Source organism: Erigeron canadensis, chromosome 2 (assembly GCF_010389155.1).
Source record: "Erigeron canadensis isolate Cc75 chromosome 2, C_canadensis_v1, whole genome shotgun sequence".
NCBI lineage: Eukaryota > Viridiplantae > Streptophyta > Magnoliopsida > Asterales > Asteraceae > Erigeron > Erigeron canadensis.
In genome coordinates, this window is record NC_057762.1 from 28,317,866 (window position 1) to 28,374,116 (window position 56,251).

Consider the following 56,251-nt stretch of genomic DNA (forward strand, 5'->3'; position numbering starts at 1 on the left):
CACAAGTGTCATCGTTTTATTTTGGTGACATGGTTAGCATAAACCGTTTATGATAAACGCAACCATCTTTAAATTTGATTATTGGATTTTATTTTGACATCTGTACAATAAATTTTAAATCGAATTCTATTCTATATAATTTTGAAGGTGACTAAAAAAGCTTTAAAAACAGCTACATGATATTCTGATTAGGCTGTATATACTTAAATGATAATAAATAAATAAAAAAACTGATAATCCTTGCATAATGTGAATCGAAAATAACTTTCATTTTATTGTTAGCTTTTTCATTAAAAAAGTATGAGTAACATATGTAAATTAAAATCAAACCTGTCACATAATAAACCTTAAAAAAATAAAACAAATCACAGGGGGGTTGATGATGATGATGCTAAAAAACAAAGTGGCCTATGAGGTGACTTGTCACCACCGATTTCATAACTTTTTTGGTGGTGGTTAGGCCATGGATGTGCAATTTACACGTTTTAAGCCACGTTTCATTATCTTCTTAATATTTTAACATATACTATAATACTAACCAATAACCATCATTAACTAATTTTCAGATTTAATATTAAAATATCACGACTTTCGTCAACGGACAAAAAAATCTACAGAAATTTGAAAGCACTTTAACCAGAAAGCATTTCGTCCATTTATATTTGTCATTTCATTTCATTATAACGACAATCATATTTCTATCTAACTAATAACTAATTAGAGGTCACTCATATTAGTATTGATAAAAATTTTCTTAGTCATAATCCTCGAGACTTTGATTACATGTATACAAGTGTTGTGCATAAGCAAAATCGTCTCTTAAATTAATGATTGGATGATATCCATTAACATATTAGTTATAACCCTAATTGCTATATTTACTAAAACTTTAGGGAAAATTGTCAATAAAAAAAAAACCTAAAACTCAATTTTTAACAATAAAGATAACTTAAAATTTATAGATGTCTTATAAACTTTTAGTTTTTTTTAATGTCAAAAAAATAAATTTTAGGTTAACTTATTTGATAATTTTCCTAAATTTTATATTAATAGTATGCAACATTATGTTTTGACATATTTATGAACCGCTCAACAAACATTCAAAACCATATAAAATGACCAGAATATTTTGTCCATAAATCATTCACTATATTATATATTATCGTATTCAAAATTTCTAGTCATACAAAAGAAGGAGAAGATGATCCTTCTGTCTTCATCGATAAATATTGCTTTTCTTTATTCGAGTCATGAATATATATATTTTTATTGTTACTGATTAAGTTATGTGTTTAATTGATAATAATTAGTAGTAGACTAGTAGCTAATATGTTTGGAAAAATTTTGATGGGCCAATCCGTGTCGGAAGCATCAAGGGGATAAAAACAGGCAAAAAGCAAAAAGGTCGTGGCCCATGGGATGAAATTCCACACACACAATCAACTTAAGAGACGTGTCCATTTTATGCAGCATTTATATCTATTTATTACAAATCCTATGTTTTACAATATAACGAGAGAAAGTACCCATGCGTTACAACGGTGAGATGATGGGGTGATAGGTCATAGAGTGTGATAACCAAATGTCTTAGCCGTACGGGCTCCGCCCTCGAATTTAAAAATTCGTCGAAAGTATATCGAATAACATCTCTAATGAAAGAGCATGAAATTTTAAAAACACTCATATAATTTTTATAATTTATCGATGTACGGTTTGTAAGATAAAAGATTTTGAACGAATTGAAGGAATAAATGATTTGTGGATGAGAGAGAAAAAAGATGATTGGTTGAGATTTGATGAGAAAGAAATGGTGTTTGGTAATATATAATTGATTGAAGGAGCATTTTGGGAAAATAAATGTTGAATTGAATGTTGAAACCCTATTTGCCTTATAATATAGTATAGATAACTAGATTGTTACCTGCGTAATATGCGAGAAACATATATAATTAATGATATGTTAAATTTTTACAATATCATAAGTTGACACAGGTAAGAATTAAACCACTAAAAAACATAAAGTTACATTAGTGGTCGTTTAAATTATGGTTAACAGTGACCAGACAGTTGAGAAATGGATACATCATCTATTAGAGGTCTCGTTAAGTAAGGTTTTCGTTTCTTTGGATGACTTTCATTCATCCGGATGTGTCTGCATTGTCATTGTATTTGTGTTTTAACGTTTTGCTCGAATAATTTAGTTATACACTAAATCTACTAAGCAATTTAATTATCAAACTATATATCGCATGTTGTGTTAATCTAACTTAAAAGTATGCATAATATCATTGTAATTTTCATACAACTTTTTTCTGATATGTAATTGTGATAACTTACTATAGACTCCATATTTGTCTTTTAGTTCTTTATTAAGAAGGCGGTTTAACATACCGTCCAATTTTCAAAACATTGATTTAATAAAAACGTTACATGATAATCCTATATAAAAATCCTTATAACCAAATTTTATTCTTTATATGATAAAAATCTTATATAAAAATATAAGCTAATAAAAACGTTTTACATTGGAAAAAAAAATATTGTAAAAAAATTTAAATATAATTTTAAGATAAAAAATGTTGTAAAATATAAAAATATTAGTTTTCATAACTATATAATTAAATACAATAATTATTAATGTCTACAAACTTAAATAAGAAAATAATAATAATTTAGATTTATTAAAATAAAATAAAATCTAAAAAAGTTAATTAAGGTATTTGACATCATCATTTGATCTAATGACTTTAATTAAAAGTTGAATTTCATCTAAAGGTTTATACTTCTCCAATTATGAATTAAGATTTATCTTTTATATATATTTAGAGATAAAGATAATCAAGGGAAGCCTATAAGGGCAAACTCAATTTCCAACCCGGACATAAATTTGTAGGGATATAAAATTTTGAAAATTACTAAGAGTTAGGGGCATTTTTATCTCTGTTCGGTTTAGACATTTAAATTTTCATTGCCGCCATTAATAATAATATTATTTTTTTTATGAATAATAATTCATTATTAAAACAATTAAATTAAAACTATTTTGGCACAAACGACAATTTTATTTATAATGAGCCTCGGGTAAAATGGGGAAGCTTTAAGTAAAACTCTTAGGGAGAGAGCCGAAAGGTTGAACCCTTCCATCTCCTTTTAAATAACCAATCAAATTATTCTACCTTATTTCAACCTTCTAACCTTTTTTTTAATCTTTTTGAGTGGCATCCGATACTCTCAACCTTTTTTTCATATTTTAATAATTTATCCTTAACATTTATAAACTTTACATAATTAACCCTTTTACCTATAACTTAACAAAATATATAAAAAAAACACATATATAAAAATTATTACTAATTTTTTTATTATTATAATTAACAAAATAACAGATAAGAGTGGTCTTGTTTGCAACTACGACCAATTGACACACCACGTATTTTCAAATTTTACCAAACAATCTTATCTAGTTATCTTATTTTCTATGTGTTTCTCAATTCACTTTTATATTTTACACCAATGAACAAACTTCAAAAGTTCTCAGTATTCATCCTAAACACATCATTGATCACCTTCATGGTGAATAAATCATATCGGCTATATATCTATATCTATCATTCTATATATATAATACAATCTATATCTATCAATCTATATATCTATATGATTCAATCTACATCAAACAGTAGCTATATCTATATCTATCAATCCAGAAAACATAAACAAAATATTCAATCTATATGTATGTATGTATATATATATGGAGGTTTGTTTTTTTTTATACAAGAAGAAGCCCTCAAGTTCGAAAATTGTACAAAACACCCCCCCCCCAACGGTCAAATGAGCGTTTGAAAAAGTTACAGTTTCAGTCCCTGTCGTCTTCGTCTCTCTGCGAGCTTGAAGCTCGCTCCAGCCATCTCGCACGCAGCTCGCTCCAGTGGCGCCCGAAACTCCCTGAGCTTGCACCATCTCGCACCCTCCCCCTTACGTTAATACTTTAATTTTTTAAATGTGAACTATGAATTCTTATTTTAATGTTTTCAGTAAATCATTAATTATTATTTCCTAGTTGTATTGAAATGAATTAACTACGTTTTTTTTTTAACGGCAAATGAATTAACTACTACATGTAATTAGATACTTATTTGGGTTTGGGTAGAATTTTTTTAAGCATATAGAAAAGAAAAATATGAGAATTATTTACCTAAGAAAGTAACATACTTTTATTGTGGTGTCGTCTCTTCCTCCTTCGTTGTACAATAATTAAAAACACTTTATATCTTGTGAATTGTGTGACCAATAATTTTGGTCTAATCGTAACAATGAAGAGTAATTTTACCTATCAAGATATTATAAGACAGTTAACATTAATAAAATAGAAAAAACTAAATTTAGAATAAATATATTACAATATATGTTTTAATTTGCACTCACAAAACTCATAACATGGTAGATCAAATTCTTCTGAGTTTGCTAAATATAATTCTTAGGACTGTGTTTAAGGTGTATAAATTGTTTGTACATTTACCATGAAAATCAGGAGACAAACTTTTAATATAAAAAATTGCAAGTTATTTTATTCTTTATTAACTTGATAAGATTAATATCCAATTCTAACCCGCACTTTAATTTCTAACTTACCCTTATCTCAGCTATAAACCAACAAAATTTAGTGAACATGCACCACCAATGGTTTAAGACATAACACTTTAATTTGCAAAATAACTTCATACTTTTCATTTAACTAACATTAATTAATTGTTATTCTTAGTTCAGTTAAAAGAGTTTGTATATGCAATTTCTTTTGTTAACAAACACAAGCCAACCAAGACCATTGACGTCATGGCTAATTACATTGTTGCTAATATATATTGTCGATAAAATCATTTTAATTATATAATATTATCAAGTATGTGGAACATTTTATAACCAAAAGTAACTTGATTGTTTTATCTGGATTAAAAAAAAAAAAAAAAAAGATTTGAAAACCTTATCAAGAAAAGGCACTTTGTAAAAATTAATATTAATAATCATTATATTATTATTATATAGGGGTTTTAAATTGATAATATATCTTTTCATTTGTTTTATTTAACTATGTACAAATATATAATTTGGTTAATCAACATCGGTCTCGTCCTCACCTTCTATTTTAATATATTAACTCTCGGGTGGTGTTTCGAGAAATTTTGGTATTGAAAATGTTGTTGAAGTGTACTTGACCCGTAAGTAGTTTGGTCCTGTATTTCAAGATTTTTAATAACTTTCGAGTCTCGAGTAAGTATTCATAATTAACTAGCTAGAGCATATGTATTATGATCATTAGGTAGTGTTCTTATAAAATTTTTTAACTTATTAGAAGTGTATTTTGGGTACCTACTAGTCTACTACAGATCGAAGTTTGTAAAATCTACCTTAATTGTTGGAATCTTTTTACAATTTTCAAGTTTCATGCAAAAGGAAATTAGGAAATTAGTGACCACGTTATATGAATGAAGTTCAAGGTACAATGCATGATCGATATATATACGTATGGAAATATGTTGAAATATTTATACACAAATTCAGAGGCGGTACCAGGAAAAAAATTTAAAGGGGACAAACTTAGAAAACTTATGAAAAATAAATCTAAAAGGAGGCAAAATGTTAAAAACCTATAGAAAATTTTTAAAATTTTATAAAAAATTTAAAAATACATGACAAAATTTAAATTTGGAGAGGGCATTGGACCCCTTCCTCCCTCTAGTACCGCCCATGCACACATTTCATGCCCATGTGCCTCGGTCATATTCGTCATCATAACCATCATGTTCCTTGTTTTCAGACTGTTATTATATTACGTACATTATATATAAATAAGTTCATAGTTATCATTAATACTATTGAAAACTATCAAAAAACAATTGTGACGCATATATATGTAATCTACTCAAACCTGAGAATCGGGAATATGTTTGTGCGATTACTTTGTCTAACAAGCAGCATTTGGGCCTAATTAATATCGAATACCATGTCAAGTTTACAAAATATATAAATTGTGTACATTCCATTTTATCTGGATATCATTTTTAAACAACTTATTATATTTTTACTTTTAAATTACACGAAATCTGGGATCTAACTCATAACTCTAAAAAAAACTCTTAGTCCAACAAATGATTAAAGTAAGACTCGAATCCACATAGATCCTCTTATATGAAAGATCAATTACCAAAATACGTGAATGTCGTATATATAAATGAGAAAAGTGAGTATTGTGTCAGACACCTAAGTTTGAATGCAGAATTTCTCACATACTATTTTTTTTATATTTATTGTATAATATAAAAATAATTGGCCTCCATGTTAATTATAGATTAAAAAAAGGGTAAATTATATTTTTTTTTTCCATGAACTTGACTCGTTTTGCACTTTTCATCCTTAAAGTGAAAAAATAGCACTTTTTGTCCCTGAACTTGACACTTTTTTCACTTTTCATCCCAACGATAACGGTTGTTAGTTTTTCTCTGTTCAAGTTGCAACGTTTGTTAGTTTTTTTGTTTACATTTCGTCCTTTCCATTTTTTTCACTTTATTTTCATTTTGATAATTTCATAACTGCCCGGCAATGTAGAAATCGTAAAGGAGTAGGCAACGAATTTTAAAAGAAACTATTGAATGAGTAGAGTCGGTATCAAATAATTAACACGATTAATAAATAAAATCAAACACATAATATGTTATCTCTACCAATGTACAAAATACGATTGAGGTTTTCTTTTGGTGACATATGACACTATATTTAAACGATGCATGTACCTTTTAGGCTATACTTAATTAAACTTTTTTTTTCCTTCAAAATAGCATTAATAAACAATAAATATTCATACTTTTAGTATTATTAAAATTAGTATTATATTTATTATGATCATATCTAATTAAACATATATATGTAAATTATTTAATATTTTTTATTATTGAACTTTACAAATATCAAACCAACCCATAATTATACTATAATGTTTTTGCTAAGTATATTGTGTTATCTAAATTGTGATAAATATATTCGAGAAAAAAAATGTATCTCTTGCTCTTCTTTTAAATACGGTTTATATACCATTGTACAGTTATAAAATTATCAAAAATGAAAGTAAAGTGAAAAAAAATGGAAGGGACGAAAAGCGAACAAATAAACTAGCGAACGTTCCAACTTTAATGGAGAAAAACTAACAACCGTTATCGCAAGGACGGAAAGTGAAAAAGTGCCAAGTTCAAGGACGAAAAGTGCTATTTTTCACTTTTAAGGACAAAAAGTACAAAACGTGACAAGTTCAAGGACGAAAAATGTAATTTTCTCTTAAAAAAATCAAAATGTAGGAAAATCTACCCCTAAGCTATCAGTCACATATATTTTTATATAAATATATCTTTTTGTTTGATATTTTACTTTTGGATAGGCGAATTTTACTAAGTAAAAACATAACTTATTTGAAAAAAAAGTTCAAACGCAGAATTAAGGTTACATCTTGAAAAATGGAACTTTAAGCCACTTATCCAAGCATAAGATACATTTTTTTCCCCTATTGATGTACCATAGAAATGAAAATATACAACAACAACAACAAAATACCAAATTAATTATTATTTCTGAATCTACCATCACATAGTGCTTAAAGACTGTTTCATAAATGTGAAAATCCTTCTTGATATATCATAACCAAGCGAAAATTTAAGTTAACGATCAAACATCAAACCTTTGAGAAAGGCTAAACATTAAACACTAAACACTATATCGATCATCAACCAAAACAATCCCTAAAATGGCAACTTGGATGCACAAAAGACACAAACAAAACCACATGTGTCATGGACCATCCCGCGCCACACCTATCTTGGCGAACGTACCCTCTCGCTGTCTGAAAACATAAGTTCAAACTTAGAGGAAAAGGAGGGGGACCAATTAAGGGACTAAACTGGTTCATAAATATTGCCTGGGATATATCGATAGCTAGCCTCATCTTTCTTATTGGCTCTTCATGAATTCTAGCAACAGCCACTCAGCCAGCCACTCTTTCCAATTTCTGTCCTGATGAATGAATGTACATGTGGTCATTATTATCTTATACTAGTTGGATACCGTGTTATTATATGAACGTATGATTCAATTCAAGTGTTTCTTAGTCCGGTTAAAAGTGCAAGCCGCCGTTGTTTTAGAATGAATGTTTTTTATGTTGATTGATTATTAAATTCAGTAACGCAGGTGAGCTTTTTTGGTATACTAGGTGAGCAACTGCAGGGAAAGGAAGAGGCACGCGTAAAGGGTATTTTTGAAATATCAGGGATAAAGTGTTTGATGGTAGTATACATTAAAAGGGTAAATTAGAGATTTTAAAGGTAGAGTATTAAATTTTAGAGGGATAGTTTGTTTATATTGGGGTGAGCAAAAACCGAACCGGAAAATCAAAAAACCAAAAAAACGCAACAAAACCGAACCAAAAAAACCGAAAATCGTACAAAATTCATTGGTTTGGTTTGGTTTTTGTTTTCCAAAAACCGAACCGAACTCATTATATTTTAATTTATTTTATATTTATATCATATTACATTTATATTTATTATTTATAATTTGTAAATATATTAATATATTTAAGCTTTTTGTCTTTTAGTGTACAAATCTATATAAATTGTATGTTTTAGATGAAAACATACAATAAAATCAATTCGTTTTATAAAAGTTATATCAATTTTAACACCTAAAAAACCATAATTAGTTAAATAAAAAAAACATATCTATATTTTAGTTTCTATATCATAGTTTTTTTTTTAACAATTGAAAATTAAATTTATAACATTATAAAAAAAAAAAATTTTAAAAAAAATGAACAAAAGCTGAAATCGATCCAAACCGAACCGAATCCAATGGTTTTGGTTTTCTAAAAACCGAAATGATCGGTTCGGGTTTCGGTTTTAGCCACAAATCGACCCATACTCACCCCTAGTTTATATAGATAGTATAGATATAGATATGCTTGAGAAGAACTGAATTATACATATAGTTAGGACTTATAGGAGTACTTTTTTTTTTTAAAGTTGTTTCAAAATAACCACTACAACTTATATATCTTCTTCACACAATTAAAAAAAAATGATTTTTTTTTTGTTAATTAATGTATTCATACTCAAAATGTGTATGAAGTATCTAGTTAGGACTTATAAGAGTACTTTCTTTTTTTTTTTAAGTTGTTTCAAAATAACCACAACTTATATATCTTCTTCACACAATTAAAAAAAAATGATTTTTTTTTGTTAATTAATGTATTCATACTCAAAATGTGTATGAAGTATCTACATATAAAAGTATGAAAAATTCTAAGTTATCAGAACAATTTTCAATTAAATTTACTCATGTACACAAAAGTTTACACTTTTAAATGTGTAACATTAGATAATTAATTTGTTTACACGTAATAGTGTGAAATGTAATTTGTTACACCATATTCTTTAACGCAAGAAAAAATTAACGTGAAGATTTATTGGTGTAAATTAATCTCTACACTCTTAAGTGTAAGATATAATTTTAATGTTTGTTTACGCTTATTTATATATATATATGCTTCACGGTAGATGACAAATCATAGAAAACCCAATAAAAGCTTGAACCAAAAATAAGCTCACACGATTATATTATGTAAACTAGCACCATATTACATAATATGAATGTCGAAGAAAATGAATATGCTATCAACTCTTCATTTTCATATTATACACAACCAACAAACCTACAAGGTCGAAAATCTGAACAAATCAGTTTAGCTCGTATGGAAAACATCTAGGAAAAGACATCACAACTTTCGAGCCAACATACCTTACTGATTACGTTGGAACGCACAGTAAATTAACTTAAGCATTTTGTGTTAAGCGAGGTTTAAATTTTACAAAATAAGGAACTTGAGATAATTGTCAATATAAAAAAAAAAAAAAAAGTTACAAAGTAGAAAACATAGGTAGCCAAAAATCTAAGTCAATCCCACAATTTAAGTAATTGTTTTATAAGTTGTCGTAGACTCGTAGTGGCCAACCAAATTTCATTTATGAGAAAATTGCAAAATTTATAAAAGCTATTTGATTAACTCATGAGAAAAGTCCTCCTACTTTATGAAATTCGCAACCTTTTCCTTATGATTTGAGGAGCTTCGACCGCACCTATCCCTACCCCTGCGCCCCTACTACATATTAGATGATGTGTATATGTACTTATAATAGTGTATTTGATCGGACTTTTACGTCTTTTACTACACATAGATAGGGATTAGCAAAAGACCCAGAAACCGGCACCCGATCCGCCTGTAGCACTAACAGGCCGAATCACAGGTCACGTTTTTAGTGCATTCGTTACGGGTTAGACGGGTCGGGTGAAGCCAAAAACCAAAAAATTGTACAGGAAACTCGTGAACCGCCAGAACCCAACCCGGACCTTCACGAGCCGAGTCACGGCTCCATTTTTCATGCTCTCGCGGGTCATCGCAGTTAGGGACGTTTTTCGACCCATACACATCCCTACACATAGACATATTTTGTTAGAAATATAATGACTTAGGGGCCATTAGGTCTCCGGAATTTAGCCAGGAAGGGTTTTTTATATACACTAAATTACTACATTTTAGTGTAACTTTTTTTTAACAGTCAGTCGGTACTCGATATAAGATGACACCTCACCGTATAATGGTGAAGCCTTACGCGTACTCTAGACTACGAAATGTAGACTATAAGTCGTTACAAGTGATTTAAAGGAAAAACTCCTATGACATGTCACTATAGAGAGTTAAACCCATGACCTAAGGTAAAACCAGAGATGACTCCAGCAAGTTGATTATTTTAATGGATCATACACATAAGGTAGATCCCAAAACTTAACAACTTTTACTCATTTATTTTATCACCTGCACGATATTCACGCAATACGGAGATAGTGACGACAACGGTAATATGATGGTGTCGGAGACGGGTGGTGATGGCAGCGAATATTGGTGGTAGACTGGTGATGACGGTGTCCAATGGTGTATGTTGATGTGATAGATTTATAGGTGGCAGTGATCATCTTAAAAAATAATAAGATAAAAGTTTAAGGTGTAAATTAGTTCTTTAAGGACAAATAGGGTAATTCTTAACACACTTTCGAGAAAGGGGGGGGGGGGGGAGGTTATTATGAGTATTTTGATCAATTTGTAACTACTCGTAACTTTTTTCTAACACGTTTAAAATATGGGGGATGGAAATTTTTTATATAGTAGTAAAATGATGTTAAGCAATTCAAATCTATCTATCTTGTGGGTAAAATGTTATCTTGATTAGGGGCGTTCATATTACAGTTTAAACCGAGAAAACCGAAAAACCAGACCACTATTGGATTGAAACCGAACAAAACCGAAGGTAACGATCCGGTCCACGGTTCCATATATTTCAACATTTCGGGTCTCGGTTCGGTTCCACTTATAAACCGAGAAAGCCGAGAGTTAGACCGAACCGAGAAAATACAACAATGATGTATATTTGTTTGGTGAGGTCTTCCAATGATTTAAGAAACGAGATATACATATAATTATATTTTATGGAATATCGCATAATCTTTGTCTAATATTGTAATATGTCAAACTGTAGTGTTGGTTTTGTATATATGGAGTTAGTATTGGCTTTTGTATACAATCACCACATACAACCACCACGCTCAGCATGAAGAAAGTCTGAAAATGATTTTTGGTAATAGTGAGTTGGTGACTCCATTTACGTAAAACTGGAGTATAATATTTGGTTATGCTCAAATTTGAGTTGCACATTACGAGTAATTATTGTGCTATCTAATTAATATTGGGTTCATGTATATATGGAGTATGAGTGTATGACTAATGTTGACAGTATATTGTACTTGAGAACTCAGCCTGTTCACGTCCAATATATCATCTATGTTATTTGTTTTAGGTGTACATCGGCATTTGCTCACCAATTTTCTCAAACAGTTGAAAATTTTCATGTTAATTAACTCGGTTCGGTCCAACCTATCAACCCGACAAACCCGACTATAGACCGAACATGAACCGGACCGAGGACACGGGTCCGGTCCTCGGTTCTATGTTTTTTCATTCCCGGTTTTTGGATCGGTCCTATAAATGTCCGGTTCGGTCCGGTTCTTGGACCGTGAACACCCCTAATCTTGATAAACTTACTTTTGAACAAATAAGTCTTTGAATGACTTATTAGTTATTACCATTAGGGGGGAGCTGATCACGAGATGGAGGAAAGGTTGGAAGGGAGCTCGCGAGCTCAGAGAGATGATGACCGCCACTGCAGCGAGATAAGGCGGAGCGAGCTCAAAGCTTGCAGAGGGCCGGAAAATTTTTTGCGTAATTTTTTATTTGGTAAACTAATAAAAAAGAATAAGTCTTTTTTGTTTTTCTTGTTCAACTTTTTTGGTTTTTTTTTTCAACCTCTTTTTTTTTGAATAGTGTAAACTTTTAATTATGTAATGTTTTTATTTTTATTATGTAATGTGTTTTTTAATATTACTTAATGTGTTTTGTTATTAATAAAGCATATAAATTGATTTTTAAAATACCACTTTAGTTAAAAAAAAAAAAAGGTACAATGGCTAGAAACCAAATTGTTTTTATCATTTACGGTGAAGTCAAATTGTTTTTATCATTTACGGTGAAGTTTAAATATGTATTGTTTTTACTTTTAATATGTAATGTGTTTTAAATATTATGCAATGTGTTTTGTTATTAATATAAATTGAAAAAAGAAAAAGTTAATTACACAAAGTTTATAATGTTAAGGATAAATTATGAAAATTTGAAGAAAAGGTTGGGAGTTTCGGTTGCTACTAAAAAAGGTTAAAAAAAAGGTTGAAGAGTTGAAATGAGGTGGAGTAATTTGATTGGATAATTGGAGGGAGATGAGCCCCCGCCTCCCTCCCCCATGTAGTGATTATTTTTCCTTCAAAAGGATGATATTTTACAATCTATTTGATAAAAGAAAAAACTTCTATACAATCACACTAACTTTTAAATCCATTTATTAAAATAACTTTTTATAACTTTAAATAGTACTCTTAATTTAATTTCATAAGTTGATAATAAGGACATGAAAAAAGTATTTAAGACGATGATATCATTGTGGATATTCTTACAATGATTGATTGCGTTGAGTATTAAAATGAAATATGAGATTAGAAAAATTTTATACATTTATCTTTTGTCAATGATAGATTGAATTAGCTTGAAGCCTTAAATTTTTGTTAGAAACAAGTCATAAACTACCATTTACTGCAATCAAAGTTTTAATCTAAAATAAACCAAACACTATTAACGAAAGATAAAATAAAATAGCATTCAAGAAAAGAAAGAGATTCTAAAAATCAAATAACAATAAAAAAGAGACCAATACAAAACCAACTAGTGTAATCAAGTTGGTGAATGGTGATAGAAATTGAAGTATTTAAAGGACCATTCCTCACACAAAATCCAACATGTGGTCTACATCTATTCACCACCACCACCACCATCCACCGCCCTTTTTCCCTTTCCCTCTATAAAACCATTATTTTCCTCTTTTTCTCTCTATATCTCCGCCGTGAATGTCATCAATGGCGGCAGCTATTTCCGTCCCTTGTAGCTCAAGGTCTTTTCGTATGGGCCGAATGCCGTTCCTTGGTCAAAAACCCACTTCCAAGTTCCCATCTTCTGTCAGAAAATTCGACCCGTTTGGAATTCGGTTGGGCCGAATCTCTAGCTTGACTGTCTGTTTCGTTGCGGGTGATAAAAAAATGGATACCCGACCTGTTGAAATGGATAGTAGTACTAATCCTGTTGCGGATTCTGAAGTAGTGACGAATAGTAATCGTGTGGTTGAGGAAAAAATGGCGAGAAAAAAATCTGAAAGATTAACTTATCTTGTTGCTGCAATTATGTCTACTTTTGGAATTACTTCTTTGGCTATTATGGCTGTTTATTATCGCTTTTCTTGGCAAATGGAGGTATGTATATATATATATGTACACATACTACATCTATGTTTTTTAGTATGTTTTGTTATTATGACAATTTACTTATTTATGTGACCATGTTTCACTCTATTTACCAATTTATGTAAAAGGGTGACAAATCTACAACAACTTTTATTCTTTCATATTGGCGGAGCGGCCTGAGTAATATCTTTAATTTTTTATATATTTATTTAGTTTTAAAGATAATTGGCAACTCTATCTAATTTGATTTTGTAGTTTAATTTATTTTTTTGTTAGTAAAAATATATCTGTTGTGGATAATTAAAATTTGTTGTAGATTTCTCGCTACCTATTACGTAACCATGTATTTATATTTTTAACTTATGCTGAATTTTGATAAACATGGTCGCATAAAAAACTACTTGTAATAATTTGTCAAATTATGAAAAGAAATCTAAATTTGCGGAAAACTAAATGGAATTTGTTATACAGGGTGGAGAGGTTCCTTATGTGGAGATGTTTGGTACATTTGCTCTATCTGTTGGTGCTGCGGTAACCACTCATCTCATTTCTAGCTAATCGATATATATATATATATTATATAACTCTTTGGTTATATATGATTATGTATGCTAGTACTAAATTATGGTTTGATGATTGAATAAAAATTGGGTGAAATGAATATGTTGTTGTTGCTAATAATACAGGTAGGAATGGAGTATTGGGCCAGATGGGCGCATGAAGCGCTTTGGCATGCTTCTTTGTGGCACATGCATGAGGTAATTAATTAGCAAATCATAGATTAGACACATTAAACAATTTAGATTTTGTGTTTGACTCCAAATCCCTAAGGTGATTTATATTTTAATTAATAGTACTAATCTTTGTAGCTCCAACTGTTTCTTAATTTAATTTTATTCCTATGAAACCATTGGTACAATTTTCGTCTACCTATAAAATTTTTTCCCCCAATCAAGGAATCACAGTCCTCAATTTAAAACTAAACAAATTATAGTCAATTTGGTACTATTCAAATCTGTTGATAATAATTTAGACTTGGTCGTCAGCTAATTATAGTTTAATCAAAAGTTCATTTGGACCCATTTAACGAATGCATTTTTATTTTAATATTACTAGAATTCTACTAGATGTGCAACGATAGAGTATTTCTAGAATGTATGGGTTTGAACCTGAGACCTCTAGACAGGCAAAGCCAGTAAACTTTAATATGCTAATTATTACTCTAATTATGACATATACAAACGTTACTAATTTGCAAAGCTGATAACAAGAGTCGTTTAGCGCTACTTTTGACTCAAAACCCCAATTTAGCTTTGTAATTCTTTGGATTAATCTAATCAATCGTCATTATTTGATTATACAGTCGCACCATAAACCACGAGAAGGTCCATTTGAGCTCAACGATGTATTTGCCATCATAAACGCCGTTCCAGCAATTGCTTTACTTAACTACGGGTTCTTCCACAAAGGGATAGTTCCCGGGCTATGTTTTGGTGCCGTAAGTCTCCCTTTCTCTTCTAATTCTAAGCTTAATGCCGAATCAGTACATTCAGAGTATTTTAAAGCAGATACAGATTGTCCACAAATTTAAAAAATCTACACATAACTAATCATCCCTAAAGGGTCACTGTTGATAACAACCTTACAAACGTAAGCTTATTATACCAAAAAAATAATGATAATAATAAATGAATAAAAAGTGTTCAATAAATATGTGTATTTATATTTAGTGGTGGTGGTTGCCTATAATTTGCAGGGGCTTGGGATAACAGTATTTGGAATGGCATACATGTTCGTCCACGATGGACTTGTTCATAAGAGATTCCAAGTGGGTCCCATTGCAAATGTTCCCTACCTTCGAAAGGTTGCAGCTGCCCACCAGGTAAACATGTGATCTCTCTTCATTTACGTGTTCTTTTTCATTTTTTTTAATAATAATAATGTTTTTGTAATGTTTCAAGAAACAAACTAAATCTTTCAAACATTTGTCGCATGCTTGAACAAAATCTTGCATATAAATAATTAAATAAGTATGTTTGTTTGATATTTAGTGTGTTAAGAGAAATTTGCAAATTTTTTTAAACATGTAGATGTTAGTTGTTAGTAATTAGTTTTTCTCAAGTTAAAAAGCCGATGACTCGATTTGGATCCGAGACCTCTTAAAGAGCAAAACCACCCACTTTCTTCTTAAACCGCTAGACCAAGAACTTATTGTTCGTATTAAAAGAGAAATGGACAACCTTTATCAAGTTGCTGATGTTTAAGGAATGCTAATACTTAAATGCAGTGAGAGGATCATACATATCCTTTTGGACTAAAGATATATATTAGTAGATACGTAGGGATGTTTGCTTTGTTTAGTCATAATATTTAGATGAGGTTTTGTTGTTTAGTATATCATGTTTTATTTGAATAACACTAATTTAAGAGGTATTTTGGGTGTTTTCAGTTACATCACACGGATAAATTTAATGGAGTTCCTTATGGCTTGTTTTTGGGACCTAAGGTACCTCATCCTTCTCTTTCTATAAATCTTTTAACGATACTTGGAAAGTTAAACTCGATAATGTTTTGTTTATTATCCAACTAGTTGGTCCGTTTACTACTCATTTCGTGATGATCTCACTAAAGCTTTATGTTGGTTATGTAGGAGCTTGAAGAAGTGGGAGGAGATGAGGAATTGGAAAAGGAGATTCAAAGAAGAATCAAGTTGTATAATAAATAAAAACGTATATAAATATAAAATTCAAATTAAATTTAATTTGTTTCGTGTGTTATTCCGCTTTTGGTTACATAGAAGATTAGTACAAAGTAGAAAGAAAAGAAAAGCAAGCAATGACATACTTGGTACGAATGCAATTTTGTTAATTGATCTAATTTCTGATAGAAATTTAGTGTTTCAGTCCTTTGTGTTACTGTTAATTTACGCATTGTTTTGTTATACTCATGTATACAACTATACAAGTAGAGACGGTAGCATGTTTTTTATTCTATTTTTTTTTATTCTTAACATTAAATTTTATCAATCACGAGTAATAGAAGAAACTAGCGAAGAGCTAGATATACAAGATGAAGTTTAAAAACTAAAATTAAAACATTTTGCCCTTATGTTCAAAAAAAAAAAAACCATTTTGCCCATTCAATGCGGAGCGAGTTAATCTATTGGTTATTCATAAGAAATTGGTGGTCTTGACTTTTGTTTGAGAAGATACACTCAATTAATGTTTTGATTTGTCATCTTGGTTTGCTGCATATATGTCTATTAATGTTTGATAAAATGATGAGTATAAGCAATCAATGAACATAAAATGGATCAACTTCATATTTAGTTGATCTTATATATTGTACTTTTGGTCCCTTGACAAACTCAACAATAATGTTCATATAATCTGACATAACATGCATTTGATATTTCGGTAATAGATCGAAGACTGCTATTTTGTAAGCTATGTTTGGTTTGACGTTTTCTAAGAAGTCATCCTAAGGCTTAGTACTTTCGAGTTTAAGAAGAAAAAAAAATGTTTTTGATAAAGTGCTTAACTTTTCAAGAGTTTTTCTTGGGTCAATGCTTTTAATTGGGTCAAAGAGCTTTTAATCATGAAGCTTTTATGTCCTCCCTTATTACGTAACCGACCTCAACTCCAAGCACCCAATTACCATTCTCGGCCTCGCCCTCTGGGCCTAACGATTTTATACTAATAAACTTACTTAGCTACCAAACACCAATAATATATACCTCTGGGCCTAACCATTTTATCTGATGATTCAAATAACTATAAGTCTATAACTACATAATATGAAATAGTAGACCGCATATGGCGTCTTATTACATTGGTTTTGTATTGGTCATGTCCTTAAAGCGCTTTTAACGGTTCGTCCGTTTGTTCATTGTTTTGGTGTCACAAAACCGATGCCATAAATAGCGCCTCCTAGCTTTGTGAAGTTCATCCCCTTCGTCGGTTAACCGACAAGGAAAAGACGAGTGAGTGGGTCCACCTTATTTCTCAACAAGAGGTTCTTTTAGTTTTAAAAAACGATTAATCCCCTAAACTTTATACATGTGACATGTGGATTCTACTTAATTTCTTTTTCATAATCTTACACTTTAATTTTTTATAAGTTAGCATCCTACGATTTATGAAGATTTTTAGCTTATAAATTATGAGGATTAATCGTTAACTTTTAGTTTTATACAAGTAATAAAGGGCAAGATATTAAAAATAAAATAAAATAATAAATGGTGATGATGTGTCAGTTTGAAATAAGGTTAAATAATGAGATAAAAATGCTATGGTAAAATTAATATGTTAGTATTAGGAATAATTAACGTTTTTCTAAAGTGAGTGGGTTAAGACTTTTGTATTATGGTACTAATTTGGTATGGTCATATTATTCTGCATATTTAACAAAGCAAAACTTATAACATGGTAGTGGGGTAGGTTTCAATTCTTAACGTGTGGGGTATCATAACATGGTTATTGCAAATCTTAATCTTAATCCAATGAAATAGAGACGTAAGGGACTAGAATTTATACTCGTATGAGTCAAGAGATGTTATCTTAATTAACTAAGTAGGGAAACAAAAACAAAACTATAATTAAAGATTCGAAAGGATCCGAGTTTTGCTATGTGGATTGTGGAGGGCCTGAGAATATAATTGTCAGGGTGAAGCGAACTCTCTATAAAACTAAAAGATCATATGATTTATCATATGTGTCACTCCTCTTTGTTCGCTACATAAGCTTTTATTCTATGTGTCAGCTTCATATAATTTTATTATGTCTATACGTTTGTGATCTCAAATGCCATCTTATCATCAAATAACACCTCATACGTTTAGATGGAATAAATGTTGATCATGGCTTAAAAGAATTAAAATAATGTTGAGGATGGATCGAACCTAGGATTCTAGGAATAACGAGCTAAAAGGGAACATCATCAACAATTGAACTATAATCGTAATTGCAATCCAATTTTCGATACAAATAATCTATATATATAACTAAAGTATATATAATAAAGATTAGTTAATTTAAATAAATGGTTGAAGTTTTATATTTCAAAAGTAATTAATATTAATAGTTAATAAACAATAACAACATGGCAACATACATGACATATATTAAATCAAATAATGTTATAAAAAAAATAAAAATAAAAAAATAGGATAAAAAAACCTAAGTAAAAATCCTAGATGTCAAATAAAGATGATTACCACTAAATAAAAAAAACATATCATCTTTTTGTTTAAATAGAAAGTTTGAATTAACAAAAATTACATCAAATTTTCATAAGACTGTAAATTTAGACGTATGAAATAATTTCAATACAATTGAAAACCACTTGAAATTTTAAAAACAAAGCAACAGTGGCCCATTGTTGGGTTGGGCAAGCTCACAAAAAAATAAGAAGGTTGTACGTTATTTTTTAGGTAAAATAAAACAAATATTGAAGTAAAATAAATAAAACAATAGGTTTCTCTGTACCGAAAATCACCGTGCATCATGAAAATCATTATGCATCAATTGTTTTGTGAATCTTCATGCATCAATTTAATCATGATCCAAGGGATCAAGATATTGTCCTATTTGTTTTAATTTAACATGGCTACTTGTTTTACAATACCCAACCTCTTATTATATAACTAAGAGAAGATATTTTTGCTTTTAATTAGACATACAAATTTAATTGTTACATTGTATTTTTGATTATTTGTCATTTTATCACAATATTTATATTTTCACGTAATGTGAAGAATCATGTCATACTTATAAGTATAAGTAATTAGTTAATTAGTCAAAGATTTTGTAAATTAAAATCAATATAAAATCTTAAACAAATACTGTTTGGTATAAATTTATTTTCACGTTACAAGGAAATCAATTTGGTTATTTCACACCAATATATCAATATTTGTTTAAATTATAGTATATAGTTTACAATAAAATAGCTTAATTGTTTTGACTACTAAATTCTATCTGTTGCCTTATTGTCATTTGATAAGATTTTTTTAAAATTGATTTCGTACTTTCATTTTATGGTCAATTCAATTAATGATGCAACTTTTGTAAAAGATAAATACTATACTTAGAATTTTTGTTTGAAAAAATAGTCGATTATACGTCAAATAATTGAAAATTTTGATTAAAAAAATGATATTATTTTCAGTTATACAATTATCGTTATTTTTTTTTATGAAGTATTAATAAATTTGTTATTTGTATGATTATTTTATGGATTTTATTAAATTTTTATCTTTTATGTTTAGTTATTTTTTTAATAATGAATTTACAAATAGAAAATCATTTATCAATTCTTTCTATATAACTTATGTGTTCTTCTTTTGTCAAGTAAGATATTTATTATGCAGCGTTTGGTTGTTAAAAAAATTCTTTTAAATTATATATGTAACTATACGTGTAATGTAAAATTCGAAGATATTTAGTAATCATTCTACAATAATACTTTCTAATTAAATTATTACATTGTAGTTTTTAATGGTCTGAAAAATACATATATTATCTACTAATTATAATATTTCTGCTTAATTATTATAATGTTACCGTCCAACGGACGAGTTTAATCTAGTTGAATATATGTCCTTAAGACAAAACTTAACCACACAATGTAAAAGTTTTTATTAACCTAAACGGATCATTCCCAGTTCCCATGACGACTTTCATTAGGCGTACTAGTATAGTACCCGCGTAATGTGGTGGTGGCCTGTGGTCATGACGGTGACGATGTGGTAGTGGGGGACGACTATTGGTGATGGAGGCGGTATCGAGTGGTGTAGGTAATTGATGTAAAAGTAATTTAAGGGTTAATAGAGATATTTTAAAAGATAAATGATTGATAGTGTAATTTAATCGTTAATGTTAAAGAGATAGTATATGTCTATTTTAAGGGTGTTAGGTAAAAATATTACGCATTTTCAACACTTTCAAAAATAAAAAGTTGCTTTTTATATAAGAAAGTACTAGCACCGTACACGCACAATGTGGTGGTGATCGTGGCGGCGACGGTGTGGTGGTGGGGGTGAATGTTGGTGGTGTCGAGTGATATAAATTATTGACATAAAGGGTTAATGAAAATATAAAAAAAAAATTAAATGATTGATAGTATAATTTAATCATTAATGTTAAGATGATAATGTTGATGAAAATATTTTAAGGGTGTTAGGTGAAAATATTACACAAGTTTCAACAATTTTAAAAATAAGAAGTTATTTTTTTTTATAATATAGTATAGATAAATAAAATTTAAGTTATATTTAATGTTTATTTCCTTCCGTTTTATAATAGGTTTTAGAGAAATGCTAAGTTTATAAACCATTATCTTAATCTTTACTCCTTTATAAAAGAAATGACCTCTTTTTATTTTAGTTAATTTTACCTTTGAATTACCAGAATTACCCTTGACTTTTTATGTTTTGCCCTTAATGAATTATAATTTACACTCTAAACCTTTATTTTAATAATTAACACTATAAGTCCTTATCTTTTAAAAAAATTCACTATCACAATTACATCAATCTACACCACTTGGCACTGCCACCACCACCAATAGAACCATCACCGACACCACTAGACCGCCTTCTCCACCATTACCGCCGCATTGTGCGGGTACCATACTCGTTAAGACTTATGCAATGGATAATAATATTCGGCGACTCATTAATTAGAGCAAATGCTTTTAATCAAAACAAATTGAGAATCATGTGATTAGCCAATTTTTTTTTATAAAATTATATCAATTTAATCAAGTTTTTTGTGAATTTGCACAACAGCCACCATAATTGCAATAAGATCATCAAAATCGTTACAAGATTTATTAAATTACATTGAGATTTTGCCAAACGACAATGTGATTTTGTAAAATCTCTATACATGAATTGGATACTGTTGTTATTGTAAAAGTTACGATTTTAAGATCACATATTTATTAAAACCACAGGTCAAGTTTCAAACTCTTGAAATACACGCCCTCAGAGCCGGTCCTGGCATTTTGGATGCTCAGGGCAAGATGATGAAAAATATGCCTATATCAAAAATATTAAATAACACAACAAAATGTTAAATGTTTATCTAGTCAAGTTAGGCAAACATGTATTAAATGATATATCTTAAACTCTTAAAAAATGCAAATTATATTATATATAAACTATATACATAAACATAAACAAAATACAAATATAATATTAAAAAGTTAGATATATGTCACCTAAGGAAAATGCGAAGTATGAAAGAAAACGGTTTGAAAGCTTCTTGACGAAGTGGCCAAAAGCAGATTTTAAAATATCGATTGTGCCATTGGATTTTTGTTATCAATAATAACTAGCTTACTCAACTCATTTACTGTGTGGGTTTTTAAAATGTTTCTACAAAAATTAATTAACTAGAAAATTATATAAAATCTCACAAAATCATCAAATAGTAAAATACATCATGTTATTTGGTATTTTGTTTTACCATTTTTTATTAAATTAGATAATATATTTACTCCTAGGAAGCTTGAGGGTTACTTTGTAATATAAATTAATTTTAAGGGGTATTGAATAAAAACTGAATATGAAAATCAAAAAGGAGATCTCGTCCATTTAATGTCGTCTTCTTCACAGACATTTGGGACTTCACCTGAAAAGTGAAAACTCCATTAAAACAAAACATAAGCTTTTCGTTTTTTTAGCTTGAATAGTAATTCATTTTTTACATAAAACATAATATATTGACTGTAGCACGAGATTCATTGTTGTAAATTACCCAAAAGTTGCCTGGTATGGCATCACATGAACCGAAATTTCTGCCCCTAGTTTTTTTGATGCTCAGGGTTGTCGCCCTTTTCACCCAGCACCAAGGCCGGCCCTGCACGCCCTCAATCATTTATTACGATTCTACCCATTGAAATTATAGCCTAATAACCTTTCTCAAAGTACAAAGATTTAGATAATTGGAACCCGTGGAACACTTTTTCAATGTAACTTTCTGATTTCGGTTATATAAACTCTTAATTTCTTGCTAATTTATTAATAATAAAATGTTGCTCTTTCAAAAAAATCCAACCTTAGTTATCAAAAAAAAACTTAGTCCTTACGGAAGCTTGATGATATAACTCATCCACATAACGAAGGGACAACCCATCACTTCTATGAATTCTATCATGAAGACACTATACTAGTTAACCTCCCCCATACACCATCGAGGTATTAAGACTCAAAACCCGCAGAAGGCGGCACTGAGCAGTTACTTACTATAAAATTCGACACGCTAGTTATTCAATTGCAATCAAGATACTAGCGAATGAGTTCATTTCCTCTATTTTCCAATAATTAGTAGACAATGAGAATAACTATACTTTTTGGGTAAAAAGTGATTCCCGTATAAACTTTTATACAAACAACAATAATTACAGTAGATCACAAGTGAATGAGTGATGTTACGGATTAATATAATTAGCATGTTTTGTTGTCATGTCTTTCAAATATTACGAATTTACTTTACAATGGATGTCATTCATATAAGAATTAGAATATACTTGAGATATAAAGAAAATTATTGAAATGACTTTGTTTCTTATGATCTTATTGATAACTAGGTGGTTCACATGCCACCCGTTGAGCGGCATCATTGTTTGAAGCAATGTTCTAAATACCGATATTTTGGTCGTATGGGTCGGGTACCCGGTATCGGTATTACCGATATACCGGCTGGTACGTACTGACACGATAATTTAATTTTTGTATTTTTGTTTTTATAGAAATTCTACAAAACTTGTTACAATTTAACTAAAATAGTAAAAATACAAGTACAATCTACTCAAAATTAATACCAAATAGGTATTTTCATAACAAAAAATAAGTTTTAAAGTAACAAAACATAACATTAAAGTATCAAGAAATAAATTTAAAAAAAATTCAGAAAAAAATAAATCAAAATACCCGTATTACCATTCCGGTAATACCGGAAAATACCGGAAATATTGGCCGGTATTGAATAGTGAAAATATCAGACAAAATATCGATAGTTGTACCGGGGTACCATCCGGTATCCGGTATTCCGGGTAATACCGGCCGATATGTACAGATATTTAAAACACTGGTTTGAAGTGTGTAGTGGTATCTACCTAGATGTTTTTGACGTTAAAGAGATAAAAATGACGTTAAAAAAAATGCAAAAAGGTTTAAAAAATGTTTAAAAGAAAATTTATAGAAATACAAAGTAGTGATAAAATATATGTTAAGAAAACAAAATTACAAAAAAAATAAAAAAAATTATAACAATAACCAAAAATCCTTTAAAGAAACAAACTTGGTACAAAATATTAAAAAAAGTGGTAAAAGAAAACCTAATATTAAAATAAAAACAAAAGCCTAGAACATATATGAGTACACAAAAAATTTATAAATTCAAAACCCCCAAAAAAAAGAAAATTGTAAAAATAAAATTTTGGGGTTTAATTATATAAAACCAAATTTATATAATATAAATTGAGGGGATACAAAATTTCAAAAAGAAAAGAGCATGGGCTGGAAACAAAAAAGGAAAAGAAAAGAGGTGCAGATTACCAAAAAGGTAGGAAAAAAATAAAATAACAGGATCTAAGAGAAAAGATTTGAACCCAGTACCTTGGCATCCAAAAGCAAAGACCTCAACCACTCCACCATTTCAATTCTTTGATTTATATTTACTAAACACTTTATATATACTGAAAATGTAGGGAATGCAGAAAATGACAAAAAGTTACTGTTCAGATGCCACTCCTTTATTAAAGAAAGTAATACATCAGCTAAATGGGAAATTATTGGTGGTTTTTAACTTTGAATAGAACGATACGTGTTGCATATTCATACCTTCCACTTCTTTTTGTCGACGAATCACGCTATAGGGTTCTTACACGTCCTAAATTCATCAATTATATTTAATTATAAAAGTCCACTAAAGTTGATAAATAAATCAAAGTGTGAATGTGAATGTTTTGTAACAGAATTCCACCATTTCCTCCTATCCAAATTCCAAATATCCCTTTCATATACTTTTTTTTTTCCAACGAAAAACCAAGTCAAACACTTCCCAATACGTTTGGGTGCAAGTTTCACTTACATATGGACTTATGGAGTATATTTTAATTTGAATATACATTATAAACTATATAACAAACTAAATCATTTATTCCTCACAATAGTATGACTTTATATAATTATATATATATATGGAATGTAATGAACTATTTATAATATGTAATAAACTACTCCCTCCGTCCCAATTTAAACGTCCTACCTTAACTTGTCTAAGTTTTTCTTTTGTAACTTTGACCGTAAATAATTTTGTTTGTGTATCTAATAATTGATGAAAATTATACCAATGTAAAATACATTTAAGACTCTATCCATTCATATATTTTACATCAAGTATCATATAACACAAACAATAATATTGACGGTCAAAGTTAAACATGAAAGACCCAAAATGTCAAATTAGGACATTTAAATTGGGACGGAGGGAGTAGTATATTATTCATTGTATGTAATGAACTTTGAAATGTTAATTATCGGAAGCGGTGTGATTTTTTAAAGTTGATCCAACTTTATAAGTAAAATTGGATCAACTTTAATCATTGGACTAAATCCATTGGTCAACATTTAAAAAACACATTTTAATCTTGATCATTAAATTTAATCCAACTACTAAAGCTGATCCAAATTCACCTATAAAATTGGATTAACTCTAGAGAATATTAATTCGGTTTTACAACTAAACATGTATGTAAGATGTACTATCAAAAACTTGCAAACTAACGACGTGGCAGCCTATACCACTGCAACCTATACCAGGTAAATCCAATAACCTTAAGTTGAAAGTTTATTACATATAATGAACATTCGAGTTCATTAAACAACATAAACATTCGTATATAGTTTAGAACATTCTGACCCCCTAAACCTTTCTGTCTATCTTTTTATACTTAATAGTTTAAGTATATATAAAAAAAACAGCTGCTAAGACTAGGATTTAACGTTTCCATCCATGCACAAAATTTTGAATACAAAGGACCTAAACTTAGGCTATCTCCAATGCTACATCCTTATAAATCCTTAAAATCCTATAATTTTATCTTCAACTATACAAACATCCTTACATATCCTTTAACTCCACTAAAAACAAAAAAAAAATATAAGTAAGGGCACCATGCATCAAAAAATCTTTAGTTTTAGACAAGCTTCATCCGCAAAGGATATCCAGGGACACCTAAAGCACCCAAAAACATACCCATTGGATTACATCATGGAGTTACATTACTCTACTCTATCTATTCAGCCCATTACGAGTATTTACCCTTTTTAAACACAGCCCAACTGCCGAACATGTGAGCCCACATTAGATTTGATTGTTCACAGGCCCATTAAAATATAACTGACAGTCTGACACCAATCCGAATATCCAATTTGACATAAGCAGATGTAAAGGTCCAAGGTCCACTGCTAATTTATTTATTTATTTTATTTATTTTTTGAAGTAAATTCTTAATACTCTTATTTCTATTGGCAATTTTTTCTCTCCTACAACAATATCACGAACTCGCATGCATGCCATCTATGAAGTTGCAATGAATTGGAAAAAGTAACATTATGCGTCAGACATAGTAGGTTGCACTTAAGAGTTATCTGAATAGCTAGCATTATACTATACTCAAACAGAAACATAAGCTTTTACCTGATTAATACATCCAATAATAATAATAAGGGATAGTAACTCTGAAGGTAAAAACTAAAGCAAACTTGTACTAATAAGCCAACACATATACTAACCCCAAAGGCATTAGGATGATGCTTAGAGAAAGAGCAATTCGAATATAAAGTGAACCTTATGAATTAGAACATGGACATAGGTTTACTGTGACGTTATTGAAAAAACTAATAGAGCTGTTTAATTGTTGCCAATTAATGTAGATTTTTTTTTTTGCATGAATTAGGTTTTATTTGTATGGGGGTATCTGTATATGTATAAATCTTTTGGAAGGTAAGTAAAAAGAATAAAAAAAAAAGTAAATTAAATATTTACCTCATAAGAGCTGTAACTTGTGGCCGCAAAGTATGTTTTGGAGAGATGAAGTACTAATTTGTTTGAGGATGAATGTATGAGAAAAAAGATGTGAGTGTCTTTTTTTAACCACTTAAAATTAGACAGAAAAAAAAAAAAATACACGTGTGATATGCAGAAAGCAGACAGATGTTGATAGATAGAATTTGGAGTGGATTACAAAAGTAACAAAACCAACTAAAGGCAGTTAGAAAGCAACTAAGCCGGTTAAACTTTGATCAAGCCGCACTGTAGTAGTTAAAATTGGGAATGTTATATATATATATATAATATGGAACCTACTTTTCTATTTTTGTATTGTTTTATAGAATAAATAATTTGGTGTTGGGTAGGTTGTCACTGCTCCCTTCCTCTTAGGTTGATTTGGGTTGCATTAACATAGATAAATATTATTGAAAAATAGTGACATGGTAAATTTGGGACCTTTGGGTTGATTTGCATATTATTTTTCAACACTCCATCCACGGCTCCACCGTTAATCCATATAATTTATATTTTTATTCTTTAATACATTGCTCTCTTTCTTCTTTCTATTTGTGTCATCTTTTTCTCCTTAATCATCTTCTTCATCTATACTTTTAATTATATTAGATTATTTTGGTTGACACAAATTCAAAATCTATAACATTTTTCATATTTTTGGTACCCCGATTGATACCTATGTGCTACCCAATAGTTGGTTACGCTTGTATTCAAGTTGCTTAGGTAACAAAAGTTGGTTGTTCTGTTAGTTAATTTAATCTTAATAATATCACTTCACATTTTGAGCCTGTAATGATTATTATAGATAGTGAGTGATAATGTGATATATCTACAACTTTTAGTCATTCACAGCAATGCATGCTTTATATAGTTATATACTGTATAATATAACTTATATATTTGTTGTGAATGACAAAAAAATTGTTGTATGTAGAATTTATGAATTTGTAAAAAATATAATGTATAAAGTTATCAGGTAAATCGAGAAAAAAAAAAAAATCTATCTACTAAGGTTGATTGTAGATAAAATAAAAATCTAACTATCGATCTAATCCATATGATAAAAGCGGTGAGTTACACGTGTCAGTCAACTAGATGTCAGATGAGATAACTAACCCCAATCTGCCCTGTCTGACCAACAGCAACAATTCTTCTAGATTACGTTTTAATCTTCCGCCACGTGTCCATTCATCCCATCATATTTACAGTTTTTACCCTTTGCATCTTCTTTCCATTCGGCACTCTTCTTATCTATCACTCTCATATGATCATTTATATAATTATTATTTTATATTTATTTATATATTTTATCTTTCTATCTGTCTTCTGTAATCTGTATCTATCTATATCTATATAATATTAAATATTTATATTTATATGCTTCGTTTTCATCATCTTCAGATCCAAAACTTTTATAAATCACACAATTCATTCACTAAGCTCTGTATTATAACTTTATTTCCGATTCTGATTTTCTTCCCACAAGGTATTATTTTGTATCATATTATAATTATAATTTTTTGCCTTATTTCGATTGATGCCTTTTGTTATTTTGAATTTCATTGGTTTGATTGTTTAGTTTAATTTAACCTAATTTAATATAGGGTTTGTGTGTATGTGTGTTTATTAGTATAGTGGATTGAATTTATTATTTTATTTTTAACAGCGAGTTAGGTTTATGTTGACATTTTTTGTTTGTTAATTGTAAAATTGTATTTGTTTAGGAATAGGAATAAATATGTATAATTGTGTATGTTTTTTAGATCAAGGTTTTATGCTATTCACCAGCTGTGTATTGTGTGTTTTATCAAATGTTTGTGCTTAGCCTTGGTTTTCTGCCTATCTGTCTGCAGGTGCTAATGCCATGTGGGTTGTATGAACTGTGTCAAGAACTTTATTAACTAGATAATTTATTTGGTTATTATTACACGAGATGAGCAGATGCATGGGCTGTGGAATTTTAGGAAATATGGCGGTACCGAGACAAACTTTAGCGAGCTCTTATCAATATTCTCTAATGCTGGACCCGGCTATATCTTTTTGGGATTGTATTGTTCGTAAGATTCGTTATTCCTTCACTTCCGAGTGGGTGTAGTACGAAAGAAGCAAACTTCAATTTTACTTTAGTTTTCGAGTAGATAGCGAAACAGTGGTTAATTAATACATATACGTAGCAGAAAAATTTTTGGTTTTCAAGTTTACAGAGGAATAACATATGGATTGTGGCAAATCACCATCTGGTGTAAGAAAGAAGAATAAGAAGCAAGTGAAAGATGAATTGGATAGAATCAAACAGGCCGAGAAGAAAAAAAGGCGATTGGAGAAAGCTCTTGCCACCTCAGCGGCCATTATTTCAGAGCTCGAGAAGAAGAAACTGAAGAAGAAAGAAGAGCAACAGAGGCTGGATGAAGAAGGTGCTGCCATAGCCGAAGCAGTTGCATTGCAAGTCCTTGTCGATGAGGATTCGGATGAAAGTTATAGCTCTCAGAATTCACGTGCTAGTTGCTTTGATCTTTTTGTTGGTGGCGGAGATGGTCATGGAGCAAGGACAGGTGCTGCTGTTCCTCGCCTCCCTTATAATCGGCAACATTACAGGAACCCAAATGAGATTGGTTGGATTGTTAATGCTCATGGAGGATCGAGATGTCAATGGAATGATTACGGGTGTGGCAATGATGGTTCCTTTCTAAAGGGAGTTCAGGCACCATATGTTGACGAGATATCTGCACAGGCTGTTTCGGCACTCCGAATTGCAGATGATGATGATATGAATGCCTTTGTGATTAATAGAATGGTGAGATAGCAAAGGGTTTTATTCGTGTTTAGGATTAAGGTCTAATAATGTTTTTCTTGTACATTTTGTCGGTATCATTTGTGCCATCTTCTCGGTGGTGTTTGTTTCTTAAAGTAGTCATGGGACTGCAATGAAGTTGATTTGTAGATTTCAAGAGTCCTTTATTGTTATGGATTGAATTTCCAATAATGGATCATGATGTATTTGTTATTCTGAATGAAATTTCAGTTGGTTGTGTTGTTTCTATTTACTGTACATCATCCGTCTTCAGATTTGTTTGATTTATTCTTCAGCTGATGCACTGCATTTGTAGTGAACTAAAACTTCGGTATTCCTCCAGTTATCGCGGTTACTTATTAAATTTGTCGTTTTTACCAAGAGTGAGTGATTGTACAACCATGATCTTTTTTATATAAATTTCTAACTTTAACCATTGGTTTTCCATACACATTACTCTTCTAAATAGAACCACACCTGTAAAATGAGGTACAGTTACAGAGTGGTCAACATTGTGTTATTTTTTGGAGTGGTAGTTCATTTGCAACGTTTCTTGAGATACTATGTATAGTCTGCAAGTTCATGTTCTTGTTTATGGCTTGTCCACCCTCGGTGGTTCCACTAGATTTAATCACACAAATTTCCATTCCAGCCAACGTGTGGATTGGCGTCCATGTTTAATTTTCCACTGGTTACGATCCATACGAATTAATCATCTTATATTCTTATGTATCTTGGTGTCTCTTTTTATATTCAAGAGTTTTGATGAAATGAGAGTTACACAGCCTTTCATTGTAATTAGACAGATCATCAATTGGTTAAAAACATAAAGTTCAAGATTTAATTTCGTTAGATCACATGGAACTTTATCGTATGTGAAGCAAAAAATTACAACCTCTAATAAATGGCATATGCACCCAAAGAAGGCAGCATATCAAGTATTTTAGATTATATAATCTCTTTTATCTTATAATATTTGAAAATGAAGTAATCTGGCTGGAATTTTGGCTGGATTGCAGACCACAAACAGAAACAAGACATATTATCGGTCATGAGTATATCGCCAATATCATAAACGAATAAATTGCAGGTTCAAAGTTCTTTTTGAGGCATAGATGCATCATTATATGTGCAATTGGCATGCGACTGTTTGCCGTTGAGGTGGCTAACACTCATAATTTCATGATGCGAGAGTAGTATTTAAATTGCTTTATGGAATTTACGAACTCTTTCACCATAAAGCATGCAGAAAAGCAGAGGCAATAACTCCAGCTCAGATGCTCGTTTACTGTTTTTGTGTACCCCTGATTATCCAAAAAACCGGATAAATACTGCAATGCAGAAACTTAAGTATGCAAAATTTCAAAACATAGTAACAACATAATAAAAGCAAAAAAATCACAAACGAATAGTCGCTAAGTCATATAGTATCGAACATGATCTAAAGCTTCTTGGCTGTAATGAAAAATGTCATCTAAGCAAATGTGGCATCTAGGGATATGACAAAATGTTCAATAATCAATAACTTAATGACTAATGCACTGATCTCTGATCCTAACTTCCAGAAGATGTGAACATTGCTTCTAACTTCTTGTGAACTGATGTAAACACTTTAAAGTTGTAATCATAACTAACCCAAAACAATTCAAAAACCAACCAAACTTGGCATTAAACATTAAAACGTATACAAACGTGTCCATGTAGAACAATTTGATCAGTTTTACATTAACCCATTAGAAGAGACGACCTGAAGAACAAGAAATCCCCTTTCTTCTTGGTCATACACCAAGCAAGTTTTCGCCTTTATTGAGGCTTACTAATAAAGTGGCAACAAGCACCTCGTTTCTCAAGTCGACTTTAGCCCTTCTTGCTTACAGCTTTCATTGTATTGTTCTCTCCAAAAGCAATTCTTCTCAAAATATTAAATGATATTTTCTAGAACACCACTTAAAATAGTACCATACCATCCCAACAAGAGCAAGACACAGAAAATGGGTCCTAAATACCGCTGCCAATTGCATACAGTACTCCACCAAGTCGATCTAATAACTACTCAGAATATGCACACAAAAAAGGGTATTATAGTAAAAGTGTACTAACTATAGTCTAGTCAAACAGTTTCGAACATGATCTAAAGCTACCTGGCTCTAATGATAAAATGTCATCTAAGCAATGTGGAATCATGGGATATGACAAGATGGTTCAATAGAATTAATGATTCATTTTGCACTGATCTCTGAACATTGCTTCTGATCATAACTAACGCGAAACAATACAATAACCAACAGAACCTGGCATGAAACATTAAAATGTATACAAACGTGTCTATGTTGAATAATAAGCTTGATTAAGGCAATGACTGACTACTTCCCTATAAACAACTAAATAAACAAAAATTGATCACACATACAATTGATCACACAGATGGTACATGAACACAAAATTTTCCAAAGAAGACACATTTCCTTTCCTCCAAACCAATTCAAAAAAAAAAACCTTTCTACCCTCCAAAAAACGAAAAATATCCCTTCTTTTTCGGTTCTTCCTCCACCATAGCCGCTTTCGGCTTTCATACTATCCTGCTCAACCAACCTCGAAGCAGCTTGTTCAAATGCCAAACCTGCCAAAGTCGGAAGCTTATTCAAAACAAGCAGAAACACTCTATTCGTACCCCTAATAATAACTTCTAAATCCTCAGGAATAACACCCAATAAAGCCAACCCCAACGTTTCTTGAACATCTAAAACCGACATCATATCTCTTCCCCTCCAATCAAATCCGTCCTAACACGATTAACAATCATCTTAATATCCCTAATCCCATCACACCCCAACATCCCAGTAACCCTATCAGCATCACGTAAAGCCGTAATATCTGGCGTAGTCACTGAAACCGCCTCATTTGCAGGCGTAATCGCAGTAATATGCATTCTGGACTTCTGGTCCATACCAATCCTTGCACACTGAAAACTAAGACAAATCTTACATAGCCATAGAGGATTTTCAGTCAATTATAAATTATCATTCAAATCCTTGACTCATTTGTCAGAACAAATCACTAGCATAGAAACAAAGGCTCACTTGAAATTTTAGTCTACCAACAACTGAAATTGGCCAAAACAATAGCTTTTATTAAAATATTAATTTTCAACATCTTGCCAACATGATCGAATACAAGACTTTGCATTACACTACAACAGTCAATAGTTTGACTGCAAAACAACCACAAACTAAAATACTAGAGATGGGACTTGTTTATGTAAATTGTATGAGATAAGAAACTATTGGCATATAGTTTCTACAGATTACTAAACGGACAGAATCACATTAGACACACTACTTGAACCTTCATGGTGTCTCGGCCAAGATGAAGCTTGGAAAGTCATCATAGTCCTTCATGTTCATATAGGACATCCTTGGGGAATCTGGGCTTCCAAAAATCGGGGAACTTTGCCCTCCACGAGGTCGATATTCTGTTATCAGCTCAGTTATCTCTTCAATCTCAAAGAGGTCGTAGGGATTTTCAGCCTGCATAAAAAAAAATCATTTTAAATAGATCCAAACTAAAAAAACACAGGAACTTGTATAAATCATCATATCATCAAAGCATACCTTTGGATTGTAAGTCGAAACAGGCTGAACACAAGTATCTGTGATTTAACAATTGAGATGGGCGAGTTATTGCCAAATAAAACAGGATACATATAACAGAATAAAGCCATAAAACTGGATGATAAATATGATACCTCTACTATCTAACCCAACGGCTTTCAAGAACTCATCCAAGTCCAGAGCTTTATTCCGTGACTTGATACATTCATCATGATTGTGCAAAAAGCCTTCTTCTGCAATGGGGAAGGAGAAGTCCTCATCTTCAGCAACAGTTATCAACTGCTTTCCTTGAATCTTCTTCTTAACACTCTTCTGCTGCAGCTGCTGCTGCTGAGCAAATGGTTTCGCCCCGTTTGTAAGATCACCAAGCGCTTTTCTCCCACTAACTTTGCCTTTCCCCCGAACAGAAACCTGAGCCTTCTTCGCTACACCAAGATCTTCTCCAATCGGAATCACATTCTTTACATTCTGTTTTCTTGACGACTGCAGTGCAGATGGCTTCCCTGAGTTTGATATATCGTTAAGCGCTTTCCTTGTTCCAAAACCTGCTTTCTTCTTCTGAACAGTAGACCCAATGGTCTTCATTCCTGAACAAAAAAAACGACACTTAACTTCAACCAAAAATAATACAAACACGGTAATAAGATTTTGCCCGTTTCGCTAAATCAAAAGAATATCTAAGAAAAGCTGCAATACAAAATAAACAACACGGTGATAAGATCGTAAATCTTTTAAATAGAGGTAGTTAAATACCACAATCGAATTGTATACTAAAGTTCTGGTCTTGAGTCATACGGCTAGAGTGCAACGCCATTTATTGAAATCGATTAGACTCTCTGCAGTCTGTACATAGAACACGAAACAAACTTTAAAAGTTAAATATATATATACAAAATTAATAATAATTAAATTACATCAAAAGGGTCCTAAAACTAACAGAAAAAGTAACGAAATTTGGTAACTAAACAAACTAATATGTTGGGGAAATTTGTGAATAACGAACAGATAACCGGATATAATCAAACTCTGAAAGGCGTGTAATCACTTTCAGATTGAATCAATTTGGCGGTTCACCCAAACTATTCAATCGGATACAATTCAGAGAATTAAGAACGTTATGTGTGTTTATTATTTGAGAGAAAAGAACCAGAAAGAAAAAAGAAAAGAGAATGACCAGAAATCTTGTTACGGGATACCCTTTTATTAAATTTTCGACCCCAGCCAGGGGCTCTGCCCCTTGGACCCCACTCCCAGGGTGCTGCCCCCGGACCCCGTACCAAGGTCATAATAAATTCAAATAGGCGTGCACTCCGCACCACCAATCCTATATGATGTATTATTATGACAATACTGATCAAACAAGTTAACCCAATTACACTAAAATATCCAACATAATATCGATGCGAGATGACCAAAAAATTGTATTCAAGAAACCAGTAAAAAAGACAATAATTACATATGATTGAACAAAGAAATTAGGGTTACAGTAAATAAGAAGAATACTTACAAAAAATTGTATTTACTTATCGGAATACTTGAGAGCTGTGCAATCAGATTGATCAATTTCCTTCACAATGAAAACGTAATAATAAAAATTAAGGGGAAAATGAGAATAAAAACATATGATGATTGGATAAATTAGGGGGAAGAAGAAGAATACTTACAAACAAATGTATGTATCGATCGATTGGCTGATTGAATTTGTGTTTAATTTCTGATTGTCTTAAACTGATTTTGATTTGGAACCCTAGAAGAATATTATCTGTTTTGGTCTTTTATAAGAAAGGGGGGAAAACAAAACTCTTTGCAACGGTAATATTATTTTGTGTTGTTTTACGTTGTTGCCCTTGTATTAGCAGTTATAATTTCTTTAAGTAACGTTTTTCATCTCAAAGTTGTTTGTCATTTATAACATGGGGTCTAAAATGAATAATTTTTCTTATTTCAATTGAAATATTTATACTTTTGATTTTTTTTAAACAATAATGGGGGAAAAAATTAAATTGATATAGTTGACAATTAGTTAAACACGTTATTACAGTGTTTACTTAAAAATTTCTTTGTTTTCTTTACTACCAGTGGCGGATCTAGGATTTGAAGTTAAGAGGGTCGTTGAAAACCGGACTCGATGGTTTTTTTGAGACATAAAAAACTGGTTGGGTTGGGTCCAAATTATGCATTTAATAATAGTAAAAATTAGTCAAATTTGTTACATATATTACTTGGCGAACATGTCATTTGACTAATCGGCCTCAAAACCCCGTTATTATGTCACAATTATTGATAAAAAAAAAGATTTTTTTTTATTAGATTTAGATAACCCATATACCTTTTCTTCACACATGTTGGACATATATATGACAACATATACATACACTACATACAATCAATGAAGTAAAAACATATAATGTTTTATAATTTATACTCCATATTATCTATGACCAAACACACTTATACATACATAAAATATCGATCAACCTAATGTAGTATTGTAATTTTTTTTTTTATAAACATTTACTTATATTATTCATTATCTTCTCAGTTCTCAATTTATGAAAAGTGTCTCTTGACAAATTAAATATTAGGTGTTCACCCAACAAATAACTAAAATGTAAACAATACAAGAAACGTTGTATCATTTTCTTTTGAGTCACCATTCATTTTCCTTGTAAGGGGTTTCTTTAGTCTTTTTAAGGAGGGTCATTCAAATATCTTATATAACCTTTATAAATATTTTTTTCTTTGCAAGAAGGTTCCTTTGATTTCTATAGACATAAGGTGCCACCGCCACTATTTACTACCTCGATTTTTAATTCAAGCTGATAATGGTTATTCGTGTGGATTTAGACGTGGATTATAGGGTTGCCCACCTACCGACTATTATGATGTAATTGGCAAAATTAAAAAAAAAAAAGGTAAAGAGGTGGGAACCCTCTGGTCCCATGTACCATTTTTGGTACTCAAAACGCGCCCCCATATAACTCATGTCCGGTAAGTCATCATCCTCACACATTGTTAGAGTGTGATCATTTTATTATAAATCGCATGACCGGAAATAATTTAAGCCTACGGGGTCACACGAAATGGCACGGTAACTCTATATTATTAATTTGTATTAAAGTAATATATTAATTTATTAGATCACGAAATTATTAGTTTAAATAAATTAGATCACGAAATGATAATTGGAGTTGGACTCTAATTGTGTAAAGGGGAGGGGGGGGGGGGGTTGAAGGCTCATTAGAGGCCTTAATTTGACTTGATCACCAAGTCACTATGCCCTAATATCTCCCTATAAATAGAGACTTAAATCTAAAGGTTTTGGTATTCATTCACACATTATTCTCTCCTCTTTCTCCCAAAGAAAAAGGGTTTTTGGGTTTTGGTTGGTTCGACTTTAAGGGATAGTAACAAAGGGTTGTTCGGTTTTTGATCGGGGTACTAGCATACGGTATAAGAGGTGTCTAGTGTGCGATCGTAGAGGGGTTTTGCTTTAAACTCTAAATCATATTGTTGTTGTTATTATTATTATTATTATGATTATTATTATTATTATTATTATTATTATTATTATTGGAAGCTTTGCATAAGGTACACATCTTAATTATATTCTTTGTTAATTAATTTGATTGCATATTTGTTTCGATTTTTCCGTTGCGCTTACTCGTGATTATATGTATGATTATATGCTTATATTCTAACACACATGAAATCACAAGATATAGTGTCTCCACTTGTCTTTGACAAGTTTTGAACCTGTGACCTCTAGCCTTCATCGACCCATATGATCATATGATGACGATACCATTGGGATTTTATGATGGCAAAATTGTGAAATGAATTAGGGTCTAATAACATTTTTCTTGTACATATTCTCAGTCTCGTTTGTGTCATCTTCTCGGTGGTGTTTGTTTCTTAAAGTAGTCATGGGACTGCAATGAAGTTTATTTGTAGATTTCAGAGTCCTTTATTGTTATAGTTTGAATTTTTAATAATTGATTATGATGCATTTGTTACTCTGAATGAAATTTCAGTTGGTTGTGTAAGAAAATAAAAGTTTGTGAGCAAAACTTATGATGGGAAAATAAAAGTTTGCGTTGCAAAATTTAAGAAAATAAAAGTTGTGGTTAAAAGTAAAAAAAATGAAACTTCGACAACAAAATTTAGAAACCAAAAGTTATGTCATAAAAAGCAAATAAAAGAAAACTTTGTGAGCAAAATGTACAAAAGTTAGGAAACTTATACTTGAAAAAAAAGTTTGTTTGACGAAAGTTTAAACAACAAAAGTTATTTGACAAAAAATAAAAGGGGAAATGTAAAAAAAAAAAAAGTTTATGTGGTGAAAGTTTAAGAATTAAAGTTTATATGGTAAAAATAAAAAAGAAATAAACTTTTGATGGGAAAAGGTTAAAAACCAAAAGTTAATTTACAAAAAGAAACTAAACTAAAACATTAGTGACAAAAGTTAAAAAACTTAAACTTAAAAATAAACTCCGTTAAATACTACTCTATTTTGTAACTATGGATAGTTAGTCAAGCAACACTTAACAGTCGTTAAGACCGTTAAATATTTTAGTTGTGCAACAACTTGTACCTTATGCATTGATGAGAGTACTTTTAGCTACAGTACTCCCCCCTCACATAGGCAAGTTGGTTTTTAGTATTTATATATAATCGTACATCATTCGTCTTCAGATTTGTTTGATAACTCTTTTAGCTGATGCACTGCATGTGTAGTGAGCTAAAACCTCGGTATTTCACAGTTACTGTGGTTAGTTATTAAATTTGTGGTGTCATGGAACATGATGTTGTATTTTTACCAAGAGTAAATGATTGTAATAACAATGATATTTTTTATATAAATTCCTAAACTTTTAACTATTGGTTTTCTGTACACATTACTCATTCTTAATAGAAGGGAAACGATATTCGTATCATTTCTTTTGATTAATTTATCACAACTGTGCATTGTTGACTTGTACAGTCAATTATACAATTTGTACATTGTGATACATTAATCAAAAATAGTAGTACTAATATCACTTCCCTTAATAGAACCACACTTCTAAAATGAGGTACAGTTACAGTATGGTCAATATTGTGTTAATTTTTTTGGGTGGTAAAGGACTACGTTGAAAACCGAAAGGCTAATGGACCATCTGTTCATCTGCAATGTTTCTTTAAACCATGTATAGTCTGCAAGTTCATGTTCTTGTTTCTGGCTTGTCTACCCTTGGGCCTTGGTGATTCCACTAGATTTAATCACGCAAATTTCCATTCTAGCCAACGTGTAATTTGGCGTCAATGTTTGATTTTTAACCGGTTATGATCCATATGAATTAATCATCTTATATTCTTACGTATCTTGGTGTCTCTTTGGTAGCCAAGAGTTTGATGTAGTGGAGTTACACAAAGCCTTCCAATGTAATTTAGACAGATCATCAATTGTTTAAGAAACATAACCTTCAAGATTTGATTTCGTTAGATCACATGGACCTTTATCATATGTGCCACAGAAAATTACAACCTTAATAAAAGGCATATGCACCCAAAGAAGTCAGCGTATCAAGTATTTGTAGTAGTCTGGCTGGAAGTTTGGCTGGATTATAGGCCACAAACGGAAACAAGACAAATCATCGGTCATGAGTATATCATCAATATCATAAACGAAGAGATTGCAGGTTCAAAATTATATCTGAGGCATAGATGCATCATTATATGTGCAACTGGCATGTGAGTGTTTGCCGTGCTAACTGCTAACACTCATAATTCCATATTTAAATGCTTAATGGAATTTAAGAACTCTTTCACCATAAGGCATGGAGAAGATGAGCCAATGAGTTGGTGATCTATTGGTAAAGTCTTAGTCCCTGGTGAAATCCACCAAGGTTCTAATCCTATTTCCTACATCTGTAAAAGTGGATTATTATAGCCGAGAGGTTTTCGAGAACCCTGAGTTTCATCTCAGGCATATGTTGTTCGAGCTCTGTATACTGCCCAATTGGATGTCACTGTCGTGTCTTGAATGCTAACTATTAACCACTAATTACTAACTCGTTAAAAAAAAAAAAAAAAAAAAAAAAAAAAAACAAACTCCTGCTCAGATGCTGGTTTACTGTTAGTGTACCCCTTATTATCCCAAAACCAGGTAAATACTGCACATTCTAAAAACTTAAGTATGCAAAATTTTATAGCATAGTAACAACAGAATAAAAGCAAGAGAGAAATATAAGTTTTTTTTATGAGTCATAAACATGATAAGTTTCACGTGCTCACATATTACAGAGATGACAACCTTAATATAAGTTCTTCTTGGTCCTAGACCAAGCAAGTTTTCGCCTTTATTGAGGCTTTACTGATAAAGTGGCAACAAGCACCTTCTTTCTCAAAGTCAACTTTAGCCCTTCTTACTTACAATTTTCATTGTATTGTGCTTTCCAAATAACAATTCTTCTCAAAGCATTAGACGATATCTTCTAGAGTTCTAGAACGCCACTAAAAATGGTACCAACCCAAGAAGAACAAGACACATACTTACAAAAAAGAAGGGTCCTAAATACCACTGCCGAGTGCGCACCAGTACTCAACCAAGTGAATATAATAACTACTATGAATATGCACACAAAAAGGGGAATTATAGTAACAATGAGCAATTACTAGTCACTTAGACGTCAAACCGTTTCAAAAATGATCTAAAGCTACTTGGCTGCAATGATAAAATGTCATCAAAGCAATGTGGAAACAAGGGATATGACAAAATGGTTCAATAAAATTAATGATTCATTTTGAACTGATCTCTGAACATTGCTTCTAATCATAACTAACATGAAACAATACAAAAACCAAAAGAACCTGGCATTAAACATTAAAACGTATACAAACATGTCTATGTAGAACAATAAGCTTGATCAAGGCAATGACTGACTACTTCCCTTAAAACAACTAAATATGCCCGAGCAACAAAATTCATTCATTAATAAACAAAAGAGATAATACAATTGATCACACAGATAGTACCAATAATTCTAACTTTCTCCCTAGAAAGATAATCAAAAACTATGAATCGAATCATAAACCAGTACGAATTAAAGAAACACAAACCTTAACTGCCTTACTGTACACGAAGACAACATGTTCCAAACAAGACACATTTCCTTTCCTCCAACCCAATTCAAAAAAAAAAACCCTCTCTACCCTCCAAAAAAAGAGAAAAATCCTTTCTTTTTCGGTTCTTCCTCCACCATAACCGCTTTCATACTATCCTGTTCAACCAACCTCCAAGCAGCTTGTTCAAACGCCAACCCTGCCAAAGTCGGCGGCTTATTCAAAACAAGCGGAAACCCTCTATTCGTACTCCTAATAACTTCCGAATCCTCAGGTATAACACCCAACAAAGCCAACCCCAACATTTCTTGAACATCTAAAACCGACATCATATCTTCTCCTCTAATCAAATCCGTTCTAACACGGTTAACAATCATCTTAATATCCCTAATCCCATCACACTCCAACAACCCAGTAACCCTATCTGCATCACGTAAAGCCGTGATATCCGGCGTAGTGACTAAAACCGCCTCATTCGCAGGCGTAATCGCAGTAATAAACCCTGCATCAATCCCAGCAGGACAATCAATCAATATAAAATCAGGGCAACCTTCTTGTCTATCTTTTAAAGCATCAACTAACCAAACTAAAGCTTTTCCACCAAACCCTAATGGCAATTTAGACCTAGGTTTTGAAATACAAAGTAATTCGAAATTCGACCAACGTTTGTCTCGAACAAGAGCCTGGTCGAGCCGACAATCTCCATTTAAAACCTCAACAACTGTGTAATTGACTCTGTTTTCAAGACCCAATAAAAGATCAAGATTTCGAAGACCCACGTCAGCATCAATGGCGACAACTGAAAAACCAAGACGGGCTAAAGAAAGACCTACATTGGCAGTGGTGGTGGTTTTTCCGACGCCGCCTTTGCCGGAAGTGATGACGACGACACGTGGGGTGTCGCCGGTGAGTTGGGGTTTGCGGTTGTATTGAAGGACGGAACGAATTGGGGGGTGTTTAGAAATGGGTTTTGTTAGGGTTTGAAAATGGGGTTTTGGGGGATATAGATATAGGGGTTGTGTAAGTAATCTTGGAGGAGATATCATTATTGTTGAAGAAGAGGAGGGGGAGATTGGCAGTGGGAGGCTGGTGAAGGAGGAGACTAGTGTGATAGCGATGCTACAACTTTCCTTTTATTTTTTAGGGGTCACTTCATACAAACGCTCATTTTGTGTTTATACAAAACATACTAGTATAATTTTTATGAGAAAATGTGAGATGATTGTTTACATAATAATGTTACAATTACAAAAACTTATATTATTTTTTTATACATGTTAAAATATCTTTCATGAATTTTATGGTTTGTGAGAGCAACTATGATGTTGTTAACATCATCTAAGTTATCTCTCATTTTTATTGAGAAGATATATATGTTTTTTAGAAAAAAAATAACATAAAAATCTAATGATTACATATGAAATAATCAAGGGATAAGATAAAAAAAATATAATCACTAAAATTTGGATAGTGATAAATTCACTGCAATTATTGAATATCTATAACAAATGTATATAATTTACTGCACGGTATAGTTGTACATAGCAAACATTGTTGTAGATGCCTAAAAGTTATTGTAGCTTTATCACTTTCCTTAATATTTACATATTATCATGTTATGGTTTTAAGAGAACTTTTAAGTATATATATATATATATATATATATATAGGGGAACAATCAAATAAGAACAGTTTTAAAATAAGAACGGTGAGAACACTTAAAAAACATTATTTTGATGCATTAAAAGTCCATAAAACTAACATAGTGCTTAACTAATTATCATTATTTAAGTGTTTAACAACACATTGATCAGTCAAAATCGAAAAAATCACGTTTTTTGGTGGATGCATTATTTTGAAGAATATGCATCCAAGATGGATGCACAAAACAAAAAACATGATTTTCTTGATTTTGACAGGCCAATATATTGTTATACACTTAAATAATGATAATGAGTTAAGCACTATGTTAGTTTTATGGACTTTTAATGCATCAAAATGATGTTTTTTAAGTGTTCTCACCGTTCTTATTTTAAGACTGTTCTCACTGAAGTGTTACCTATATATATATATGGGAAAATGATCCGTACTGCAGACTTTACCTAAGCTTAGGTACTGCCACATTAAAAAAAGTTACATATTAAACCTTTGAATTTAATAAACATACATAAACCCCCCTGAATTTTACATAAACTCCCCCTGAATTTTACATAATCACCCCCTGCTTTATCTAAGATAAATACTGCATACTTTACCTAACTTTTCCTATATATATATATATATATATAGGGGGACAATCAAATAAGAACGGTGAGAACACTTAAAAAACATCATTTTGATGCATTAAAAGTCCATAAAACTAACATAGTGCTTAACTAATTATCATTATTTAACTGTTTAACAACACATTGATCCGTCAAAATCGAAAAAATCACGTTTTTTGGTGGATGCATTATTTTGAAGAATATGCATCCAAGATGGATGCACAAAACAAAAAACATGATTTTCTTGATTTTGACAGGCCAATGTGTTGTTATACACTTAAATAATGATAATTAGTTAAGCACTATGTTAGTTTTATGAACTTTTAATGCATCAAAATGATATTTTTTAAGTGTTCTCACTGTTCTTATTTTAAGACTGTTCTAACTGGAGTGTTACTCTCTATATATATATATATATATATATATATTTGAATTCAATTGAAACAACTAATATAAATTCTTTATCCTTCCACCATTAATCAATAAGTACTCCCCCCTCTCCCTCCTACCATTTTTGCGATTGGATAAGAGAGTGAAAAAAAGATGATAATCAAATATGGTCTCTTACGATACAGCTGTGGTAACTTCTTGGTCTCGTGTGCACTTTGTCCGCCTTCATAAAAGAATACTATTTGGCCGTTGTGATATATCCGGAGTGGTCTATATTTGTTAAATTATTTTAAGTCCAACGAATGGGTTTAAAAGCAAGATAAAGAATTGAAAGATGTGGAACAAACTTTTCGTGTCCTCCAATTACGTTGGAAAATTCTTAGAACTAGTTTGGCATACGGAAAAAGGAAAAAGAAAAAGAATATTATGATGTATAGATCTATACCATATTCCATTAAAAACAAACGCTCACAATCTTGAATCATATGTGAGTTGTCGTATTGCCCATAGTGTGAAAACCAGCTCCTACTTTGTCCTAATAATCTCTTTCAATGACTACTAATACATCAACATTTTAAACCACTTCTATAAAAGAAATGGAAACAAAGAATTCAGTCTTAAGGATTAAGTATGAACAAGATGATACAAGTAGCAATAAGGCTAACAGCATTGGCGCTTTTCTTGGGGTACATGACAATATGGGTGATGATGCCGACAAACACCTTTTGGCTACATTGGTTGCCTTGCATCCACTCTGCCACCAATTCATCCTACTTTGGGCAACAAGGTTTTTATCTTCCTCCACCCATGTCAATAGCTATTTGGCCAACGGTTTAGTCTGGAAACGCAACGAGACCAGTTGAAAACAGTTTGATTACTAGTTCAATTCTGACATGTGTACAAAGATTTCAGTAACAAACATCTGATGTGTGTATAACTCATACTGGAATTATGTTCCACGACTATTGAAAATAGAGTGGCATTTTATGTTTACCCTACGGATCATGATCTAATAGTTAAACCATATCGCATTAAAGTTAGACTTTGAACTGATATAATGTTAAAATGCTAATATCTTTCATATGTGCAGGAGGGGATATCCTAATTTACACAATTCCAGTCCTCCTGATTGCAACTTTGGCATGTATATACCTTCACCTAGAAAGCAAGTCTTCAGACTACCAACAGAATCCAAGGTAAACATAAACTGACACCCTATTCTTAGTAGTCGTTGAACATAATTTCAGTATGAGTTATACGTACATCAGATATTTGTTACTGAAATGTTTGTATGATAAGTCACCAAGATTTTCTTTGATGCCAGTTCAAGTATCTCCAAGAATTATCTGATAGGCTTATGGAGACGACCAGCAATAACTAGAGGTCCTCTGGGTATCGCCACTTGGACAGAACTACTGTTTTTCATCATGTTTGTGGGGCTTTTAGCTTGGTCCATCTCAGCTTACATACACGCCATGTTTGCAACCATCACAACTCAATCTGCATCAAGAATGAAAGAGAGAGTGTAAGCAGATATCCCTCTCATAGTTTTATGCTAGTGAAATCACTTCCTGAAAAAGATCAAACTTAATGAGGTTTTGGCAGGTGGGAATTGAAGTTAGACAGTATAGCGTTAATGCTAGGACTTGTTGGGAACATATGCCTAGCATTTTTGTTCTTTCCCGTGACCAGAGGGTCATCAGTGCTCCGACTAATTGGTCTTACATCAGAATCTAGCATCAAGTATCACATATGGCTTGGGAATACAACCATGGTTTTCTTTACTGCTCATGGTTTATGTTACACCATTTTCTGGGCTAAAACACACCAAATTTCACAAGTATGACAATATTCATGACTCTTATATTACAAATACATGATTGCTGAAAATCGATATGTGTAATGCAGATGCAACAATGGGAGAAAATTGGGATATCAAATGTAGCCGGAGAAATAGGTTTGCTTGCAGGAATAGCGATTTGGTTGACCAGCATACCCCGTATCAGGAGAACACTATTTGAGCTTTTTTTCTACACCCATCATCTCTATATTCTCTTTGTGGTCTTCTTTATACTACATGCTGGATTTTCTTATTGTTGGATCACACTCCCAGGATTTTACCTCTTTCTGATAGATCGGCTCCTAAGGTTCCTGCAATCCCAACAGAAAGCTCGGTTAGTTTCAGCTAGAATTCTACCATGTCATACTGTTGAGTTGAATTTCTCCAAGAGCCCAGGTAATCTGCAAGACAGATGTTTTTCTATGGATCTGAACATCTCAAAATCTCAAGTTGGCCCCTCTACGAAAACCACGTGCTATTGCTTATATCATTGGGTATTCGGTTTGCAGGGTTACACTATAATCCAATGAGCTCAATCTTTATAAATATACCTAGTATATCAAAACTCCAATGGCATCCATTTACTATAACCTCAAGCAGCACAATGGAACCTGAGAAGCTAAGTGTAGTCATCAAATGTGAAGGAAAATGGTCACAGAAACTCTATCAAAAACTCTCTTCACCTTCACCAACAGAGCATCTACAAGTGTCGGTTGAAGGACCTTACGGACCTGCATCAACCTATTTTCAAAAGTGAGCAGGGAAAATAATTTAACTAGTGTAGGCCTTGATATTTACAGTATTATTAACATACACAATGCAGGTATGACAAGATTGTGATGTTCAGTGGGGGAAGCGGAATTACTCCATTTATCTCCATTATTCGTGAGCTTCTACACATGGCTAACAACCCCAGCAACAGAACACCACAGATTATCCTTGTTCCGGCCTTCAAAAAATCAATGGATCTCGGGATTTTAGACCTACTACTTCCTATTTCAGGAACTAGCTATGATATATCTGGAATACTATTACAAATCCAAGCATATGTAACACAAGAGAGCGAACCGGCAACAGAAGACCAACAGGTTTACAAAACCATATGGTTCAGACCCAGTGCTCTTGATGCACCAATTTCTGCAACTTTAGGCAAAAACAGCTGGCTATCCTTGGGAGTGATGATTGTCAGCTCTTCTGCTGTTTTCCTTGCACTAGTTGCTATAATAACACAATTTTACATATACCAAATTGAACACAATACAAATATCATATATTCATATAGTAAAAGGTCAGTTATTAACATGCTACTCATATGCATGTCTATAGCTACAACTGTGATTATAGCTTTTTTGTGGAACAAGGAAAAGAATTCTACAGAAACAAGGCAGATCCAAACGGTGGATGTACCGACACCAGTGACCTCTCCAGGGATGAGTTCTTGGTATTATAATGCAGATAGGGAGTTAGAAAGTCTTCCTACCAAATCATTTGCTGGTTCTACCAAGGTGAACTATGGAGAAAGACCAGATTTCAGAAGTAAGAAAACTAGCTTCTCTTTCATAATGACAGAATTCACACTTGCAATCAACTATATATGCAGAAAACGATGAATTCACATATCTTATGTTATCCTGTTGCAGAAATACTAAAGGAAAATGAAGGATCCGGCATTGGAGTCCTAGCAAGTGGTCCAAAGAAAATGAGGGAAGACGTAGCAGCAATCTGCTCATCGGGGTTTTCATCATATTTACAGTTTGAATCAATCAGCTTCAGCTGGTGAGACAAATACAACACTTCCACAAACAGAGATGTTTTATGCTCAAAAATACATATATGATATAATGGTTCTCCTACATTCACATACTACCCAGATGGCCAGATGGGTATCATTTTGTGTGTGTTTAAGCATTGTACAAAGTTTGTACTACAAACCAATGCAGCCAAGCAGACGACCATCCAAATTCCAGCCCTGATGCTGGTATTTGTGTTCCACTGATTACGCTAAAACGAGATATATATCATACCGCACATGCCGAAACTCAAATTTCCAAAAAAATGAAACTCTGATACTAACTACTAAATGTAACCAAGACAGTCAAAAGTATGTTCTTCCATGAGTAAATGATTCAACCAACTTCGTGTATTACAAAGGAAATGACCAGAAGAATACACTAAATGGTATTATCTTAAAGGCCACTCAAACAAGACATCAGACGTATAAAAAATCGTCCTAAATACTTCTGCTGACCAGTATCCTATCAAGCTGACCTAAAAAGGTAAAAAGATGCAAAAAAATAGAACTTCTGGCAAAAAAAGGGGGAATCCACGATTCAAAATCTCATATGTACCATCTAATAATCCCCTTGTCAAACTGAAAAACAAAAAAAAAAAAGTAATAAAACGCAGACCTAATGTCACGCAAGGAAATCATCATTCCCTTTGCAAATTATTTTTCTGAAAATATCGTTCCCCAGTGTTGAACATCTTGTTAGCAGTGTATCTACAACCTTTTTCCTCGATTGTATTCTCTGAATCTTTAAAGCATCTATAGTCATTACGAGGGTATCTGAAGCCATTATCTTTATTACGGGGGTACCGAGCCTTGAGAGGGTCGTCCAGATCATCCCTGAATTGCCTCCTTTCATTCATCATCCCATATTTGTCATCATGAATAGTGCTATTGTTGATACTTGCCTGTGGAAATCTTCCAGGGCGTGTAATGGCGCGGATATTCTCCTCTGGCTTCACTCTTCCAAGATATCCAGGTGGATCAAACCTTTGGTTTCGCTGCAATGTGCTGACTGGTGATGATCTCTTGTCCCTATACGGCCCATTGACACCGTTTCGTTCGTTATACCCTCTAGATGCTTCAATTTCCCCTGAGAAACTGGGCTTCCGAAAAGGAACTCTCGTATCAGACCTATGATCTGGGTTTTCTTCATTTGTATCCATACTTCTTTTTTTCTGAAAATGCCATGCAATGGGGGACCCTGATCGAGATCTTGACCGGGATCGTTTACGGGATTGGGGAATATGAGCACCTCGATTATAATTGGAGGAAAAAGAATGAACCTTCCTTTCTGAATAACATGGATCAGAATCGTTGTAGTATTCTGGAGGAACTCTTCTAACTCCACCCTTAAATCTATCATGGCTAATGCCCCTTGCTGGTGATGTTCCCCTGGGAATAACACCATAAGATTCATTTCTGTCAGATGGTGATGGCCTATTGTTGAAAGTCCTGTTAACACTCCTTGGATTGTAGTTTATAGCTCGATTGTTGTCACGGCTATTTGATCCTCCACGACTGTTTCTTGAAAAGGAATCTCCCCACTGTCCATCATCATTTGGGCCACGGCCACGGTAGTATGGTCTGTCCCGTCCTATAAACTTTCCTGGACCAAAATCCCTCTCAGCTCGTGAATAAGAATATCCAATATTGTCAGATCTGCATGCAAAAGACACGTTAGCAGATAGAAAAACATGAAACATTGCAAAATATGAAACGGAACAGGATCACAAAATTACCTGTAAGTATTATCTTTGCGTGCACCAAAAGATGTTGATCTATCTGTACAGAACACATTCCCTCCACTTCTACTCACAGTATTAAGTTTTGCTAAGCTATCATCCTTCTTTTCCAAACTGGCACACTGTGACCGCTCTTGCAGCTGATAGTCAGAAGCTTTATCTTTAGACCCCAGGACCTCTGCTTTAACACTTTCATGATGTTCATTGATCAATTCTGCACCTAATGTTCCATTCGTTTGTTGATGCCCAACCTCAATTTCATCCTGAACTGATTCATTTGTATCAAAGTTATCTTCATACATATTATCAGACTCATAGTCAACACACTCTATGTCTTCTGTGTCTTCCACTTCATCCTTCTGCCAAATGTGGTATATAGTTGGCTCTCTAAATTCACCATCTTCAACCGGAGAATCATAGTCTACCTTAACTTTATCTACCGTATTCTCCTCAGCCCGCTCATCGTGGGAAACATTTGATCCACAGCAATCACTGAGACGATCTTCCGAAGTAAGCTTATCATCACAATCACCTTTAAAAGACAAACACCCACCTTGTACTATTTCAGACTCCGCCTGCCCATCATCAGACTTGATTAAAGGCTCAACCTTTAAGGTGGTTTGTCCTAGTGAAACAGAGGCAGTGGAAGTAGAAACAGTTTCACACTTAAGGGGATAAGCAAATGAATCAAGCACATCTGATTTACTCATAGAACTCTCTGCATCTGATGTCTTGCACGTAATTACGCCATCATTGTTTCCTTGAGTACCTAAAATCTCTGATTTGCAGAACGGCTCAATGGAAACCGTAGCATCATGTAAGGTGCTACCCTTTTCTTCTGCCACTTGAGAATTTCGAGTTTCATAACTTTCCAAATTCGTTTTAGAATTCAGCAAATCATCGTTATAAGTATCTTTCATATTACTTTTCTCGCAATGATCGTCAACAGGAGTACAAGGTTCTTCCCACTCTTCCATCACAGTATTCAAGTCCCAATGTAGCCGCGAAGCTTTTGGAGGAGCATGACTTTTGTCGGTCTCACCATTCCCATTATCACATAAACTTTGTACAACTTTTAACGTAGTATCATGAACGGATGAAACATCCGAGTCCATCGGGGTAATCTCCTCTTTTGAACCATCAGTCTTTGCATCGGCTCTTGGTGTCGTCTGTTTTTCAATTTCAGAGGGTTCCAATTGACTAGAACCATCAAAAACGGAACTATGGCATGCAGCATCAGCAAGTAGTTCAATACCAGAGAAATCATTCGAGTCAGAAACCTCTTTCTTGTTCAACATTAAGTGCTCCCTTTGTTTACTGCCTAGTTCGATGTCTTCATGGCTGGAAGTCTGCGGTTGAGGTAACCGAGCGACTTCCCCACTTACGGATGGAGACTGAAGCTTAAGTATTCTTTTCTTTATAGGGACATCAAGTACTGCCTCAGCAAAACGTTGACCAAGAACAGCTACACCAGACTGCCAATAACAAACACAAAAAGGTAAAATCAGTGTTATTCCAAGAATCTAACACCATATACATATAGATATACTAACCACGGTTAAAACACATACCTTCTCGTAATCAGATACAACCGAGTCCTGAATTTTATTCCCCTTTATACGACTTTTCCCAACCTGCTGCCTCGGCCGCCCTATGTTACTCCTATGTCCTTTTTTAACAGCCCCCCATGTCATATCTGAATTGATAAACTTAAGTAGATCCATTGTAGTTTTCGGATGATTATTCTGTTACACGAAGAGACCTTATCGTTAGATAAAACATAACCAGACATCAAGTACAAATCAATCTATCCTACTATTTGTTCTTAAAGTGCGACAAATCGACGATGCAGTAAGTTTTTTTCCAAACCAAGGTAACAAATTTCCAGAGATCTGCAGTCAGGGTTTGTTTTTCGGCGTTTTTGGTGCATCGAAACCCTTGGCAATTTCAGAACCCTTTGGAATTGAATCCTTGAAGATTGTCAAGTGTCTGGAGACCCGATTTAACACATAATCCAAACCCGGAAAAGAAAAGTCTCCATCAGTCTTGGAAAATCGATTCATATCTTCATATTCTTATAAAAAAGGTCCCTTTGACATGATCAAGCAAAGAACTTTTTTAGCATATACATATTTTTACAGGTCAAGCAAAGAACTTTTTTAGTATATAAACATAATCATGTCTTTTTAAACAATAATAACAATTCTTTATCTAATAACTCTGCTTAATCTGGCCTTCAAAACAAGATCCAACGGCTGAGATGATCGCAGATGGAAAAAGTCAAAAGATTTATCATAGATCTGAGGGTTAGAAACAATCCAGATCATCAAAATTCCAAGTAGATCTAATCTCTGGAAAATCCATCACACTTGCCGCAATATCCACACTTAGAAAAATTCATAAAAAATTATAAAACTTCAGTTACCTTTTTAATCAATAATAATAAATCAATCAAAATCTTCAAGCTTTTTTCCGATGATCAAAATCCTTAATAATTTATCCCTCCTCTTTTCGTCTTCTTCTGATTACAAATACAAATATATATAGATATATATATAAATATATATATATATAACTTCCGGCCAATCTACAAAAAGGCCCAAAATCTTATTAAATCAACGAATCGACAGATGAAATCCAAGAATTCATGTTGTTGCTTGAATTAGACGCCCGTCGGAATAAAGAAGAAGCCGATCGAATGTCGTTTTCTTCGATAATAATTCGAATATCTTGAGGAAGAAACCAGAGAGAAAAAAAGGCAGAGGCTTTTTTTTATTTATGTGAAAATTATTCGATGTGAATGAGTCAATAAATAATGCGCGTGTATATATATATGCGCGGAAAAATATATATATATATAGATATCCGTAGAATATAACCCTAGAAGTTATCGTCACCAATTGCAATTGCAATTACATTTATACTAAGATTATATTTTGTTACCGTTTTTTAGTCGGTTTAATAACTGCAACAATAATTATCATAAATCTTTTCTTTATTAATCTAAGATTACTTTTTTCTAACTTTCTATAAAAAAAAAAACCTAAGTTGGGTATATATTTATGGAAAATATTTAATGTGGAAATAAAATTATATTTTTTCGTATTAAAAGTTTATCCTGTAAAATATTTTTAACTTAACAAAAGTTTTTACTGTTTGTTTAACAAAAATTTTATTTATTATAGTTAATTTAATAATTTTTAGGTTTTTAATAAACAAAGCCAAAAGGTTTTTCGTTAAAGTGTATTAAAGAGTTGTATTTACCGTTAAATTCAAATGTGGACTTTGGATATAAAAAAAAAATGCAACATTTTTATTCACGTTAAATAGAAACTTAAGAGCTTCATTTAACATTTTCTTAATTTTTAATATGATAGTTATATGTAAACTTAATTATTTTCTCGCGTAATACACGATATTAATGTATCAAGTTTTTATAATAACATGATGATTAGTAGTTTTAGATAAAAACATCTTGAAATATGATAATTTTATTATTTAAAAAATGCTTTAAATCGAATATAGTTGGTAGAATATGTATGTTATATCCTGGTACATTGATGGTGTAAAAGTTAACTATGAATAATACCTTTTTGAGAAATGACGATATTATTATTCGAAAATGATTCATATTGTATCTTTTAATATATGATCTAATAAATTATGGAACAATTACCGTTCCTAATTTCCAAAATTTGAAATCATATATCAACTTCGAGAAAAGAGTTGAGAAATAACTCAGGCATGGTTTGGAACCTTGAATTCAGACTTTTAATATATGAATATACCAAGAAGGTAGGTATATGAATGTAGTTTTCTTTTTAACGGTCAATTTTATCAATCACAAGGAGATAAATCTTCGACAACTGCCGAAATCATAAGGCTTGGACTATAGAGTCAAGTAGTCCAAGAAAAAGTATAAAAATTACATCCTGATAATAGCCAGGGAAAAGAAAGCAAAACAATCAAACTAAACACTTCATAAGTGCTTAGTTTCGTTGCATTAAAGAAAATAACATTTTGTTTTTTTTTTTAAAGTAACCTATATCACACAAAACTTAGATTACTTTTTTTTTTTTAGCACGGTTAGACTTTTACAAGGATAGATACCACGATATGGTTTCATTTAGACATCCATCAGGTACCGACATTCTCAATCAGGAAGCCATAAGCAATCATACTTCAACAATAAAGAGCACTCCACAAATAAATGTAACACTCTACCTACACCTTTTGAACAAAAAGAGCAATCATGTGAGCGGATACCAACACCACGACAGTTAAGATTAAGACGTGTGAGGAGACGATACTTAATTACTAGCCAAGAAAGCATTTTCACTTTCTTCATGACAAATTTATTCCACACGTTTTCAATAATAATATTAGGTAAATTTTGCATATCAAAGTCGTGAACTTTTTTATTACAAAGATATAAGATCCTACCCATCTACCATGGTAATCATGTATGGTAGTAGCAGATACAAGACATTCCTCCAAATCCTTTAGCGGGGTAGCCTCAAATCCATATCTTATTTGTCTCTCCCAATTCCACGTCTTAATACCCACTTATATACATTGTGACACGATACTAGCTTTATCTTGTTCCAACAAAGAAGGAAAATTGACTTGTCAGATGACTATTTCGGGTCCAAATATATATCCGTCCAAAGTGTAGTGTTATTTCCATCACCAATAAGACTATTAGGAATGGAGGGTTATGGGAATGTCCTTCCTCCATTCCAAGCTCGACACTTGTCCGCTACTAATCATAAGAGGCATTCCTCTCATTCCTTTGGGGTGGAGTAATACCCCCAAGACATTTTTTTTAAAATAATTTTTTATATGTATATTTTTATATTATATATATTATTTGTAACTAGTTATATATAGACATATATTTAAACTTTGTAAATAAAAGCTACTTTAATTAAAACGTCTTACTAAAAATTAAAACTAAAAATACAATACATATTTAAACTAAAAGTACTTAATAAAAACAAATAAAAACTAAAAGGAGAAATTTAAACATACTAAAATTACTAAGATCGATATTGGGTGCGGATTCGCGCCTTTTCCTCCTCCAGAATAGCTCGGTCCTCGGGATTGACATGAGACAAGTCCCTAGACAACAAATTCATTCGCTTGGTGCGGACTTTTTCAGATTTGAGTTCAAGCTTCTTAAGTTCGATCTCTTAGCGTGCCTTCCCCACTTCTTGCAAATTCCGCATCTCCATCGCTATGTTATACGCCTCCACATCCACCGCCGCCGCCACCTTCCCCTTCCGTGAACCCCCCGCACATCCAGCTTTTTTTTGTCGTATCTCTCCCAACCAGACGACCCAACCTAGACAGTTCAGGCTGCGGTTCCCCCTCATCAGTATCATTAAGGTTGAATGCAACCCTCCCAGACGACCCCACACTTTGTTGACCCTAACTCTCCGATGTTGTCTTCGACCATTTTAAACTCGGCTCACCAGGACTACTCATCGCCTCCCAACTCTCAATAACCTCCCACTTCGAACTTCTCCTCAAACACTGCCATTCTTTTAAAAACTTAAAAATCGGGTTCACAGCATTATACTCGCTAACAACATTACTAATCAAATCCTCTTGGCTACTACCACTTTGATAACCCGAACCACTAAGCCTAGTTATAATACCATTGAACATGGTGACACTAGTCCTAATTTTCCGCCACTTCCCCTGTAACGATTCAATGCCCCAGTAAGTCGGTCTCTTCAAGATTTTGTGATATCCTTCCTGAATCTTCAACCAAAAGGTCTGAGCCTTTTGATACTTTGCTACAAAAAACAAATATACAATATATATATATATATATATACGGTTTATATATATTATATATACATACATATATATTAGTAAATGTGATGATGTTATACCGCATTTGGGGTCCTCGGATACATCGATCCAAGCTCGACATAACGCCAAACTTTCCTCTTCCGACCAGTTAACTTGGAAGGAGTTTTTCTTCGGCTCCTCGGTTTGTTTCCTCCGATGTTTTCTTTTTTCTTTTTGCGGAGACGAAACACTAACTTCGGGTTGTGTCTCCTGAACCTCCTCCACATCTTCGTAAAAGGAGCCTGTAGCCGGTGGTGTATTGACCGTGAATCTTAAAAACAAACACATAAACCGAAAATATATCAACATTTATATATACATATATATATATCCGAAATTTATATATGAAAATATATATTTATATATAAAACTGAAAATATATATGTGTATATATATAAAACCGGGAAAATATATTTAATTATATTTATAACCGAAAATATATATGTATATATATATAAAACCGAAAATTTACCAAACATGACGCCGGGTGTTTGAGCGAAACCCGACGGAGAAAGTGCAAAACCGAAATTATCTTGTAGAATCCACAGGGTTCTATGTCCAGGGGGAGTCATCGGTGATCCAATGTTCATTGTACTAAGTGATTGAATAAAATCGGATTATTATGAAGATTCGGGTCATCGACATTGTATTGCTGGGGTGTTCTTTGATTGTTATCCGCGTTTTGATTGGAGAAAAGGTTCAAACCCCACTGATTGGGAAACATTTTCGGTTGATTTGGATGGAGAAGGTTTGATTTTTTAAATAAAAGTAGATGGAGAAGAAGAAGTTGTATAGATATATGTATGTGTAATGTATATATATATATGTATACAAATAAAGTGTATTAAAAAAAAAAGGAAACGGAAGAAACAGAACCCGAGGTTGACCAACACTAAATGCCAAGCAGAATGGACACGTTCAAAATGAGCCGGGGCTCATTTTTTAATGGGCCGGAACGCCCCGGGGCTGAAAGAGGGCGTTCCGGAGCGTTACGCATGAAAAAAAAATGGTGGGAACGAGCTACTCCGGACGTTCTAACTTTATTAATCACATTTAGAGGAACTTTGTATTTAGAATACTCACGTTTAAACACAACATACTTTCTGGGCCAAACTCCATTGCCATTGACATTAAAAAAATAAAACAAAATAAAAAAGAAAATGTGAGACTTCCATGAATGGCTGAATGGTTCCAGCGCATATGAAGTTTAGGATATTTGCAGGCTGCCACCTCCATTTTTGATTCACTAACCATATGAATATAGTTAATGACACAGAAGGATATATTAGTATATGTATTTAAATACATATACTAAAAAGTGTGAACTTTTATATCTACACACTTTTTGGTGTGGAAAAATTTTTACACACTTTTATTTTTATATATTTTTACACACATAAAAATGTGATAAAAATTTAATATGTTCACGCTTACTAAAAGTGTGGACAAATACAATATTATTTGTAGTGTTTCATTGAATAATAATTTGTAATTTATAATGCTAAACATGAGTACATGACTAATCCTTATGAATAGTAGCACATGCGTCACATGCGCCCACATGTGAGGCCTTCCATTGTCTAGACTATAGTCAACTAAATTCATTTTTTTCATATATCAACTTGTTAATAGCTGTCATCGGGTGATAGTCTAGTGATTAATTAGGATGCGGTTTTTTTATGGGGTCATGAGTTTTAATCCTGTTATATATAAATATGGTGAGTAAGCCTTAACAATGTTATATCCATCTAACATGGGAGAGTAAACCTTTTAAGGTATTATTAGGATTC

General features: G+C 32.2%; 6 protein-coding genes across 6 annotated transcripts; 3 read left to right on the top strand and 3 right to left on the bottom strand.

The window, feature by feature from the left end:
* Positions 1-13,483: 13,483 nt before the first annotated feature.
* LOC122587205 (beta-carotene hydroxylase 2, chloroplastic-like) lies at positions 13,484-16,894 on the top strand. The gene is made up of 7 exons (XM_043759307.1): positions 13,484-14,001; positions 14,464-14,523; positions 14,679-14,750; positions 15,356-15,490; positions 15,749-15,874; positions 16,442-16,498; positions 16,643-16,894. The coding sequence occupies exons 1-7, from the start codon at positions 13,603-13,605 to the stop codon at positions 16,715-16,717; spliced, it is 924 nt and encodes a 307-aa protein (XP_043615242.1). The 5' UTR covers positions 13,484-13,602; the 3' UTR covers positions 16,718-16,894.
* Positions 16,895-28,443: 11,549 nt separating this feature from the next.
* On the top strand, positions 28,444-30,109 carry LOC122587453. The gene is made up of 2 exons (XM_043759627.1): positions 28,444-28,557; positions 28,925-30,109. The coding sequence occupies exon 2, from the start codon at positions 29,287-29,289 to the stop codon at positions 29,872-29,874; it is 588 nt and encodes a 195-aa protein (XP_043615562.1). The 5' UTR covers positions 28,444-28,557; positions 28,925-29,286; the 3' UTR covers positions 29,875-30,109.
* A 2,862-nt stretch (positions 30,110-32,971) lies between these two features.
* On the bottom strand, positions 32,972-35,232 carry LOC122589621 (protein PATRONUS 2-like). The gene is made up of 6 exons (XM_043761928.1): positions 35,138-35,232; positions 34,981-35,040; positions 34,227-34,316; positions 33,608-34,060; positions 33,474-33,511; positions 32,972-33,389 (listed from the first exon to the last, which is right to left on the bottom strand). The coding sequence occupies exons 3-6, from the start codon at positions 34,285-34,287 to the stop codon at positions 33,210-33,212; spliced, it is 732 nt and encodes a 243-aa protein (XP_043617863.1). The 5' UTR covers positions 34,288-34,316; positions 34,981-35,040; positions 35,138-35,232; the 3' UTR covers positions 32,972-33,209.
* Positions 35,233-40,307: 5,075 nt separating this feature from the next.
* LOC122588499 (putative septum site-determining protein minD homolog, chloroplastic) lies at positions 40,308-41,748 on the bottom strand. The gene has a single exon (XM_043760631.1). It carries the CDS (start codon positions 41,621-41,623, stop codon positions 40,664-40,666), a length of 960 nt encoding a protein of 319 aa, XP_043616566.1. The 5' UTR covers positions 41,624-41,748; the 3' UTR covers positions 40,308-40,663.
* Positions 41,749-45,675: 3,927 nt separating this feature from the next.
* LOC122588021 (ferric reduction oxidase 2-like) lies at positions 45,676-46,851 on the top strand. The gene is made up of 3 exons (XM_043760168.1): positions 45,676-45,824; positions 45,895-46,607; positions 46,712-46,851. Exons 1-3 carry the CDS (start codon positions 45,676-45,678, stop codon positions 46,849-46,851), a joined length of 1,002 nt encoding a protein of 333 aa, XP_043616103.1.
* A 314-nt stretch (positions 46,852-47,165) lies between these two features.
* On the bottom strand, positions 47,166-51,384 carry LOC122586951. The gene is made up of 4 exons (XM_043758992.1): positions 51,028-51,384; positions 50,174-50,347; positions 48,600-50,077; positions 47,166-48,519 (listed from the first exon to the last, which is right to left on the bottom strand). Exons 2-4 carry the CDS (start codon positions 50,324-50,326, stop codon positions 47,502-47,504), a joined length of 2,649 nt encoding a protein of 882 aa, XP_043614927.1. The 5' UTR covers positions 50,327-50,347; positions 51,028-51,384; the 3' UTR covers positions 47,166-47,501.
* Positions 51,385-56,251: the final 4,867 nt, after the last annotated feature.

Excerpts from the sequence above, each read along its gene's own strand:
- LOC122586951 (XM_043758992.1), bottom strand. The coding sequence starts at position 50,326 with ATGGATCTACTTAAGTTTATCAATTCAGATATGACATGGGGGGCTGTT. Across the intron at positions 50,078-50,173 it reads TTGTATCTGATTACGAGAAG|TCTGGTGTAGCTGTTCTTGG; the intron begins GTATGTGTTTTA and ends TGTTATTGGCAG. Across the intron at positions 48,520-48,599 it reads CGCAAAGATAATACTTACAG|ATCTGACAATATTGGATATT; the intron begins GTAATTTTGTGA and ends TTTTGCATGCAG.
- LOC122588499 (XM_043760631.1), bottom strand. The coding sequence starts at position 41,623 with ATGATATCTCCTCCAAGATTACTTACACAACCCCTATATCTATATCCC.
- LOC122588021 (XM_043760168.1), top strand. The coding sequence starts at position 45,676 with ATGGAACCTGAGAAGCTAAGTGTAGTCATCAAATGTGAAGGAAAATGG. Across the intron at positions 45,825-45,894 it reads GCATCAACCTATTTTCAAAA|GTATGACAAGATTGTGATGT; the intron begins GTGAGCAGGGAA and ends TACACAATGCAG. Across the intron at positions 46,608-46,711 it reads AGAAAGACCAGATTTCAGAA|AAATACTAAAGGAAAATGAA; the intron begins GTAAGAAAACTA and ends ATCCTGTTGCAG.
- LOC122587453 (XM_043759627.1), top strand. The coding sequence starts at position 29,287 with ATGGATTGTGGCAAATCACCATCTGGTGTAAGAAAGAAGAATAAGAAG.
- LOC122589621 (XM_043761928.1), bottom strand. The coding sequence starts at position 34,287 with ATGGCGTTGCACTCTAGCCGTATGACTCAAGACCAGAACTTTAGTATA. Across the intron at positions 34,061-34,226 it reads TAGTATACAATTCGATTGTG|GAATGAAGACCATTGGGTCT; the intron begins GTATTTAACTAC and ends TTTTTTGTTCAG. Across the intron at positions 33,390-33,473 it reads TTTCGACTTACAATCCAAAG|GCTGAAAATCCCTACGACCT; the intron begins GTATGCTTTGAT and ends TTTTTTATGCAG.
- LOC122587205 (XM_043759307.1), top strand. The coding sequence starts at position 13,603 with ATGTCATCAATGGCGGCAGCTATTTCCGTCCCTTGTAGCTCAAGGTCT. Across the intron at positions 14,524-14,678 it reads CTCTATCTGTTGGTGCTGCG|GTAGGAATGGAGTATTGGGC; the intron begins GTAACCACTCAT and ends CTAATAATACAG. Across the intron at positions 15,491-15,748 it reads CCGGGCTATGTTTTGGTGCC|GGGCTTGGGATAACAGTATT; the intron begins GTAAGTCTCCCT and ends TATAATTTGCAG.